At 35.4% G+C, this 72,089-nt stretch overlaps 3 protein-coding genes across 3 annotated transcripts; 2 read left to right on the plus strand and 1 right to left on the minus strand.

The window, feature by feature from the left end:
- Positions 1-4,658: 4,658 nt before the first annotated feature.
- Positions 4,659-5,231, plus strand: LOC121415449 (uncharacterized protein K02A2.6-like). The gene has a single exon (XM_041608651.1). It carries the CDS (start codon positions 4,659-4,661, stop codon positions 5,229-5,231), a length of 573 nt encoding a protein of 190 aa, XP_041464585.1.
- A 7,656-nt stretch (positions 5,232-12,887) lies between these two features.
- Positions 12,888-26,834, minus strand: LOC121414925 (N-acetylgalactosamine kinase-like). Its single transcript, XM_041607972.1, has 9 exons — positions 26,576-26,834; positions 22,806-22,894; positions 21,714-21,837; positions 19,794-20,034; positions 18,852-18,950; positions 17,090-17,242; positions 14,197-14,407; positions 13,647-13,851; positions 12,888-13,156 (listed from the first exon to the last, which is right to left on the minus strand). The coding sequence occupies exons 1-9, from the start codon at positions 26,641-26,643 to the stop codon at positions 12,952-12,954; spliced, it is 1,395 nt and encodes a 464-aa protein (XP_041463906.1). The 5' UTR covers positions 26,644-26,834; the 3' UTR covers positions 12,888-12,951.
- A 244-nt stretch (positions 26,835-27,078) lies between these two features.
- Positions 27,079-31,618, plus strand: LOC121414926 (39S ribosomal protein S30, mitochondrial-like). The gene is given in 5 exon segments (XM_041607973.1): positions 27,079-27,367; positions 27,370-27,764; positions 28,472-28,580; positions 29,444-29,605; positions 30,706-31,618. Coding segments are annotated over 5 exon segments (1,227 nt in total). The 3' UTR covers positions 30,978-31,618.
- Positions 31,619-72,089: the final 40,471 nt, after the last annotated feature.

Raw genomic sequence — 72,089 nt, forward strand, 5'->3', positions numbered from 1 at the left:
TGTGCCGAGTAAAGGACATGAAGCATTCTAATTGCTCCCTTGGGTAACAGATTTTCTCCACCCCTTGCCAAAGCACACATCTAGTCACAACGCATCGCCTTTCACTGTATTTCTTCTATAGTTTTTTTAAGACATTCGAGAAATGTCTTTCTTTTTGGGAAGTGTTTTTTTTAAATTTCATTTTCATTGAATGTATTCTTTGACATTCTTTGAATCATGGATTTTGAGATGGATTACTTATAGGTCTGTGCCGACCGCACAGAAACGTAGCTGGCCTAACAGAGTGCTAACAGTAAGCTCAGTCACATCTTTCAGATTGTTCAGTCAATTTTTTTTTCAATGTTAAGCAATGCATTGTTGTAACACTAGGCATCGCGCCAAATTACCGGTTGTAACAGTGCCTCTGTTTGTGCACTGTTAGCGCTAACAGCGTTTCTGTGTGGTCGGCATAAAGCAATCCACCTCAAACAGATTGTTGCCCATTAGTTTGTAAATAACATTGCTTTGATTTCTTGCCAGGGGTAATTGGCTATTGATATTCGCATGGGACTGTCATCCAATCACACTGATACAAGTAAAACAATTCACTTAAGGGGAGAGAAATGATCACAATTCTCTGTCAGTCTCTCTGACCTGAGGGACATTACCTTCTCAATGAACTTTTTCAGGTCTTTAATGAAAATCAACTGTTCAATCTGACAATACTTCGTATCAATTCAATTTAATATCTTCTACAATTTATGATGGGAATAATAATTAGATCCCCAATTAGGATATTGCAAGAAAACGATTTACAATTGATTGCAAATATCAATTGTTGATAGATCACTGTAGCATATCAATTCACACTTTCGGTTGCACAAAGTAGATCAGCATTTGGTAACATTTTAGCAATTAATTGCAAGACTAAACAGGGTGTATCTAAAGATAAAGTCTTAATTTATTAATAAAGAATAATAGTCCAATAGCATTCACAGTAATAAATACTAATGACAGGAAATTTCAATTTTGGAGACCACATTTGACATGTGATCGATTGCAAGTTCTTTGGAATGCCCCTTTTTATATACAATGACATTTTTAAACCAACCTTTATAAGGTGGTTCAAATGTGAATCTACCAACTATTGTTTAAAACCAATTTTTTAACCAACAAATGGACAGTTAATATTCTAAACAACTTTGTGGTTGGTTAAAAATAATTTTTAGAGTGTATAGTGTAATAAACTCAAATGATTAAAAATAATTGCTTTAGGCATACCTTTGACCAGGACAAAAATTCCTTGTTTTCTGATGTAACTCCAATATTATAAAATATCATGAAAACAACAAAGAAACCAGAATACCCATATGTTTTACCAGAATGATAGATTAGATTTTATTACAAGCATATATAACAATATATTAATACATATAACAATTGGATTGTTCATATTATTTTCTATCAAATGAAAAACACATGTAAAAGGCACTGGTAGAGAAACAGTAGAATAATTAGGAAACAATATGGTGAGGGCAGCTGGGCCCTGAGACATCAAGGATATAATCAATTGTACAAGTAAAGTGTAACTGTACATCTACATGTATGACAAACCATGTACAAAAGTTACAACTGATTAAAAATATAAAGCCTCTCTCTTTATGTTACATTTCCAGATCTTACATTTATTTAGTCAACTGCTAAAAAAATCTTTGGGAAATTTTGGAAATCTGACTGAATTGATAATTTCTTACATCTCTCAGTATTAATCAAAGCATGCTTGATATCATATTCAATATATTATTTGATTCCCTTTTGAATTACATCCTAATAGAAGGATCAAGCAACTTCTTTCTGAAAATGTTGTGTTCCAGTGCAGAATAAAAAATAAAATTTATGTAGACTCCCTCGATCCTTTAATCTAGTCACCGACAAACCAAACCAGATAAAGATGGAGGTACAACCAAAAGCAGATACTAGTATCCATTGGGGGTGATATTCATTATCTTCATAATTTGACTCATTGTTCTTTCAACTCAAGTAAACTAACAGATACTTTTCAACACTTGCAAAGAGTTGTTATTTCTGGAGAGATGCAAATATTTCTTAATATCTAATATGGATCATTCAGCTATAGAGTAATTCAAAGGTTTTCTCTGACCATCTCTGGTCAATCAGAGTATTTTTAATTAATGAGAAAACACCTGAACTATTTCTCCATGTTATGGTTCCAAGTTACCCCCAAGAACCACAGTGGTAAGGACAGGGGACGGATGAAAAGGAGAAGGCAACCGAACACCCAATATAAGGCAGAGATACAGGAGGTAATGCTTCATCTTCAACCCCCACTTGCTGATACAGGCAAAAGCAAGTGCAGGCAGAGCAGGTGGAAGTGTATGTACCACAGTAAGTATACGTTTTTTGATATAGCTTATGCTAAAGAAAACTAAAGTTTAAATTCATGTTTTGTGATAATTTTTAATTTCCATGTATGTTGCTCAAAAGTGTAATTTTTATCTCAGAATTATTGTTTTTGTTTCCATATTGAGTAGAGAAGCAAGAGCTAAGAAATGAGATAATAGTCATTAGGACTGTATAAACGGTGTTGACAGTGCAGTGAATCATGTGCCAATCTGTTTTGAGGCCGAGATGAAGGCAAAGAATGAGGCAACGATACAAGGACAAAAAGAAGCATCAATCCAAGTAGCATATATATCTTTGATTCTACGGTATAAATTCCTCTTCCATTTCTTTTATTGCAGTGATGATTGAACACATTTTACTGATACAAAATATTTGTTTGGAGACATAGGGCAATGACATGAAAAAACATGTCTTACCATTCAAATTCAAAAATTCTTAGTTTTACACATACAAGTACTATACAAACTTCCTATTTATTTCAGTTGATAGTTTTAAATCAATATGATCATGGTAGTATATTCCACTTTATCTCTCTAAGTCTACACCTATATCAAAATATGCACTATTTTAATACATTTTCAGAGTACAAGAATATTATAAACACACCATGTAGGAGAATCATACCATTTTCTGATTGCAAATAAGAAGAAAAAAAGAGAAAATACAAGTAGGTTTAGCTCAAAAAAAGTCATGAGTTGTCATTTCAAGAGCTCCAGTTTACAATACTCTTCCAATTTTATGAAAACATTTTTTTGTCATACAGAACACAAATTGAGGTACTGAGATCATATATAATAATAATAAAAAAGAAAATTCCCAGTTCTTCTACAGACAAATCAAAAACACTTGTTTTCGTAAAGGAATGCATTAAAAGAATAACGAAAGACTGGTTTCATTACAAAGCCAGGGAGAAAATCATCAAAATGGCTTGTCAGTGATGTTAATCAACAAAATATTCATTTTGTAGCCTTTTGTAGCTTAAGTGGATGATGCTCTATTTAGATCAATGACGTACCTTGGCTGGGTTGACTATAGCATGTGACTGATACCCCATTTATACATGCCTCGGGTAAAATACAACAAAATTACAGTTATATTTGGGGGGCATATATGAATTGGAATCTAGAAATTCCAAATTGAGGTACATTGGTAATATCTTAATATAATGGTAATTGGTGTATATGAAAATGGTTAGTGATGATAAAGACTTCATAAATGCTCCCATTATACCCATGAGATATATAATTCATCATTGATTTAATAAAGACATGTTCAAGATTACATGATACATGCACACTCATATAGTTAACATTAAAATCCTGTATAAAGCTTTGGTCAAAGGAAAATAACATGGAATTATACTATCATCTAAAATTCCATTTTTAACAAAGTGTAATGTAAAATTAATAACTATGACAACTTTTTTCCCCCTGCAATAACAGATGTTTTTTCATAGAAGAGTTTTTTTCTCCAATGTATATCCTTTAGACTCCTGAATATCGGTTTGTGTTAGCATTGTGGAATATGGAGAATGTGTATCCATGATTATTTACAAAGGACTATTCAAGAATCTAAATTTGGGTTTTGTATTTTTGGTTTGCGATGTTGGTTGCGATCAGCTAGAATGCAAGGTTTCTGCGTTAGTCTGGGTAATGACCTTGCATTAGCTAATAACATTGCGTTGTGTTGGTTTTGACTGCATTTGTCTACGTTCAAACAATCTGCAGCTGAACGCAAGCCCCAAAACGCAAAGGTGTGAGCAAGGCTTAAGATGCCTGTCCGAGAACATAATCAAAATAATACTCCGTCTCTTTTACACATAAGACTGAGCAGAAGAAGATCATACCCAGTTCCTACAGGAAATGTCAGTAATATCATCCATGAATATCATGATTCATCCATGATGAAAGGTGCCATAATTAGTGATTAACATATAGTGATTTATGTAAATCAGATAACTTTATGAGCTTCCTCTCTAAATTACTTCTGATTGCAGAATTGAGAGCTGAAACACAGAGGGTGTGGGGGGGGGAATGTCTTTCACATTTGCCAGGGAAGGGGGCTTAGATTGTCACAAAGCATGCCCGAAGACAACGATTTGATGTAAGTTTGAAGATTTTAAAGAAAGCCAACTTAAATATTAATACACCAGCTGTCATGTAATTGTTCATTATCGATATCATTATCAGTATCGATCGTACATTATGGAAATGAGTAAAAAAGCATTGTGACGTGTACAACAGGATGGTGACTGGATGGATACAACCTTCTACATTGTGGACACCAAGAGTCCAGCTATTCTGGGTCTGCCAAGCTCAAAGGCAATGAAGCTAGTGATTCTGAACTGCTCAGTACAGCAGAAGGAGCAACTACCACTCCGTGATAAGAGAGATCTTCAGCAGCGGTTTCCAGACTGTTTCACTGGAATCGGACGATTTCCAGGAGAGTTCCATATCACATTGATGGAGGATGCCCATCCTGTAGTACATGCATCCAGGAAATTGCCCATCCATCTACAGAAAGAGCTTAAGGAAGAGCTTGACAGGATGCAAGAGTTAGGAGTTATCACAAGGGTAACTGAGCCAACAGACTGGGTGTCATCCCTAGCAGTGAGCAGAAAGTCGAATGGGAAGCTTAGAGTGTGCCTTGATCCCAAGGATCTGAATAGAGCATGCAGACGCACCCATCACAAGACTCCAACACTCGAAGAGATTACGCACAAGTTAAGTGGTGCAAGGGTTTTCTCCAAGATGGACGCCCGACATGGATACTGGAGCATAGTTCTTGACAGAGAATCTAGTCTGCTAACGACCTTCAATTCCCCATAAGGTCGTTATAGGTATCAGCGATTGCCTTTTGGACTCAACGTCTCACAAGACATCTTTCAGGAGAAGATGGACCTCATCTTAGAGCGTTGTGGTGGTACCATAGGCATTGCAGACGACATTGTAGTGTTCGGCAGGAACGAGAAGGAACACGACAAGAACATGATAAACCTCATGAAAGTTTCCAGAGAATTTGGGTTAGTGTTCAACCTTGAGAAGTGTGAATGTAAGATTCCCTCTGTGAAGTTTTTCGGATGCTACTACGACGCAGAAGGTGTACACCCTGACCCAGACAAGGTGGCCAGTATTAGAGCACTGCCATCCCCAAAATGTGAAGGATCTCCAGAGATTTCTCGGGATGATGCAGTACCTGTCCCCATTCCTGCCACGGTTAGCCGAGCATACTGATGCCCTCCGTAGCCTAATCCGAAGTGACAGCGAATGGCAGTGGAATGCCACTCACCAGTTGGCATTTCCGCGTCTGAAAGACAAGATAACAGAGTATACCACCTTGAGATACTATGACCCATCAAAGCCAACAGTGATACAGTGGACACTTTTCAGAGAGGGCTAGGAGCGGTCCTTCAGGACAATGAGCCTGTGGCTTTTGCAAGCAAGGCACTGACTCCAACTGAACAACGATATGCGAATATCGAGAGAGTTACTTGCTGTGGTTTTTGTCTGTACGAAGTTCCACACCTATGTATTTGGGTCCAACTTCATCATCGAATCAGACCACAAGCCACTTGAAAACATACAGCATAAGAACCTTGCTGAAACTCCGCCAAGGCTGCAGAGAATGATGATCAAGATACAGCCCTATGACTTCAAGATAGTGTATCGACCAGACAAAACACTAACCACAGCAAGACAAATTGACAGAACTAGGAGTGGTTATCATGTGAAGCGACCACGACGACTTATTGAAGAATGAGTATTTATGTGTTTTATGTTCAAAGTATTGGTAATTTGATTACCATTAATAATTCGTTAACTGTATTGGTGTTTGCCTATGATCGAGTTTTTATCAAATATTTAGAAGATTTAACAAAATGTGATTCTTGGTGAAAACGAATAATTGATGGACAACATAGAAGGTGACATATTCTTTTTGCCTTATACTTACCAATGAACGATGTTTAAAAGTGCATTGTTTTGATTTGTAACTATTAAAAAAAAAAAGGTTTTATTTTTCTCACAAAGAGGGAAGAAAGCTCTGGAAACAAAGGAAATTAGTTTGTATTCTATTCACACGTTTTTAATGCTAAGAAAAATAAATACTGTATCGTTGCAAACATACCAAAATGATTCATATATGAAAGCAAGAACAAGGATGTGATTATATATTTTTCACTAGCGATTAAAAAAAAAATGGTACAATTTTCTTCCCCAACAGTTTTCGTTTGTTAACAGTGATTACTAGAAAAAATAGAGATACCAGTTTCTTTCTTTTTTTTATTAGAGAAAGGGGATGTCATGTAATTGTTCATTATCGATATCATTATCAGTATCGATCGTACATTATGGAAATGAGTAAAAAGCATTGTGACGTGTACAACATGGAAGCTGCCTTAGTTACCGGTGGTGCCGGAATAAAGCCTTGGACATGAATCACTAATACCGGCTTGGACTTAATCTTTGTATGTGTTGGTGATGAGCTTTGTAATGCCAAATAATTCATACAAATACACAACACCAGCGAATATAATCTAAGTAGGATAATGCCACTTCAAAAATTTTTGTTGTGAGCTTTGACTGAGAGACAGCTCTGGTATCGTATCAGGTGTGAACAGAGTTGGTGTCAGGATTCATACATCGGTGAAAAACAACAGTCACTGAAAGCTCACATGTACCATCACTGAAAATCCAGTGGTTGCTGGGCTATTCCAGAATCTGCAGTGTACATCTTCCTTTATAATCCTACGGGACACTGTTTCAATAACAAGGACGTGGTGACAGGGAAACCATGTGGTCTTAGAGAGGTGTAAAGGAAGCTATTTGAGAGAGGGTGGAGATTCCGCTCTCATTGAATCAGAGGGGTGATTTAAGGTTCCAACCTTCACACCCCTGGGACAGGATTCAACGAAAAATTCAGAGCCGTCTCTCATATGATTAGTTTTCCGCCCCTGGGGAATCAAGTCAGGTTTCACTACATTCTACTGACTTGGAAGCAAGGTTAATTACTTGGATAGACACGATTGGTGTCCACTCGCCTGATGGATGTTGGAACGTCATGACTCAACAGGTTCTTCATAGAAATTTGCAATCAAATCAATATTATTGTTATTATGGATATATTTGTTATGTACAATGCAAATGGAATTATCCGTAATCTTGCTTACCATCAGTTCAGCCTATATACTGTGTATAGCTCAGTTACTCTGAATAAATAAGATATAAATTATGAGCTGTCATGTTATTGAAGAGAACTGTTTTTGCGAAAGCCTCAAGTTTAATAGTTAGGACCGGATTTAACCAACTTTGGGGTCTGTGATTAATTTAAGTGTTGCTAACACCGCTACAATAAGTCCAAACTGAAGTCCGTTTAGGTTTAAAAATATTAATTTCTGGTCTTTTTGGGAATGTATGCTTTCCTGTGTAGGTGATCATCACTATCAGTTTTCAGCTAAGATTTCACACATATAAGTTTATGTTCACATACAAGATGATTAATTTTGTATTTAAAGATTTTCTAATGAATGAAGTGTTTGTTGCAACTACATTCCTTTACTTTTTATATCAATCTTAAACATTCACCCTTTTATTTATATAGCAATGTCACCCTGAAAGGAAAGCTGGAGAAGCTTGCATCACAAATAGACCACAGCCGCTCAAACCTAATTTTCATATTTTGAGGGGGGGGGGGTAATGAGCGGAGCCCTTCGGGTCTTGAAGAGGTCCACCTTTGATGCAACAGCAGGACTAGACATTATGTTCAGCTCCAGCAATCAGATCGAGGGAGCAATGGTCATGGGGGGCCGCGTAAGGAATTTCTAAGGTTAGCGGTCAGGGAGGCGCTGGGGCAGAAGATGTTTATAGGGCCCTCAAATGAGCTCCAGCTCAATCTTAACCAGGTATTGAACAGACCCATTAGGGCCTTGAAGAGACCAAATTTCAACCAATGAGACGCTCTAGATGTAATGTTCAGCTTTGGCAATCAGATCGAGGGAGCAATGGACATGGAGGGCCACGGAAGGAATTTCTAAGGTTAGCGGTCAGGGAGGCACTGGGGCAGATGTTTATAGGGCCCTCAAAATGAGCTCCAGCTCACCCTTAACCAGGTATTGAACCGACCCATTAGGGCCTTGAAGAGACCGAATTTTGACCAACGAGGGATGGAGGGAGGCGTCCATTTGTGAGGTGGTGAGGGGGAATAAAAATCTCAATCATCGGTAAATAGGAGTCGGTCTACTCCTAGACCCAAACCTTTGTTAGGTCACCCCAGGTGGGCAAAAACAAATGATGACATACATGTACAGGAAAGTTATTTAGATTTGCTAGAAAATGGAAATGGGTACGTCAATTCATAAGTTGATTAGTGTAGCGAGTGCTTTGTCTACACTTGTGGTATATATACTCTTCAACTTCGTCATGAGCGGACGTGTTCACTGAGGCGCTCTTACTGGCCGAATTTTACCTATTTGAACTATCATCACCAACAACCTGTTGCTCGTCGACTTGTATTTTAAAATCATTTATGATTATGAAGGAATTTCTAAGGTTAGCGGTCTGGGAGACACTGGGGCAGAAGGTTTTTAATGAGGAATCTGCCACAGCGAGAAGGACGATAATACTGATGATGAGGAGGAGTTCCTTGGATTTCAGGCTGAGTTAAATGGCCCTTTTCAGGGCTGCCAATTTTCCAAGAAAGAATAGTTCTCTTTCTTTTTTTTCTGTCTCTTTCTCTTTTTTAATACAGTTTCCTTCTATGATTTCCGTCTGGCCCACGATGCCTATCATAATGAGATTTCTAATGCCTTGCTTCTTTAAGTTCATTGATCTCAGCAAAGAAAAGAAAAAGAAATTCAAGCAAATGAATAATTGTAAACAGGTTTATAATGAAAAAAAAAGCAAGAGAAAATAACATGCACAATACGGGAAAAACAACAGCAAGAGAACGTTAAAATTTTGGTGCGTCGCGACGTTGTATTTCGCGCATGTTAATTTTTTTCAAGATGATCTCAAAATCAAGTGTGCGCCAGTATACACAATAATGTACTTGAATCATCCCGTCGAAGTGGCTGGGAGAGTCATGAACTTTTGTGACCAAGTAACTCTTGGGGCTTTCTGCAGGAAAAATCCTAGTTCTCCATCTTGAGGGGTCAATGGCTCTAGACCAGGCAAAGAACCGATCCCACGATCAGTGCACAAGGTGGCGCGGGATACCATCCGTCGGTGATGTCCAGCCACCCAACGAATCCATCAGCATTGTTTCATAGGTTCGCCGGACATTTTTGCATGCCTAATTTGGAATAACTGGCAACGCTTCATAATAATGTGGAAAGGGTGCTCAGTTAAAGAGGCTATGCATCTAGTTCATACCAAGAAATCGTCTTCTCATCGAGAAAGACGCCGTCAATCTGTCTGTCCGCCCCTGTTCTGGTTGGTAAACTGAATCATTCATTGCGATATCGGGAAGGTGGAGGTGTTGATTCAAGGGGTCTCCCTTGGATCACTTGTTAATGATTCCATGCCAAGCATTTGAAAGAAATGCAATATCCTTGTACCAATCTAAGCCTGCTACTGTGCACAAAGTATAAACCAAAGAAGACACCCAAGCTCATCATCATCATCACAGGTCCTCTCCAAAAACCCATTAGCCATCCATCAACTCCTCAATAAGGCATCTTAGCTTTAAAGCCAAGATGCAGTAGGAGAATTACCTGATCATAAAAAAGGCTGATGTAGTGGTAAGTACTGTATACAGTTATCAATTAAACCTGTATTAATGACAGCAAAAATAATTGGCTGGAATTATCAATGAACTTGCCCCTGAAAAGTTTGTTTGTGAGTGTATGTAGTGTGGTTACTGAATAATTGTATTAAATTTTCCTTTCCTATTATGTACACTTGGCAGCCCCTTTCTATAAGCTATGCTTATTTTGAGGTCACTAAACCAACAATATATTTTACTGTATGGAATTATATCTTATTTTGTGTGATCATATAATTTATTGTTTTGCTTGAGTGAAGGTAATGGCTGATATGAGACCACTGTATCACACAGCCAAGTCACTCAGGAGAACAAAAGAAAGTGGTTCTAATTCCATTCCTCGGCCTCTGTGGATGTGACAGTCTTGCGCTTGACGTGCTCACAATAGGTGATGGCATCACAGATGACAGTCACCAAGAAGACTTTCAGTACACCACGTGTCTCGTAGACAAGACCAGAGATACTCTTGACTCCACCTCTTTTTGCTAGACGGCGGATAGCAGGCAAACTAAACTGAACTAAACTGAAACTAAACTTGTGATACCTTGGATGTTGTCTCGTAGAACCTTGCGATGTGCACCCTTCCGAGACCCTTTCCTCGTTTTCCACGCCCCGTCATCTTGATGAATGAGACTAGTTATGCACGATCCTGAAGACTGGATGTTATGCTGTGACCACCCACTGTTACGAGACTCGACTGCAGATGATGCTTCTGTATTATATACAATGTAAATCTCATGACATGGACTATAGATGCAACTAAAGAACTCCATTCAAATGAATTGAAGTGATTGTTTGGGGGATTATTAACAGATATCAAGGCGGGTGCTTACGACCTTGGTAACATCTTGGTCAAATCAGATTATTATTCAACATTTTCACCATGAAAACAAACATGTCATACTTTAACCTGTACGCCCTACTTGATCTATATTGGCATGAAGACAAGTTTGCACAGTGTCATCCTTCAAGCAGTATGTGATCACCGATAAAGGTATTTACAAAAATGAATGATTAAACAAAAATACAGTCTAAATGGCAGTGTCCAGAATTTTTTTCAGGGGATGGGGGCAAGACAAACATACACACACAAAATCAAAGAAAAATGAAAGGGAGTGAGGTGACTGGGCTTGTCATTGGGGTGTTTCTGGATTTTCTTTAGGGAAATTGAACGATTTCATGCACCCTTTTGGTTAAATTTGAGAAAAATTTCCCCAACTGTCCGTGACCAAGCAATAAATTGCTTCCTCCCCTGATATCCTTTGGAATGAGACGAGATGCTGACAAAAATGACGTGAAAGATGTACATGCAACTGTGTCTTGTGACTGCACCTGGCAACGCAGAGGCTTCTAAAGCAAAAACAGGATTGTGACTCATCTGACCGTTGTAGACCCAAAATCCAAAGTGGATGACATTGATGTCCTGTCAAAGCAATGTAGCATGTGTAAGAAAAGCAGGAAGAATATGGATGATGCCACTTTAACCGAATGGTATGAAATGCACAAAAGTAATAAGAATTCTGATAGATCATCCGGGAATATGGAGGTTACAGCTATGGAAAACATATTCAGGAGATCAAAAAAAAGCAAACCAAGTTGACACTGGACACATGATGGTGACTGCAAGTCATATTCTAATGCAGCTGAAGTGAATATCTACAAAAAAATTCACAATTACAAAACTTGAATGCTGTGGACATGTTCAAATGAGAATGGGGAAAAGGGTTGCGGGCATTTTAGTAGTAACTAATCGTTGTCCATTATATATCGTCCATTATTCTACATGAAACATAGAAATGCTTCACATGTGTGTTCACTATGTTTGATTATTTTGCACTTTGTTTTACATGCATGTTATCTTTGCACATTTATGCATTATTTGCAAATGATGATAAATGCAAAGTAGAATAAGTAATCTTTTAATAAATCAGAAAAAAATGGAGAAGAAAAAAATAAAACACTGCTGCCATCCCCGAAGGATTGTCATAAAGTGTGTGTACGTGTGTGAGAGAAAGGTTGCAACTTCAGGTAATAAATCCCTTTAGCAACATAGAGGGACAGGTGGATGGATTCATTTGTGTCCTGTATGAACAAAACATTACCAAGAGAGAACAATTGATATCCTCACTTTAAAACCTTTTCACAAAGAATCAAAGAAATAATGATTCATGACCACTACATTTTGTAAGATTGGAATACTGGATGATACTCCAATATAAAGTCATGTCATTGGACCTAAATGAAAGCTTAAGACAGGTTTTAATGAATGATGCTATCATTTTAAAAACCAAACTAAGGCACTTGACAACATTGGGAACCATATCAGTGCACCTGCTTAATAATTGTCTGTATTTACTTGTTATAAACAATCTATAGAAATAGCTCGTTAGTCCTTGGCCCCAATGATGTTAACCTTTCAGGAGTGCCTGCGAATAATGAAATGTAACCATGCATTTTCTACTCCCTGGGAAGTATTTTAGATAACACTTCACATATGATCATAATGCCAATACATACCGAGGAGTCATTCAAAGAACCATTTTTATCATTACTCAAATACAAAGACTATTGGAGCATTGCAAGAAACTTGCAATCAATTACAAGTCTATTTTTGGTCCCTAAATCAATCATTTGTCTTGCACTTAATTGCAAATTAGTGATTGATTGCTAATCTGCTCCTTGAAACAAGAAGTTAATAATCAGACTTGCTATAACTAACGTTGATCTATCAGTTGTAAAATTGCAACAGAATATTTGCAATTGATCACAAATATTTTCTTGCAACACCCCCTATATCTGATATATTACTGCACCCTGGCCTGGCTGTGTTGCGAATAAACTTTCTGTGACCTTTGACCTTCTGTTCGGGTCCTTGGCGTAGAAGTCGTCCTCCACCTGCTTGAGGAATGCTTGGAGAGTATCATTGGGTACCATGGAAACGGTGCATCCTGCCCATCCTGCTCCAGTCAGCCTGGAACCCAGAGCCCCTGCCTTCCTGATGAGTATCAAGGGGTAAAGAGAGAGGAAGAGATTGTGTGAATAGTGAGATTTGAACAGGGGGGGGGGGGTGAAAGAGAAAGAATAAAAGAGACAGAGAAAGAGATACAGGTTATGGTTAGGGAGATACAAGGGAAGGTGTAGGTATTGTTAACCATTATCACTGTAGTTTTAACTGTTATTGTGTTGTCAAGGTATTATTGACCATTATCACTATAATTTTAACTGTTATTGTGTTGTCAAGGTATTATTGACCATTATCACTATAATTTTAACTGTTATTGTGTTGTCAATGTTGTCATCATTGTGACACATTGTTACATTATTTAGAGACTATGAGATACATTGTACATCATTTACCCATTTTACACCATTTTTCTTGATGGACACACATTTCTTGACAGATTTTTTCCTATCTACATGTATATACAGTCATCAAAAATCTTTACAAATCAGTAAAAACAATTAAAAAAAGAAAATGTTATTACTTGCAAATTTCTACCAGTTCATCCAGCTCTGGACAACTGCATTCATAGAGGTCTCTGCAACTAGCGTGACTGTCATTCATCAGGTTGCCTAGCAACTGAGCAGTGTCTTTCACACTGGAGTCATTGCACAAGGCTTTGAACTTCAATACACGATTTGCCTCGCTGAAGACATGCATGGCTCGGTTGTGGAGCTTGAAAGATTGCACTGTAAATATGGAAAGAATAAAAATGTATCTAAATCAACATTTTAACGAGTGCACACAAGTAAAAATTTACAGATATTGAAAACAAAGGGAAAAGCAAGAAGAAATAAGTTAAGAGAAAGATCAGAACAGAGAGAGAGAGAAAAGGAGAGGGGGTAAGAGAGTAAAAGACAAATAAATGGAAAACAGAGAGAAGAGAGGGAAGGAAGGGACAAGACAGCAAGGGAAAAATACATGTACATAAAGACAAAAAGGAAAAGACAAAGAGCAAGAAACAAACCACATACCATAAGGAAAATAATGAAATAAAATCAAGTTAGAATTCATTATAAATAATGCTTCTTTACCATGAAGAGTGTTTTGACTCAGACTTTCACTGTTGAGTTCATCAGTAGACACACCTAGAATACCACACACCTCATCCTTGGTGTAAGGCTCTGGATGCAAGACTTGGTCTACCATCTCCTCCATGTCAGACAGGGAGACTCCAAGAGCTTTCTCAACATCCGCAAGACGTCTCATCTTCCTCCACTCAAGACCTTTGGACTTAGCTAGAATCTGACAGTAGAAAAAAAAGATGTTCATTTAAAAAAAAGATCACATATATGTCAACCTTGAAATTAGAAAAAGCTGATTGATCATCCCTTTCCAGATTACAATTCATACATGTATCTTTTTCAAAATGCCCTTTTCCTCAATCACAGAGGAAATAAATATATATCTTGTGTTATATGAAATCACATTCTGGCAACAGAAAACTAAGGTTTAGATTTTGAAGAGAAATCAAGATATATATGAATCTAACAAAGTCGGATAAAATCCAATAAAGTTTGCCAAGTTGTGAATGAAGCATGGTTTCTCTAGAATGGAGTTTTTTCCTATTAGACTGACCCTATTCCAAAACAAAGACAGTAATCGCAGAATAATGGTGCGAACATATCCATCCTCCACTTGATTATCACTTCAGTTTACCCCCTATCCTGCATGATGATCCTCATACATTGTTCAGACACAATGGCCCGAATTCACAAAGGTGGTTTTGAGAACCCACGGTTGAGTCCATGGTTTTACAGATTTCCTGTATAAATTACACTTAATTCAGCGCAAAATTGACGCCTGTTACCATGGTTAGATACGCTATTTTATTCATGAGTCCACTGTTTGGAGAGTGGACTCATTAAAACCATTGGACTCATGAATAAAAAAATGTGGATAACCATGGCAACAGGTGTCAATTTGGCGCACTGTGACAAAAGCGCACATCAGCATTGGACATTTGTTTAAATATGCGGTAAAATAAGTGTAATTTATACAGGAAATCTGCATAAACCATGGACTCAACTGTTGGTGGTCAAAACCACCTTTGTGAATTCAGGCCAATGTGAAAAAGCTCAGAATTTATCTCACCCACATTATGTGAACAATGTAGATGCGATAATGAGGCAATGAAGAATACCGGACAAGCAGGAAACCTTTTGTTTTTTCTTGACTTGCCAAAAACATGCTTTTCCATGTTAGTTCATTAATAATAATTATAATAATTGTAAATTTATATTGTGCAATTTCTATTTGGATATACTCAACTGCGCATTACAATACATAACAGATAAACAGAAAAACAATTATTAACAGGATAGGCAAAAATTTTAAAAGTAAAATTAAGTTCGCTAAATTAATCAAAGAAAATAAGTAAAGATTAATTATTTCTATAAAAGTTCATTGGAACTTTTGTACAGATATTTGTACTTTTGTACAAGTCATGGCATTATTGTGACATCACAAAGGAATCATTGCATGTAATGAATAACTCTGGACAATTTTTGAGACTCTACATGAGTAATGCACACATTTGAAGTGATTGGATTGGATGAAGCATTGGACATTTGTTTAAATACGCGGTAAAATAAGCATAATTTATTCAGGAAATCTGCATAAACCATGGACTCAATCGTGGGTTTTCAAAACCACCTTTGTGAATTCAGGCCAATGTGAAAAAGCTCAGAATTTATCTCACCCACATTATATGAACAATGTAGATGGGATAATGAGGCAATAAGGAATAGTGAACAAGCAGGAGACCTTTTGTTTTTTGCTTGACTTGCCAAAAATATGCTTTTCCATGTTAGTTCACAGGAACTTTTGTACAAAGATGTGTCATGGCATTATTGTGACATCACAATGGAATCATTGTGTCATGAATAACTCTGGATAGGTTTTTGAGACTTTACATGAGTAATGCACACAGTTGGAGTGATTTTCCAAACAATGTCTGAACAATACAAAGTTTGTTGCTGGGCTTGTCACACCAGTTGCCTATTGCAGAAAGAGTTGCATTAGACATTAAAGGGGAATGAAACCTTTGGAACAAATAGGCTTGTGTAGAAACAGAAAAATCAAAGAATAAGAATAAAGAAAGTTTTAGAAAATCGGACAAATAGTGAGAAAGTTATGAGCATTTGAATATTGCAATCACTAATGCTGTGGTGGTCCTCACTTTGGCAATGCGACAAGGATGTGTGATGTCACTGATGAACAACTTTCCCTTTGGTGGACTATAAAATACCCTCAAAATGTCTCTTTTTGCTTTTTCTTATGATGATACAAACTCTTTATCCATGATGTATTCTTAAAAAATATGTATTACATGCCCTCATGTAGACAGAACACATGATTTATAGATAGATGTGATAAGAGAGGCAATTCTAGTGAAATATATACTAAAGTAATGGGGAGAGTTGTTCACAAGTGACATCACACATCTTTGTCGCATTGCCAATTTGCTATCTCCATAGCACTAGTGATTGCAATATTCAAATGCTCATAACTTTCTCATTATTTGTCCGATTTTTCTCAAACTTTCGTTGATCTGTTTCTTTGATTTTTCTGTTTTCACACAAGCTTTCTTGTTCCAATGGTTTCATTCTCCTTTAAACTTTAAAAAAAATGAAGCACAAGTCCCTAATAATATGCATGTTTCATTTGCTCCACATCATGTTGTATTGATTTTTTTTTCCAGATGCCTTGGATCATAACCCTTGCTGCAATGGGCCTCATGTCTGATAAGGGCTTAACCTTAATACCCTACTCGTAACCCATATCAAGAAATCAACAAATATCCATTAAGTACTTATCCTATCAAAAGAGGGGAAAATAGTTTCTCTCGATACTGGTAAAGAATAAGGAGTTCAATACAACTATATCCCTACATCATCTACATGACCTTTACACAAGGATACAAACCTGTGAAGCCAGCCTGCATTCCACTACCCGGATATTAAAATGGGATGTCGAAGCCTTCTGCAACTCAACGCAGCTATTGGCTACCACAAACACCACACCTTCTGGGAGACTGACGTCATGGGCTCTGATGGGGTTAAACTCGATGTGCTTTGCCTGGAGTAAGGGTATACAAGCAAAGCCAATTGGTGTAGGATGTCAATCACATGGGAGAAGATATGTAAATTGATGGATTAGCATAGCAAAAGGGCTATCAAACATGATCTCATCAAGCCTGGGGGGGGGGCTGACTGTTGGGACATTTCAATGCTGACTTGCCCATCTTTAATAGATTTTTCTAGTACTACAGTACATGCAGTAAACTGCTGATGACCTCATATGTGAGATAGATCCTATTGTAAATACTGTAATTTACATTTTGTTTCAGCTTCTGAAATATTGTTTTTAGTTTTGGATGTTCTATTAAATTTGTCAATACTTGTCAATATAACAGCTCAGAGCTTTTTCAAAGAGTTGCAGTGATATTCCACAGGTAGTACATTGTATAAGCAAAAAAATATGTCTTGAGATAACTGCAGTTGAGGACCATACATGAATTGAATTCACACCATCCTCTAAGGTACTTGACTGATGATTATTCCAGGGTGCCATTTTTTCTCTGTACAGGAATGCATATTCAGCATTTTCCAAAACAGCCGTGCCATTTGTTTTTATGTACATGTGCATGCTAAATGGTAGCAGTAGAATAAAAAAGTTGAGCTTGACTCTCACTGAACGATATGGCATGGACTTTTATTTGAATTTCTTTTCAACTGCATATTCTACAACAAATTTGCTTTCAACCAATCAAATTTGATATTGATATCAACAGCTGCTTACTAGCTATTGACATCCAGGTTTTGTTGCAGCTTTGCTCCAGGAACGAAGTGGTCCCTGTGTATAAAGCCCACGGGAATTAAGAAAAAAAGTAGTCAGTTAAACGGGTGAAATACCTGGCTGTTTTCATAAACTTGTTCAAAAATTAAAGCTGGGCATGACTGAACATGACTGAAACTTTTTCTTTATTTCATGCAGATTCTCAATTTTTCTATCACCAAAAGTTTAAATATGATCTTTATTGGTTAAACTTCTTGTTTTTTTTATTTCCTTATTTTACAGTAGCTGCTTACTAGCTATTGACATCATGGCATTGTAAAGTGTAATACTTTCAAAGTTTAATATGCAAAGTTTAATATTTTCAAATCTGACCAAGACTATAGGAAATTCAGCCCCACTTTGTTAAATCACATGTTGTGGAAATTCTGAGAAAACTATTTGGTGGCACAAAAACATGTTCCAGTAGTTTCTAAAGTCATGTGTAACCTATGAACAGATTTATCAATTGGGTGTTTCGTGGTCTAGTGGTTCTCACTCTCGCCTTTCAAACAGAGGGTCGTATCCTAGCCATGGCATGTTGTCCTTCAGCAAGAAATTTATCCACACTGTGCTGCACTCAACCCAGGAGAGGGGAATGGGTACTCGGCAGGATTAATTCCTTGAGTGCACGAGCGCTGAAAGGCAGCTTGAGCTAAAGCCGGGGTAATAATACTAATAATAACAATGCGCTTCGGAATAGATTATTCCTAGATAGATGGCGCTATACAAATGCCTACTATTATTATTGCAAAGCTTCCAGGGTTGCAGAGCATGCTGAGCCCTGTTCTGCATATTTTTGTGATGATGACCATTTTATGACTTATCTAAAACTTAAAAATTAGCAACCTACCGTTCCAGCTTTGGCAAGGAAGCAGATGGATTGGTCCATACCTCCACCCTGAGTTCCAATATAACGCTCACATCTCATACAAATGTCTGCAAGTTCTGTCTGCAATGGTATGGAATGAAAAGAAATATTAAATTGATGTATCATTGCTTTCAAGGTATAACCTATTTACAACAAATTTTCGCTCCTAGCCTCAAGATAGCATGAAAACTTCAGCAGAGTAATATGAGTTGCAAAGCGAACAAAAATGGCTGCTCCCATACAAAATGCAACAATTTCATAAGGTAAATTTAAGCGAGAAAACTGAGAAATCCTGCTCAGTACTTTTACTTCCTTATTTATTGTACTTTGAGATTTGAAATGTAGCATCATCTGAAAGTTTCAGTACAGATACAGAAGATTTCCCAGTCTTCAGTGACACTGTATGTCTTAGGTATTTATTTATTTCACTTGTATAGCAGTCTGTTGTAAAGAAAAATAAATACTGGCAGACAAAAAATAAGTTATGACTCGGGGTCAATCACTATCATACACTATAGGAGCACAATATCAAAATCATGACACTAAAACTACAATGAATACAGGCTGTGTACTATTGAAACGTCTCTCATAGTAATAACAGTTTCATGATGATCATATGTCATGATAATGCAAAGAAATACAAAGTTTTGATCCAGTTCAAAGTACAGAAATCCCTCCACTGTTTAAGCAAAAGCAACAGCCCCAAACATCCCTGATTCATTTGCAGGAAAACATTAAAAATATGAACTTCACCCAATAGCTGTGGTTTTAATTTGTCCTACCTGATGAAAAAAACACTAAAACAACCCCATTGTTTTCCAGACAAAAAATACCTATGAATTTATCCCCTTATCCCGCGTTGAAACTTTATAATTGAAGAACCAAATATGCAATATTTTGCAAGGCTGATGATAGTCTTCTCACCTTTGTGAAGGCTAAGCTATGTGCATGCATGGTAGCTAGCCCTGCACAGCACACCAATGCACTGGAACTAGACAAGCCAGCACTCTTGGGTACATTGCCATTCACCATGATGCTCATACCCTGAGGGGTGTCGACCATTCCTGCTCTCTCAAGGATTCCTTTGATTCCACATAGGATGTAGTTGTGCCACTCTGGCCGTGATTGGTCGATGGTAAATGATGTCATGTTGGTGACAAAGTCACTGAGAAGGAAAAAGATATGGAAGGTAACTTCATGTAGCTGATTATTACTATCATCCAGCATTACATCAGTAAATTTTATGTATACCTTGATTGCTAAAGGTTTGCCAGACATAGAAACAATATTTGCAAAATGGATTCCAAGTATTATTGTTTAGTTATTACTATACCAGGTGAATGTGAATCCCTCTAGTAAACAGGGGTGGTATTCTGAAAAAATTCTTATCTCTGTTCTTATCTCATAGAGATACAAAGACATTAATAAAATCATTACAAATCAGTATTCTGAAATCTTCTTAATGTGTTCTTATCTCTGTAAAGACTGCCCCTTTATCTTCAACATGCCCCTTTTTAGATACTACCGATCAAAATGCACTTCATTTTTACAGTTTAACCAATAGAAGTGTTCCTTATGTCAAAGAGATTATCATGCGCACTGTGCATACATTAGTTTCGGACATATTGCGCGAAATAGGCATTTTATAAATTCAAACACAATGACTGCTTTTATTTCTTGACTTGACACGAGCACAAAATAAAGAAAGAAAAGAAAGAAAGTACGTAAGTAAGAAGACAGAAAAGACTCTGCATGAAAGCAGAAATGAAAAAAAAAATGAAAGGAAAAAAACAAAAATTAAAAGAATAAAATAAAGAAAGAGCAAAAGAGAGAAAGAAAAAAATACAGAAAAAGGAGAAAGAAAAAAAGAAAAAAAAAGAAAAAGAAACAGGATGAAATAAAAAGATTAAAAAGGATAAAGCAAAAAAAAGGGGGGGGGGGGGAAGATAGTAGAAAAAGTGGACCACCCCCAGCAGTCTTGCCTGCATTACGCGATTCAATATAGCAGCAGTGCTGACTTTGAAAAACAACTATATTTAAAAAAAAAACACAATTCATATGATAATAAAATACCAAGTTCAATGACCCGAGATGACCTTTGACATCGGTCATGTGACATGAATCTCAAGCAGGATGTTCAATGATACTAGATTACTCTAATCACAGTTTCATGAACTAGATCTATAATACATTTATGATGGCAATTCAGCAAATACCTCAAACACACCTGGCTAAAGTTTTATGATCCTAAATGACCTTTGGCCTTGGTCATGTGACCTGAAACTTGCACAGGGTGTTTGCTGATACTTGATTGCTTTCATATTCAAGATTCATTAACTAGATCTATAAACTTTCAAAGTTATGATGGAAAACAACAAATATCCCCAACATGACCCTAAATTGACCCAAAATGACCTTTGACCTGGGTCATGTGTCTTAAAACTCAGGCAGGGTGTTTAGTAATACATGATTACTCTAATGTCAATAAACATGCTATTTTTTTAGTTCATGTACAATATTGCAATGTCCAAGTACATTATTCCAAACAAATTACAATGACACAAATGTTTTTTTTTTCTACGTTGTCAATTTCAAATGCCCATATAAAAAAAATCCCTGAAGAATTATTATAGCATAATTTTGTCAAAAGCAGTTTCAAAATTGATACGATCATGATTGCAACTTTCCTAGGAAATGTCTAGTTGCATGTGCAAGCATTCCCCCGATAAACTTTCATGTTTCTGTATATAGCACATACACTGTCATCATAATGACGAATCACAAATAATCTTCAGTGTGACAGGCAGACAAGGATATATTTATTTCCATAGGGGTAGTTCTTACCTGAACTTTGAATTTGCATTGCTCAAATGAAGCTCTGTATTAGTATTTGTTGCTGCAGCCATGAGGATGTCCTGTTCTATCGCCATTGGTAGCACAGAATAACCACAGTAGTCAATATGTTCGCCTATATGACAAAAATATGTAAACAAGTACATATCAATTCATTTGCAATTTATCAATTTTCTTTGCTCCAAAGTTATTCTTTTCATTAAAAGTCAAGTTACTTAGAAAAATGTTGGTTTGAATGAATAGAGAAAAATCGAACAGTATGATGCCGGAAATTTCATTGAAATCAGAAGCTAAGAACTTATGACATTTTAAAGTTTCACTTATTTTTCACAAAACAGGGATATGCAAATGAGACAGTGGATGATATCCCTCACTCACTATTTCTTGAATTATAAATACCAGTATACAATATTTAATTTTTACAGATTTGACAATAACAACCAACTTGACTGAACCATGATTTAGTATTAAACAATGCTAAATCCACATGTTCAGAAAGGAATTGTTGTTCACTTGACAATGAGGAAAAAATTAGAATAATTCATATTTCATGTAATAAAATACAAACAAAATAGTGAGTGGATGACTTCATCAGTCTCATTTGCATCCCGATCAGGATGTACATGTAACTGTTTTATGGAAATAAGCATAACATGTAAAATGTCATAACTTTCTTATTTAAGATTTTGATGAAACTTTCAGTGTTTAATATGCCTGTTGGATTTTTCTCTTTTTATTCAAATTAACTTTTTGTTGGGGTGGACTTGTCCTTTAATTCATCAGTTATTGACTTGATGATTTCATTATTCAATCTTACCATTCATTCTTCATCAGCTAATTCACTTTCATAATTTTGTTTAAGTTATTTGTCCATCAATCAAATAAATTCACTATTTTTCATCTAAACCATTCACTCGAAATGGATCCCTCTCAGAATTGATGGATCAAGCAAATTTGTACAAAATGAAATGATGAATCTACACAAAGCACCATCATTTCCTGCTGGTTCCATCATGGAATGAATAAAAAGGTGACAGGAGAGAGAGAGAGGGAACGAGAGAGAGAAGGAAAGTCTGATCTTACCAATCAAGTTTACTCTCCCAGAAGCTCTTGCTAGAAATAACGGTTTCTTCTTGTACTTGTTCTCAAAACTTGCAAATAAATCATCCGTTCTGAAAATAAAATCAATTAACAATAATGGACAATAAACATATGTGTGTACACAATAAAACTGTAAGCCTACCTTTAAATAAAAAAATATATAATTCGACCAGTATAAAAAAAATAAACATAATACAAGGTTCTTTGTGCATTCAACTGTGTTCACAAATATTCCCCTCCACTGTGAGATTCATTTTTTTTCCTTCAGAACTTCAGGTTTTAAACTCAAGAGGATATAACTTTTTTGTCCGATTGTTTGAAAAAAATGGTATGTATTATGAAGCAAACTTGTATGTTGTTTTTTTTTAAAAAAAAGTACAAAAAAGTGCACATACATGCATAGCACATTACATCAAAATTTTAAATGTGCTTTACAATGATACATAAATATTTAACTTTGTAATCATGCATAATACACATATGATGTAATTCAATTTGAATATTACTGTGCTCATGTTTACATTTTTATGAAACCATTTCTTTAGGCCATATCGGCCTAATAGCTAAAAAGAGGGTGTAAATTTTGACCTGACCCCCATGTCTTTGAAAAAAGAGAATAGTTGGTGTCTTGCTCCTACAATGAACAAGAACCATGGTATTGTATTATATAGGCCTATTGGTCATCGTATGCCATGTGTGCAGAACTTTAAACACATTTGAGAAAAAGCACTGGAACAGGAAAATATGAAAACAAAATGACAGGTGTGCATTGATGAGAAAAAAAAAACACGCAGAGAGTTTGATAATGACATCCCTTCACCCATTAATTTCTTTAAAAATGTAATAACAAAATACAAATCCAAAGCCATCAAAAAAAAAACTACATCAAGAATCTACCGTAATTCATTAAAAAAATATGAATTGGCAGATAGAAATAACAAAGCGTTTTTTTTTTTTTTTAAACTGTTCTATTGAGATATATTTTATATGACTGAAAAGGAAATTAGTCATTTCAACAATTCTTGTTTTGTTTTTCATGGTTTCATGAATTTTTTATGTATTTCTATTGCTTTTTATTTTTCTTTTCTTTCCATTTTCACAATTTTTTGCTTCAAATGTTTTAATTTATCAGTATTCATAAAAAACAGTCTTCAGCAACTAAAGAAAAGGTAAATAAATCACTTTTAAGTGCACTCTTAAAATTTGTTTTTCTCCATTCACTTTGCTCACAAATCTCCCCATTGACATTGTGCGCAAATTTCCCATACCTAACAATTTTTAATCAACTTTTATTAAAAACTAAACTATATTTTTGAAACTTTATGTGGTATAACAGTTCCATATTCAATAAATTAGAACTTCCCAGAGATGCAACAATACAAGTATTGTATTCTGAGAAATAGCTTTAAAAAACATCATAAAAACTTTACTATGGGACATTTCATCCTTGGACAAGACCTTATTTGCATATTTATAGGTCAAGTCCACCCAAGAAAAGTGTTGATTCAAGTAAATAGAGAAAAATCACACCAGCATAACACTGAAAATTTCATCAAAATCGGATATAAAATAAGATTTTAAAGTTTCCCTTATTTTTCACAAAACAGTGATATGTTCAGTTCACTGTCATGGAAATGAGACAGTCGAGGATGTCCTTCGATCACTCACTATTTCTTTTTTTTATTATTTGAATTATACAATATTTCATTTTATACATACATGTATATGACAATAAGAACCAACTTGACTGAACCATTTAGTATTGAACAATGATAATTCTACATGTTCAGGGAGGAATTGATCATTGTTGACTTGTCAATAAAGACAAATCAGAATATTTCATGTCATATCATGAAATACAAAAGAAAAAGTGAGTGATGTCATCATTTTCCCCATTTACATACTGACCAGGATGTGTATATAACTGTTTTGTGAAATCAAGCGAAATTTCAGATGTCATAACCATTTTATTTTTCATCCGATTTTGATGAAATTTTCAGTTATGCTTGTAGGATTTTTCTCTTATTCAAATAAATTTTTGTTGGGGTGGACTTGTTCTTTGATTAGATGAAACCACTTCTTTCCATCAAAAGTAATGTTGGGGGTCCATGTCCCACCTATGCTAAATCTCACAAGTTTTGTTTTGATTTTCTATGAGTTTTTATCATTCTCCCATATGTAAAACCCTTTTTACCAATTATGCAAACTAGGTTGCCCAAAATTAGCTTATAAATTTGCATATAATTAATTTTTTTAAAATGAAATCTTAAATATCAACTTTTGGGCTTTCTTACCCTATCAAAGATAACTTCTGAAAATAAAGATGAAAGTTTGTCTTCTAGGGTGACCTTTCTAGGACTTGCCCATTAATGAATATGTGATAATATAATGGCATTCATCATCACCTGGGGGGTGGGCACTTCCATTGACAAGTGGATACCAGGCGCGACCATGAGATTTCGAAAAGCACCTTAACAAGTATTTTCCATATTCTGAAAATGTGCCCCTTTAACAAGTAGGCATATTGGTGTGTGAAATACTACCCTTAACATGTATTGGAAATCTATTGGCCTTGACAAATATTCCCTGAATTGACCCCCTAAACAAGAGCAGCTATATTTTAATTATATCATGGATGTCTGCACGTCTGCATTACCTTTACTTACAAGTTACATTGGGTTTAGTACTGGCCCATCTCCCATTCCCACACCTTTCTCAAAATCAAACAGCAAAGCAATAGCAATTTCAGTGAAAAGCGGGAAAGACTTCCATATGTCCCCTCCACTAATTTTAAAAAATACTTCCCCAAAACCCCCTTCTGTCTTTCTCTTTTTTTTCTTCTTACTTCTGGTGGGAACTTGGATTCGAACCTCTCGCTGCAGAACGAAGCATCTCCAGTCTGTCGCCTTACTCACTGAGCTAGCAGGAATTGTTGAAAGGCATGGGTTTCATAACAATTATCAACCGATATTACGACTAGTCTACTCTCCAAGAGTATTAGGTATTTATTTTTCTGACTAAATAAACCGATGCCATTGGGAATTACACTCAAATTTTTGACAGAATAAAGCCATACTTTGGTATGTATCCGACTTTTCCTTCTTAAATCTCTTAGATATATGTAAGATAATTCTTGATAAACCTTCTCCATATTTTTTTTCAATTTTAGTGGAGGGGACATATGGAAGTCTTGCCGAAAAGCGGCCTGCAGAGCTCTGCCTGGCTGTAGATGGGCTCGTTTTTGTCTCACCACAATTGTGGTTGAGACACTTTAATAGACCAAAAGCTTCGGTCTCTGTTATTTTGGTTGTTCAGCTGAACTCCGTTGGCTTCACTCACCAAATACAGAGACCGAAGTTCTAGCGCGATCTGTAAAGGGGACTCAATGGCAATGTTTATTTAATAATTTTGGATGAAACAGGGAAGTGAAGGTGCGCGACAGCCGAGGTAAGTCACTGTTTTGGTTCCTTTTAACTTGATTTTTTGCTGTTTTTTGGCAATTAATGCCAAGAAGAGGGAATATTAATTTGCATTTCGGTCGCATTAATTTTCAAAAGTTTGATTCATTAAAGAGTAAAGACACAAATTGAAGAGCCCCGACTGACTGGGTGATTTTGCATTGTATGTCCCCTCATGGTGGCTGCACGGTAGCGCGAGCTGTCTGTGTAGGAGGAGAAATTATAAAAAATAATACAAAACTCCTTGTAACAAACGGCTGCCAGCTGTCTAATTCACACTTAATCTGAGCTGACCTTTTCCTTTGAGACAGAGGGATTTCAGCAAGAATAGGTGGCTTGTCTCCATGATTAATCTCCTCCATTTTCAAAGGAATAATTGTAGTCTTCTAGTACTCCGAGTAGATCAGACCTTTAGTCTGTACTAGACTGGCCGACTAAACAAATCTCAAGACAAGAGTATTTCCTTGACCGGTACGGTACCCTAGTTCTCGATCTCAATCACTTCAAGCTCAATTCGACTTTGCGATGTAGATGTTCCACTCAGCTCCGCGACACTCCCCTTTCACGGTCACGTCACAGACGTCGTCTGGTACCAGCTGCAACTTTCCCATTGATAAAGTTAAAAATGAAAATACTTTCCCTTTTTATATATTTAATATATATTTTTCTTATAAAGAAATATTATAAATATTGAAATGTGAGTTTTTAATACAATTTTTGTTCATATTAAATGGAATTAAACATTTTTTCTTCTTGACAAAATGAAATTGAGTGCAAAATTTGGCAACATTTTCAAGATGGCAGCGCCCTTGCGACTCTCCGCTTTAAAGTGTGTTTCCAATTTATCAAGATTTCAACGGATTTTCCCACAATTAGTGACAAAAATCAACTATTATTCTTCAGAAAATGCCGTAGCTAAGTCAGGTGAACCACAATATCCACCAATAGCACCTCCCAAAGACAGTAAACGAGAGTTGATTCGCATCGCATCGGAGCCCGTTCTCGCCGCCGAAACTCCGGCGGAGATGATCTACGCTCTGACGAAGAAGTACACGTGGAATTACAATATTCATCCTTACGCTTATCACCGGGATTCGTCAATTTTTATAAACACATTACAAAGACCGAAATTGTAGATGGATTCCCAAAGACAATTGAATCATGGATTCAAAGCGAAGAGGTGCAAAATCTAACAAAAAGTGTGATGGACATTGCAAAGAACGTTCTTGTGAATGATCACAACTTGACATACAGGCACAAACAGAATATTGTATTAAGGGACAGAGATGTGGGAACACAAGTATGCAAGAACCTTATGAATTGTTTTATTCCTTACCTGGCTTCATCTAATCAACATCTAATGGAGGCAGATGTAGATTTCGATGTGGAAATGCAGTCCTTTTGGCAACGAGGATCACACAGATTTTATCAATTTCTTGGCAAGCCTCTACTAACTGTTCGAACAATGCAGCCACTCAGAGAGGTGAACCATCGCCCAATATATAGTCATATTTTTCAAGCTTGGACATATATTTTAAGAAAATTAATTTATTTAAATGATTGTCTCTCATTTGTCATATTTCTGTAATAAAGTTTCTAGAGTATGTAGGCCCATTTGATATCTTTTCTTCCACTGTAGGCAGTGTTATTAAGGTAATTTTTGTAAATGATACAGTAATTAAATGGTATCAATTGTCTTCTAATTCCTTTTTAATTTTCTTTTTTTAATGTTCAGTTTTATTTAAAGTTGTGAGTATATGCCCCCTTGCACATGATTTTCAATGTGTAGCCTTATCTTTTTGACAAATATGTGGTACAATATCATGCATCCCAAGGGCGTAGTTTGACCAATGGGGGAGAGTTTCTTTTGCAACAGCCACCTAAAAAAAAGTTTAAAAAAAGAAAAAAAAAGAATTAGGGTTAGGGTAACTTGGGTTTAGGGACTTGGAGTTAGGGTGTCTGTCGCAAAATTAAATCTTACGCATAGTCATATTATAAACATCAGCCTCACCCCTGAATTTCCAGGTTTGTTTGCTCCAATATAATCAACTGCAGACTGTCTTTTGGATTATACATATAGATCCCCTTGAGTACTTGATCAACAAAACTGTATTGAAACTTTGTTGTGTGACACTCTGATCATGATCATCATGTGATTTATTGATTGTGTGTTTTCTTTTTCCCTATCAGTTTATTGAGAAAGATGCCGATGTGTGCCAGGGGTCCGTACCAGACTGGCCTTATCATCCAAACACCATCAGTATTTTCAAAAAGTGTGGAAATGCAGTATGCTTCCCAGGTAATCATGATGCAGCTATAACAGACACATAGATAAACCTGAGTTCATAATATTAATCGCAAACCATTGTGTATTAAATTATTGCAAAGGTCTTGGTACATGTATTTTCTATAGAAATGATTCCTTCATAATAAACATGTTTAATCTGTGAAATTTTAGCACACTGCACAGTTATATCTTTAAGACCACTGAATGCCTCATTTATATTGCTACTTTAAACTTCTTCCAACTGAGGCTACAATATGGAAATGTTTGAGAAGCCAAAATCAATTTGTATCAAGGTACACTAACAAGTTTGCAATGATTCAATACACAATGGTTTGCGATTAATATTATGAACTCAGGTTTAATTTGGACTCTGGTCTAAAGTTGTTGTTTACTACATGGCTAGCCAAATGTGACACAAATCTCTGACAGTACAGGTTGAATTTATCAGCTCATTTTTTCTCACACCTTCATAACTGTGTGGGAAATTACGGAGTTAGTTTCTTTCACTATTAGTTTGATAGCAATAGCATGATGAAAAAGGACAGTGAACATAACAAAAACAATGGCAACAGACTTAAAATTTCCAGCTTCCCATAATATCAGCACAGAGTCGTACCACAGCTTAAGATTAAATTGACTTCAGAATAGGGCCAGTGGATTTTGGCAATATGTCTTAGAATTTAAAATCTTATCTTTTGCTGATTGTATACAGTAGATGCATATCTTTGCAGTTTTTCCTCTGTTTCAGAGCAGGACAAATGGGGATTCTCGAACTGTGATATTCTCAAATCAGATCAAATGCTAAGGTATAACTACAGCAGTCTTGTTGCATGGCTGTTATGTGGTCAATTGTTTTCTTCTCTTCCCCTTCACAGGCTTCAAGCATGGTGGTGGTCACCTGAATGCTCACACCCAGCTATATCTTACTGATGACCGGAGGAGTAAAATAGAATCAAACCATATCCTACAAGATGTCCTGGAAGGTCAAGGAATCAGCACTTCCTTTGCATGGCTCAATGCTCTTGCTCTCTACCAACGTAAGAATCCTGTGATATATTTCAAGCATGTAATCTAACTATGATGGATTGTTGGGGGTGGGGGAAGGGGAGACCAAAAATTCCGCATGGGGGCAAAGTGATACTCACCCCGTAATGAAGCGCCGTGGTGTAGCGGTTCTGACTCTCGCCTTGTAATCAGGGGGTCATGTGTTTGAATCCCACCATGGTCTAGCATCCTTTGGCAAGGCGTCAATCCACACTTTTCCACTCTCACCCAGGTGCTAGTTGGGTACTGGTAGAAAACAACCGTCATTGTGGTTGGTCTAGCAAGTTTGCGCCTAACAGGCTGCTTGAAATTCTATGAATCCAGTGACCGGGTAATAATAATTGTAAACAATTTGAACAATCGTAGATTGATAAAGCGCTATATAAATGCCAATTATTATTATTATCCTAATATTTGCTATCATTAGATTGCCTCTGACTCCAATACAAAATTTAATCTGACATGGCCCGAAAGGAGACAGTAGCCCCCATTCAGAAAATATATTTTTGCTCGGGAGGGATTAGAGTCCTTTTTCTATGGCTTTGCATACATTTAGCCCAGGGATGCACTGTCATGAGTGAACTTGTCTTATATTTCCAACATATAGGAGGTGTTTTTGTGTGTTTAATTAGGTTTGGCAGGCGTGAATCAATCATATATGAATGTTTATTTCCTGCGCCTGACCAGAATTTTTTTTCTTCTATTGACTGACCAGAAAATTTACTATGAAGTAAAATTTGATGAGAATAAGATGGAGGATACAAGGTGCTTATACCCTTTTTATCAAAGGGATAAAGAAAATGCATACATTAGGTGAATTTCTTGCTCACTCGCCACTTGCTCTCTTGAAAAGACAAATTACAAAATCTATACTATTTCTTTGTTTGCTTTTTGATTCTATTGACTTATTTTGGTGTACTCATTACTTTGATTATTGTTAGCTGCCTCTGTCTTGAATACTGGTATGCTTCTCATTGTCTCGTCTGTAGTTCCATTGACACTGAGTAAAACTATCCTGTGCCATTCTTTAGCCTTTAGATTTAAAGAGATCCTTGAATATTATTATCATTCATTTTTTTTCTCTCTCTTGTAGAGCACTGTTGTTACAATGACATCCCACACCCGATGACCTGCCAGACCATCGTCACTGATGGTAAGTACTTCTCCTTCTACTGCTATCAGCTTAACACTCTCAGACTGGATGACCTAACAGGGGAGGACAATGACCTTTGCAACGTCTGCTGGCAGGTACGCGATGTTCCTCTGTTCTCAGCTGTTGAAGAGGGTCAGGTGGTGGATTTTAATGAGGATGTCTTAAAGATGATGGTGGCTTTCTTAGCTAATTCAAGCTTTAACTCAGGTTGATATGATTGGATTACAATCATTGAACTGTAGATGATTTGAGATGGCTTGAGATATGAAGGATCTTGATATTCATTCATATACAAAAGAACAGTGTTAGTTTCTCAAAATTTTCGTTTTGTCTCCTCATGGCATGCACCATAATCATGCTCATACCTATATTGAAGAAACTGAAGCACTTTAATGTCTAAAATATTAAATGCTTCAGCTTTGTTTTCTTCACACATCATCTTGTTCCTGGACCCTGTGACACAAGTAATTGTGATCAATGTCAAACTTAAACAATGATTGTCATTGGCTGATATGGAGTGCATTGAATAATATGTGTTTATGCAACATGTAATTTGATTGGTCATTGCCAAATTGCAATGACAGAAATTATGTCCTCTCTTTCGTATAAGTCAATTTCTCTAAGAAGATAATGGTATTTTCGGCTATATATGTTTAACATGATTATGAGAGCAATTTTCCAAATGAAACCACAGGGCTTCTTTCCTTCTCTTGTTTATGACCATATGAGGCAGCGACATTGTCTTATCAACACTTATTTTGTTGTTGTTGCTATATTGTGAAAGTTCTAACATTAGGCCTAACATTTTTTGTAGGGATATTAACTTCATGATGTGATCAGGATATGATCCCATTCTAAAATTGCAGCTTATAATCTGCTAAAAATATCCGAAGGACTTAAAACACCAACATGTACATGTATACACTGTAGGGGTTGTTTGGGTTGATGCACAAAGTGTTTAAGTATGGAATAAAGTTTTGCTTAAGCTCAAGTAGGCACCTTGTTCTTAAAATGCAATCTCATTGATGCACTAGTTCCCCCGGGGAGGGGCACTCGACCAAAAAAGTGGTAGGGGTGTGCCGCGGGCAAGACAAAAAACGGGGGCCTTGGAGCGGGCTTATTGTAAATAGGAGGGTCCTTGGAACGGGCTTCGGAACTACAATTTTGTGAAAACGGGTCCTTGGAACGGATCGCCAGCATGTGAGCACGTGCCTATGGAACGGGCATGCGTGCATGATGCAGCTAGCGCAGTTTCCGCCGGGTGAGACGATGGTCGGACAGTGCTCGGCAGCCGCTTTTCACCAAAATTGCAGCAGATCAGTGCGACGGAATTGCGCAACGAAAAATATGTGAAGCTTTGGAGCGGATTATTTTCTTCTTTTTTCTCGATAAGAACAAAATGCTATGCCTTAGAGCAGCTTTCTTTGTTTTTGTTCTCAATAAGAGAAAAATTCTATGCCTTGGAACGGAAATTTGGGTGTAAAAATGGGGGTCCCCTCCGCAGCACGAACCCACTATGCATTATATACTGAGTGGCCCCCCCCAGGACTAGTCCTCTGTCTGGACTTATCTATTGAGGTTATCTATCTCTTGTATATCAAATGCAACTGGGACTTTGTTTAAGACATTCAGTCACACTCAACACTTTGTGAAATATTTCCTGCTAATAAAGTATAACAATTGACAGGCCTGCAATTGATATTTAAGAATCAGTAATATAAAAATTGTTATGAGCAATCATGTAACCCATCCCAATGTGCAACAATTCTCACAGTAAGTTTGAATAACTTATTCTTATGTTGTCATTGCTTGATCTCAGAATGAAAAAATAGCTTTCATGACTATTTACAGGTCATTCTACAAAAAGTCACATATCTTTTTCCCAATAAGCTTTCTGCTCATAGACTGGCGCCATTGCATTACTTTTATGACATAGACAATAGCAGATAAATTACTCAATTGTCAATGATGCTTTGACTTTAATATGATTGCAGATTGCCAGCACAAATGTTGTGGATGTTGAACTTTACCTCCATAGCACACTTGATTTTTAAAATAATTTTACAGTATGTTATTACTTGATAAAAAAATCATTGATATTGTGCATGGGTGTGAATCTACATGTATAGGTTTAAATATTTTTTTTTGGTCATTGTGACATTTCTTTTTTGGAATGACCAATATGAAACTTTATCTAGAGCTGTACCTTCTGATATATAATATTGTGATTGCACAAAGCATTAATTGATGATCAAGCATTTTTATAGCAAATTATAAAGTTGCTGGCTTTCCAAAGTTTAAATTGATCTGAATCTATTTTTAATCCCTACAAAAAAATGAGCCAAAATTATGTTTTTCCTGTAGGTTACTTAATTATTGAAAGCATTGCATGTATCCAGTTGAAAAATGTCCTCTTTTGTATAACATTGAGTGAATATTGTAAAAAATAATTTGTTTATTATTAAACAAATTTCTTAAGAAGTTCTAAATTTGTGTTATTTTTTAGGCTTTTCTCACGTTATATCAAAGTAAAGTGGAGATTATGATGAAAGAGAAAGGGAAAGAAATCTTGAGATGACACAACATAAATTTCCCAAACTAAATGTCTGAGAAATAGACAAGGGTAATATCCGTCTTGCGAGGGGTCTTTCTCGTTCTTTGCCTCCCCCTTTCAACCTCTGTGTGCTGACCTTAATAATCAATGTAAAACCTAAATCGGTATTAAGAATTCAAGTCTATCATGATAAAGTTTATCTTAAAGTTCATCAATGTGTGATATATGTGTGTCCGAATGGGTGGGGGGTCAATTCTTATGATTAAAAAACCTGAAACGTCCTCATGTAAAAAATACATGCAGGCCCATCATAATGCACAAACTGATGTACATGCAATACTCTCCTGGGAGGCATTTCATGAAAAACTTTGTTAGCCCAGATTGAGAGTAACTTTCACAGATGGTAGTTAAGTGACTGTAAATCTTTGCATCATGTTAAATTAGTCTGCGAAATCTCTTGCGTTAAATTTCATGAAATGTTTTCCTGGTGTTTTATTTACAATGATGTTGATGGTAATGACAGTAATTGTGATAAAGAGTATGATGATGACGGTGATAGTGACGATGATGATGTTTGTGAAAATAATGAATACATAATAACATATTACTGCAATAATAAAACGTCAATGAAATAGAAACCTACATATAAACAGCTTCACAAATTGTGTTTCCATGTCTTGCTAAGCTGAGGGAGAACCCATGGAAAAGATAAAGATCCATGACCTGATGAATATGAACAGCGTGTATTGCCTTGAGAATAGTGATCATTGCATTTTAATAGACATGACCATGATTGATGACGTATGATTTACATTTCGATTCCTCGAGTGATAGTCGTGTCACGTGAACTTGCACATGATGTGGCCTTGTTTTAGTTGGACATACTCTCCTCGTCGTCTCTCTACAAAGTAAACGTTTGAACTGCTTTTGTTTTTTTCTTCCCTTTTTCCTTCTTCCTCTTCTTCTTTGTCTTCCCCTCCTCCTTCTTGACTTGTATATTGTGAATTGTCAACAAACAAAAGGAGACCGGAAAGCGGGCCGGAAGCGGGATGCATATTTAGAACTTGGTGGCGATATATGATCAAATCTACCCCCAAGGAAATGTTTCTTGAGTGAAAATAAATTAAAACTCCTCTGATGGTGTATTACATGTATATCAATAGGGATAACCATAACAAAAAAAATGTCAAAGAAATTTACGCGAGAAGGTATTTATAAGAAAAAATGGTCTGTATGGGATAGGGTTGCTATGCTGTTAACAATGAATCGAGCAATTCTCCCACAAGTTGATGAGGAAGACATACTGTAGTCTATACACTGCACTAACCAGGGATAGGATGGGGAGGGGAGGCACAGGGAAGCCAATCAGGACCTACAGGCGTATATAATGGAGAGACCGAGTGTTTCAAGGAAAGAAGAAGAAAAAGATGATAAAGAAGTAGACAAAGGAAGAAAAGTAAAGGAAGTTGTGAAATATGAAGTTATTTTCTAAAACTTCTGTAAATATCTATCACAAAGTTAGATTTTAATTGTTAAGATGTTCGAGTCTTTTAAGTCGCTTCGCTTGCTTCTTCTCTCCCACGATTTATGAAGACGTCCCTCTCGATATGTAAATAGATTGACACTTATATAGTAATGTGGGATGGAGATTAGTAAGGTAAATGTGAAAAATATGTGGGTAAATTGATATATACATGTGGATAGATAAATTGATTGATATATAAATATGTATGTAGGTAGATAGTTAGGGGTAGAGAGGGACTGTGAGAGAGAAGGGGGGGGGGGGAGAAGGGGGCTGATGTGAAGAAGATGAATGAAGAGAAGGATGGATGAATAATGAGATACTGATAGCCAAAACCACCATTAGCGCGCATTATCTCTAAATGATTGATGTGAACATTCAGGAGTTTGATATCTTATGCCGATGGCACTCTGCCTCACTTAACGATTTAGTCAATAAATTTTAAGCAGACATTGCTTACAAATTTCAGGTTAAAGGGAAGATGTCTCAAATTAATCAGGTTCAGAATGTATGCAAAAATAAAAAAAGGAGCCAAATTTATTGCCGACCTTGATATTTTCAATAGCAGATGGCAGCTCTTGATGATAGCCCTTTACGATAAGGTACACTAAAATGCGAAGAAGAGCGCCATCATGTCAATATGCAATAAATGCCTTTCTATCTTATGTTTTTCTTTCATTTTCTTTATTTTTATTTTTTATTCTGAATGGATGAAGATTTGCAATAATGATATGGTAAGGCAAAGAAAGCTATAATTTGAATGCTTTCGAGTTGACCGTAATGATTTTAGATTACAGGGCTATAAGTTTTGCAAATAACATAAACTTAATCAACCGCTAAGTTGATTTAGTACGTTAGTTCCGAGTTTAATTGAAAATCCGCATTTTCTATTTTTCAAAAATCAATATGTCCAAAGGAACTGTTAAAACTATACTGCAATCGCGCTGCCATAAACCAGAGTTCTGAAAATGGCAACTAAGTATGTTTGTTTGACTGTTTTGCTGTCAACGAAAGAGAAATTAGCCTGAGGACCTATTGACCTACCTGCAACATGATAAACAATTATTTAAATCTATGATATTTGCATTAACCTAGTTTTGCGGGCCATTTCGGACATTAGAGAAAGTTAATGATTATTTTAAAGGAAGCTAAACTCCCAAAGAGAGATCGAGAGAGAGAGAGGGGGGGGGGGGATAAGCGACCTCTTTACTCAAACTTGGTTCTTGAACTACTGATATTTTACAATTACTTAGTACCTCTTTATCAATCTGAGCCCTTGTTACAAGCTTCACGTAAATTGTGAATGTCTTTCTATTAACAGTTTTGTGCCCAATAATATATCCCTGTGAAGCTTAATCAGCACCGTGTAAAGAACATGTTCCAGTCGTACGTAATATCATGTGTAACTTGAGGCCTATATGGATGACTTTCTCACGTTTATACTTTTGATTTGGTTTCTTATAATTATGTTTATGAATGTGAGACCAAAATCAATTATATCTAAATGATAAGGCTTCTTAAAATATTATACACGTCATACAGGGAATAAATATTTAGAGGCGCTCGATTTGCTCCTGAATAGACCAATAAGAATGGCAATAAGACTGTAGCTCATTCTTGATGATAGACAAGGACAATGAAGCAAGAAGGAATTCCTTTCTTTTATCATATAACGTATCCCCACATGATATTTATCAAATATGATGGACAATTTGTGACGTTCATCGGATATCGGATTCCAGGGCTTCACAGAATAACGAAATCTAAATTCTGAGAAGCACCTGGTGATATCTGTCTCGAGTTGTCTAGCCTTTATTTCGAAAAAAAAAACATACTTTCACCTACCACGTGAAATATTGTTCTCCCAAACAAGAAGGGACACAACAATGGCGTAGTCTCTGGTCTATTAACAGCAGTGACTTGAATACTTGAATTTCAAAATGTGATTCCCGGTTATGGTACATTGCCCTGTTATATGAAGATTGATCCAGACGTAGGGATATTATAATCATATCTGATTTGGACATTTGTGTGAACTTAAAAATAAAGAAAGAAACACAAGGAGCAACTTATCAGGGAGCATTTGTGTCCGACAAGTTGTCAGATCTGATAAATTTCTTTGATTCTGATTGGCGGAGAGGCGTCGTTATATTATAACTGTCGGTAAGTCCTTTCATAAAATGCATCCCTGTTTTCTATTAATCCCTAGTCTCATCCTATAGTCTCTACAAGGCTTTAAATAAAATAGGTTACATCCATTGGCGGCGGAAGCTAAACAAATTTAGGGGGTCCACCTAAAATTTTGGGATAGACACAGGTAAAAAATTTTACTAGCAAAATAAAAAAAGTTATCAACAAAAATCGTAGGGGGAAACACAAACAGTTTAGGAGGAGGGTCCACCTGAATTTAGGGGGGGGGGGACGCAGGAAAAATGACAATTTTAGGGGACCACCAAAACTTTTTGACATTAAAAAAAAGGTTATCAACAAAAAAATAGGGGGGGTAGCTCTTTTTAAAAGAAATCCACTCCTGTAATTCTTAATAATAACTAAGAACGCACCTTGGGAAATAAGCGTTTTTCTTCTTAGAAATATCAAAGCCTCTAGATTTCGTAAAGGAATATAAAATGAAGCGGAGGTAGACATAGCAAAAATATCGATAAACAGAGAGATAAAGAGAGAGGGAGAGAGTAAGTGATGAAAAGAGGTATTTGGTGGGAGAATTTTAATGAATACTTGGTTATCTTTATTTTCTAATATCTATTACATTTTAATATACTGTCAGATCAGCAAACATTTAAATTCTAACAATCTTATTTTTGTCTATATACTAGGCGTATCGGCCTATCTTCCGTAGATATGGACTCATTCTCCCACTTTACTCTCCCTCTCGTCTTATACCTCTCTCACCCTTTGTTCTATTTATTTGTCTTTCTTTTCTCATCTGCCTTCATCTCTCTCTCTTTCTTGCACTCTTTTATCGTCTGTAGATGAAAACTTATTCTCGTCATCACTCGCTTCTCGTCCGCCCTTTCCTCTCATTTCATCTCTCTCTCTCTCCCTCCGGAATTTCTGTTAAAAATGTTACTTCTGTTCACGTTCTCTCTACCCTTTTCTACCTTAACCTGGGGCTCTTTCTCCACCCTTTATCTCTTTCTGTTTTTTTTCATCGTCTGCTTTGTCGGGCTGGCAAGCGCTAACAACATAGGTCTGATATTGAATAACACCATATTGAATAACACCATGTAGTAAACTCCAATCAAGAGATATTTATAAACACAAATGAGTATAATCAACATTAATATTTTCTGGCCAAATAGAGCCAAATATAATATTTCATTAAGAAAAAAAAATCCATTAACATATTTCCTAACATAATATTCCATTCACTCAATTTGTTCAATGATGTCTTCATTGTTTCAGTTCTTTTCAATACGCCTATTTAAAGCCTACGCAGTATAAAAATACCAACCAACTATCCAGGTTTTTTCAACATTAACGTATTCATGACCAGTTCTGTAGGGATTGTTCAATATAGAAATGTTGTTAGGCCGAGACAGAGAAAAAATCTAGGCTTTTCAAACAACTGTTTCTCATTAGCTCCGGGGCTAATGACATTACTCAAGCATGGACAGATCCGATTTTTAGAGATATTATGGATAATCTGCCTTCGAGGCCAAGACAACTAGGTCAAGAGAATATCGCATTATGACCTGGGAAGAATCATCATTATCATGTTAAAGATGAAATGTCTTTGTTCGTTTTTCTACGATCATGACGATACTTTAAAAGCAAAGATGAATAAAAGAAAGAAAAATGAAAAAAATGACTTAGAATTAGAAAAGAGTAAGAAGAAGAATGAGTGAGAAGAGAAAAGATAAAGAAGTAGAATTGACAAAAATGATTGTTAATTTTAATTGAAAAAAAATGTAATTTAATTAAAAAGTAATTGTAATTGAAAATTTCCTCAATTACGTAATTGTAATTGTTAATAAAGAAAAGGTAATTAGGTCCAATGGTTTCAGCCCGGATCGCTAATTTGCGTGAGTTCTTAAACTAGCAATGGAGCTATAACGTGTGACTTTAACACAGGTTTGTACAGCAATGCATAATGTATAAGGGCTAATCCCAACACAAATGATGCCTGACGTCACAGGAAAAGACAAGTGTGTAACTTTTTCATGTTTACAGTAGCATTCCAGCTTAGAATCTTGGGAGCATTCATCAACATTTTCGTCCTAAAGTTGTGAGATCTGACAACATCATTCAATTTTATTGGCTGAGAAGCACTGTTGCCATGGCAACTGATGGATAAACTAGGTTCCGTTAGATAAAACGACTGACAAGTTCTTTTATGAAATGCTGCCGTGATGACCAATTTTGAAGAGTTATGAATCACTGTAATATGCTGCAAAGATGAAAAGTGCACATAATAAAGATTGAGATCAAGAATAAAAAACATCTTAAACTATTATTTTATGCAAATGCATTCATTTAATCAAGCCGTTATATACACATTTAATTATTATAATTATGATAAAAGTTAAAATCATTATATTGTAACACGTCGATATAAAACTGAAAAATGTATGTTTTTATTATGCAGAAGGCCTCATTTATTTCAAACATTCTTTTAAAACAACTATTATGCAAACGGGGAGTAAATACCTTCTAGTAATGAAACAATTTGGTTATTAATCAAATACCCAAACTGGACAACAAAATACCTACATACGAAATGAAATGATGAACATTTCCAAAACGCTTTATACAAGTATTGTCGTTGGTATTTATCCATTATGAAGCCATGAAATTTTAAACTTGTCGTCGATTGTCTACATTCTGTTTTCGTTGATACATCATATGAATCCCCAAACGTCATCACTATCAAATACCAATCATCAAATTGCAACGTCCTCTGCAAAATTGTTCTGTTTACAATTAAAATGTCGTCCCATTTGGGGATTTTTACGATTATCATACCGATCGTTATTGTTGGACTTGTCTAGGGAATTACTTCTTTATCCTTCACATGATCCCTAAATTCATTGGGATAAGAGGTATTTGGTAATTTAAATGCTCGGAATACAAACAAACCATATGCATATTACTCTAAATAACCGCCCTTTCACACGGTTAAGAAAAAAAATCATAAAATGATGATTCCAGTGAAAAATAAGGCCAGTGATGAATTTTTAGCGCGTGTGGACTAAAATAAAATTACAAATGCTAATCGCAATCTCGAATTCAAATTCTACTCCAGAGGTGGATTCCAGTTAAGTTTCAATCAAATTAGGGTAGGAATTTTCTGTGTGAAAGGTCCGATGATTCTAAAGACGAATTGCAATCATCGTTACAATGATGATTCCAAATTTACGTGTGAAAAGGCCCTAAGTCTACTGAGGAATTCGGATCGATTTTCAAGTGTGGTGTAGATGGTGTGAGTGCGTGGGTGGGTCGTGGGTGGGAAAGCATTTATCACCACATTGATGACATTGATTTTGTGGTACAAGTTTGGTTACTCATCTTTCGCATACTGTACTTGATCATGATTGATTCCCACAATCGAACCGAGAAAAATGCATAATTTTTGAGGGGGGAAACTAGAGACTCTCGAAAATTTTAGATATAATTCGGCGAAGGTGCCTGCCTTGTCAAATTGAAGGTGATGGGTATGATCTCGGACCAGTCGTAATAAAGAATGAAGGCATTTCACCTTATATCCTGATGCTCAGTATACCATAACGAAATATTTGACCTGTTGGATAAAAATTATCATACCAGAAGCTGAGCTAGGTTATTACGCGATAAATATTATCATTTATTCGATCGGATATCAACAAATGAAAGTTTATGAATAAAAAATCCGAGTTTACTGTGAATCTGAAAAAATCCAGGACTTTTCCTGTTTTAACATAATCTACCATCAGGATTTTATAGTTACTTCTGATTTTTTTAATGTTTCTTTCCATTTGGTCGGATAATTATTTCTGAAGTACCGTTACCATTGTAATTCATTTGGTCATGCAAGAATTTAAGATGGAGAAGATTATGACGTCCCCATCCGAAAAACCCATATAACTCATCAGGAATATCCATCCTGAATCCTCATATAAATATGTTTTTCATGAATATTGAGTAGAGTTGATAAAGCCGTATTTATTGCCACCCGTAATCATTATTTTTTGAAACAATATGTAATAAAGGATCGTCTATTATACCATGTTTTCAGCTCCTACATTTTTAAAAACTCTAATAGGAAGTGGGATGTGGACAATTAGATACACAGCAAAAACTGTGGTGTTAACCGGTGTACATAGAGGACCACACCAGTTATTTTACACCGATATTAAATTGGTGGTGTTAGTTTTACACCTATAGGTGTTATTACAACACCTTTGGTTGTTACATTTACACTCTTTGGTGTTATATTCAATCTTTAGGGTGTTATTTTAAAATTAAAATTTCTGTTTAATTCTTCCTTAATTTCTTAATATCTTTATTATGTGGTACTTAAGTTATTTAAATTTCATTATTATTATGACTATATTATGAATGTATGTTGAACTTAGATTTTTGTAAAGTATTATATACCTGTATATTAATTTGTTATTGTAAAGCGCATTGAAATGTTATGTAATGCGCTATATAAATGTAACTTCTATTTATTATTTATTATTATTTTAACACCTCAGGGTGTGGTCCTCTACAGTGTACTTCCCAATACCTTTATAAGGTTTGGTAAACAACAGATTAAACCGACGGATATTCAAGGAAATAGGTTTAAAGAGCATTGCTGTTCATATCAATAATATCATGGAAATCATTTAGTCATAGCGCGGTAGAGAATCTACGCATGCCGATAAGGGATTATTTGATAGGATTTCTGTATTTTCGACCCGCTATTACGAAATTCCTCTCCCGATTCGTAAGCTGCTTATTGAACCATGTTTAGCAGAATCCTCACCTAAATCGATCTGAAGAGCTTTTTCGTCGAGTGCTCCGAGGAAAAATTTGTCCCAGGAAGAGCTAGACCATGATCTCTCATAGGACCACGATTCTTTTCTCTCTGTCGTCCTCCTCGGAAGTTCATTCGGGAACAATCATCAATTTACAAACGAGAACGCCTATAATTCATTCATAATCTAATCTTCGCCAACGGTGTTCCACCTTATTATTCCAGTATTCGAAGTCTCGTCCGTCTCTGTTTCTGTCTCCCCCTCCCTCTCCCGCTCTCCCTCTCTAGGTCTTTCTGTGTCTTTGTTATGTGCTTGGGTGTGTTTTTCTTTCTGCCCCTCTCTCTATATCTCTCTCGATTTCCCTTCCCTTTTTGATCTCTATCATTTACATATATATTAATAACCATGATAAATAAGGTCCCGTACTTGTATTTGTTGTGCCATGGAGCACTGAAACACACTTTCTGTTGACATAAGCCTCACAATTTATTTAAAGTTGTTGTTGTGAACACTATACTCACTCATCCACTCACCCACTCACTCACCCACCCACCCACTTACTAACTCACCCACTCAACCTCTCACTCACTCACTCACTCACTTACTCACTCACTCACTCACATACTCACTCACTCACCCACTCACTCTCTCTCTCACTCACTCATTCACTCACTCACTCACTTACTCACCCACTCACTCATTCCCCCACCAACTCACTCACTCACTTAATCACCCAATCACTCACTCACCCACTCACTCACTCACTTACTCACCCACTCACTCACTCATTCACTCACTTATTCACTCACTCACTCACTCATTCACTCTCTCACTCACCCACTCACTCACTCACTCACTCATTCATTCACTCACTCACATCTCTGTACATTATGTTTGAAACGTAAAACTTCAAATGTATGTCTACGTATGAAAAGGGTTTTTTTAAGTATTGATTATAATACCAGTTATTAAAATTGTCTACTAAATCTTTCTTTTGTATGTATTTTATTCAAATATCATAGAGCCATATAGTATGAAGAGATCATTGTATTGGACTTTCGAGCATAATCATTTTTGGCAGGGACCTACAAGTGGCAGAAGATGAGATTTATTTACCGTAACCCGATTCGAATGACCACTCGTCCGTCGTGAATTCGATTCCGAGAAGTGTGGCCTTTTGCGCCCGTCGAGGTGCTTTGGACGGCCTCAGTTTCCACAACGATTTGGGAGGTAAGATATCGAACATGAGAATCACCTTGAATATTATCTGGTTCAAGGGTAAATCCTATCTCCCGTTGTTTATCCCAGTAAAAGATTGGAGCACAGACCCATTCCTTCATAGAGCAAATACAATCCAGAAACAATAGGAATTTGGACATGCCTTGAATATGGACATAATTGAATATGCACGATCTAATGTAATCATCGGTATACGAAGCCAATTCACAATGAAAGGATTTATTTACATAGGTAGTAAAAATATTTCTTAAAACTTAAGATGTTTATAGTCATGGTCATCTTGTAAATTGATATCACCAATAGATATAAGGCGCTGACGCTGTAATTTTTTCGTCTTTTTTCACGTACGACTTTATTTACCATGCTTACTGCTAATTTTATTCAAAAGGAGTTATTTATCAAACAGAGATTAAACTCGATTTTATTCGAGATATCAGTGGCGTAACTACAGGGGGCATGGGGGGCACGTGCCCCCCCAATCGGCTGGCAAAAAAAAAAAACGGGGGAAAAGGAGAAAAAGAGGGGAAAAGGAAGAGAAACGTAGTGGGGGAAAGAAGAAATTGTTGTTTATCATAGTATTATATTATGCTATATAACATAAGAAGCATTTTTTTCACAACTTTATGAAACATTATTTGCTTAATTGTGTCTTCATTGTTCCTGGTTATCACATAGACTTTTTAACGATATATATAAAACTGCTGTACTAAAGCCTCCCGTTTTCAAATCAATATACAACAAAATAATATATTTCCTCGCAATTAGAGTTATTATTGTTTTAAGTAGTAATATATTCTTCTTTTTTATGACTACTGAAAGTTATTGCCCTATTTTAATTTCTTAATATAAAACATTTCCTGTCCGTGCTAACGTTCGCATTAGTGGATTGGTGAGATTTCTGCTTTTCATGAACTCCTAAAATCAGTCCTTAAAATGTCAATTTTTCTGATCTGAATATCAAAAAAATTTTAGCTCGCGCTTCGCGCTCGCAGTATTTCAGTAGTGAGATGCGTATGATAATCATGATTACAATGACTTCAAAAAGTGCTCCATGTGTTTAGATGTAATTCTAACAAAATCAGCAAGCGCTTGGCACTTGCATTAGATTACTATGGTGAGATATGTATGCTCTGACTTAATGGATAATATCCATGTTTGGGGTCAATATATACAAAAATTTCAGCTCGCGCTTCGCGCTCGCATCATTTGGTTAGTCAAATACGTAGGGTATTAGAGAATTCCTACAAACAACCCTTAGAATGCCCCTCTTCAGGTCTATATTTCCTAAATTTTCAGCTCGCGCTTTCGCGCTTGCAGTATTTGATTAGTAAGATACGTATGATAATCATGATTACATTACTACAAAAGGTGCTTCATGACTGTGTTTAGATGTAATTCTAACAAAATCAGCAAAGGATTGCACTATAGCATTAGATGACTATGGTGAGATATTTATACTTTTAATGGATTCTAAAATACAATCCTTAAAATTTCCTTGTTTAGGGTCAGTATATACAAAAATTGTAGCTCGCGCTTCGCGCTCGCATTGTTTGTTTAACGAGACAGTTAAGTATCATGATTACAAAACAATTCGCTTATAATGTCAATTTTTAGCCCTCAATATCAAAAATTTTCAGCTCGCGCTCGCATTATTTAATCAGTGAGATACATATTCGTTTCATGGCACTGCATGTCCTTAAAATATCTCTATTACCTGACAACTGAGCGCGCTTCGCGCGCTCCCTAAGTGACCCGAAATTTTTGCTTGTGCCCCCCCCCCCCAATGCCGTGACCCACGGTACGCCACTGCGAGATATTATGGCTTGAATATGCTAAATCGATGCTCCATTTGTGCCTACAGTCTTGTTTTTTCAATATCACATCTCGATCTGTTAATTTTAATGAGAAAGATGGACAGTGCGGTATGAAAAAAAAGCGGAACGTCTCGGGCAGATATGTTTCGCCTGCATTATACGATCGAACATAACAGGAGTACTGACTTTGAAAACTGTAGAATAATTATGTACAAAAAAATACTATTCATATGATAATAAAATAATATGTTCATTGACCCTATGACCTTGACCATGTGACCTAAGACTCGTGCAAAACGATCAATGATACTTGACTACCCTTATGTTCATATTTCATGAACTAGATCTATAAACTTATGTTATGTAAGTTATGATGGCAATAAATACCCCCTCAAAATGGCAAAAGTTCATTGGCATTAAATGACCTTTGACCTTGGTCGTAAGGCCGTAAAAAAACCGGCGCATATAGTCTTGCCCTGCAATGCAGGCAATACAAAATGTGGGGCTTAGGTTACACGATTTTGAACACTTCAGAGCGAACCATGCGATCGTGAGTAAAAAAAATATGATTTCCTACTTTTGTTTTTTAATCAGTTTGGCGTTTTCAAGTGTCAAAGCGGACCAGAAAGTAAAGGAAATTCAAAAATATAATGTAACTTATCAAAATACCACTTTTGTAACATTTTGGGAGGAAAGCAACCCCAAATATATGTAGGCCAATTAATACGCCAATGACAAAATGATCTCGTTCTACGAAGGACTAATCAATTCGAGATCCTCGTGTGGTTTAAATAATATTGATCCGATTGTAATGAAACCTAATTTTTTTCTCTCTTTCTTTCTCTCTCTCCTCCCCCTCCTCCTCCTCCATCCCAACCTCTCATCATTTTTTTTAATCTCTCAAAATAAGACAGAATAGATTTAGTCATCAATTCACTTGATTATTATTAATTTTCGATGCCCCCATCTTTCTTACCTGCGTTTTATTTCAGACATCGTCTCACTATTTATTTTTAATACTAGTACTACACTATATTACGCTAAAATATTCATTTTTTCCATTTTTTCTCCTTTTTTATAACATTTGCTAAATTAAATCCTCCGACTGAGAATCTTCGACTCCCCTTTGGTTTCTCCAAGTTTTTTTGCTTAAATTTTCCTATTTAAACTCAATTTAAGGCGACGAATTAATATTTTACCCTTCACTGTATTTAAATTGTATAATAAAAAACATATTTTAGGTTTCCCGTCAGAAAGTACCCTACACACTTAAAATGTTGGACAACATACTGTCCACTGTGTTGGGAAGAATGTTGGTAAAAAATATATATATTCTGGGCAATCATTATCCCATTGAGCAAGTTTATCACCCAATTTGGACAGATTTATATATTTGTGTGGACAGTTTGTTGCTCACGGTTGGTTAAAAGTGGGGCATTTTTTGCCCAACTATTTTAAGAGTGTGTAATCGATTCATATTTTTAACTTATTACACAGTAAAAACGCTGTTTAAGATTTTTTACAACCCTGTTTATTATATGAACCTTACAGTATTTGTTTAACCGTTTAAACAGTCTTGTTTAATTTATTGAAAATTACATTTATGTCGCTTAAGATTTGAACACTTGTTTAAACTGTTACAAACAATTACTGTAAGGTTCATCTAGTGAACAGCGTTATATAATTTTTTTACTGTGTATTCAGATTGCTTGATCCTGAGTAGGCCCTGTTTATCATCATTCATGGAGCGTTGTGGCCCAGTGGATTAGTCTTCGGACTTTGAAGAAGAGGGTCGTGGGTTCGAATCCCAGCCATGGCGTAATTTCCTTCAGCAAGAAACTGATCTACGATGTGCTGCATTCGACCCAGGTGAGGTAAATGGGTACCGGTAGGAAGTAATTCCTTAAGAAGCTGTGTGCGCTATGAACGCCTAGCTTAGCCGGGTAATATAGGAGCGCCTTGAGCACCTAACAAGGTGGAAATGTGCGCAATATAAATATCCTATATTATTATTATTATTATTTTACGTTTTATTTATAAGGGTAGCCATATCAGTTATGCAACCTGCTTGATTAAGGGACCCGTTATCAGCCGGAATTTAAGTCATAATACAATTGCGTCAGCACGCCGAACATTATGCACATGAGAAAATGATCTTCCTGCCATTTGAATTGATTCTTTGATTGGTTGTAAACTTCTGTGTATATGGGACGGACCTATTTTAAGTGAGTCCTGGGATAATTTCAGAAAGCGTGTGCCGAATAATCTAACGCGAATGCAGTAATATAGGGAGTGAATATACATATCCCTATTTTCCAGTTACCCCCATAGTCTCACCCAACTCCTTAAAAACTCCCCGAGGGACTGCCTGAAGAGCAGGACAACGCCAGGGATGTACAAGTACCCCGTTATCGGAGCATGAAGACAGGTATCATGAAGCTATACGCCATAGTGACCTTCTAATATTGATCGGAATAGGATTTGAAGTTGCCTTGGATTTCTGTCGATTGAGATTGCTTTTCATTTAAATGAAAGTAGAGAGAGAAGCTCGACATGAATACTCTAGCTTACATGTACATGTAAGTAGGGACAGGTCCTTCTCACGTCCCTGATGGAGTAAGTGTCGTGTTTTGGCCAGGTAGTAGGCCAAGGAACAATGTTTCCAAGAGTTATAGACCAAATCTTTGCAATGTCAATTTGCCGAATGCATGAATTCTTTTTCAAGGATAATTTCACTTATCTCCCCGGAGTTGAGTAAATGGAAGAAAATAAACCAAAATCAATGTTAAAATTCCATCAAATACAGGCAACAAGCACATTACGAAAAAGATGACGTCATACATTATTGGCAAGTCTAAAACACTGAAATATCTTTATTTTATAATGACATTTTTCCTGATAGATACTAAAATACGAAAGATATTCAATAGCGAAACTGTGACTTATGTTTATATAACAATTTTGTACACATGAATGTTTTAGAAATTCACGGTTACTTTCATTTTCGTTACTTTCTTTAATATCTAAATTATGAAATGCGATTGCCCATAAAATCTTCGGAGTCATTGTGTGATTTTCTTCGTTTATGCAAATCGACTTGTTCGTGGGCTGGACTATAAACTTTTAAGAGGGTAATTCACCCAGACTTCATTTATCTTTATGTATTAGAAATAAAAAAAAATCAGTAAATCACATTTTACGATAATATGTCAAAGAATAATCGAGTTCAGCGTTTTTAAAGTTTTGATTTTATGACGTCACAAGAGAGCAGTCACACATGTGCCACGTGATATAGAGGTTCTGCAAAATGAAATTTTAGCATGATATTTTAATTGTTTGTCTCTGCTTTCTTTATATCATTATATAGACCAGTCAATAACTTATCAGAAAGAAAATGCCTCAGGACGACGTTATCTTTATATATGCTTTGTTTGCTATCAATATGAAAAAAGAAACGTGAACATAGTTATTGTTGGCGAGCAATTTGAATAAAGACTTGCATAAAAGAGTTCAGAATATAGACTAAAGTCTCGCATGACGAAGCAGACAGTGCCTGAAATTACTCTCGAGTGATTAAAAAAGTCGACTAATACACCGCACAGCAGCTTGTTGTCCCTTTAAGGATTGCTTTTACAATTAATTGCGTGAAACATGATACGAGTGATAGGTCATTGCTAGAGGTAGGCCTAGGGTCATCAGATTTATCAAGAAAATTTGTATCCGATGTAGAAGTGGCGCTTCGGAATGACCTGTGTAAAAAAAAATACACATCGGATTAATGAAGAATATTCCGCGGGTATAGTTGCGGATCTCATCGGGTTGACTTTCGAGGGGCTGTCCGTGCATCCAAGCCGGCTATCCGGGCCCGGGGGGGGGGGGGGGGGTCGTGATGTTACATTTGATCAAAGAAATAATGACTGCTTTTTAATTACATCTGCTAATAGGAAGGTTATTATTCACATTTAATGCACATTAAACATTATGCTGTTCAAACGAAATGTTAAGACTTGTTGAGGTTGTATCTTCTTGGTTTATAATTTGTTGAAATAAATGAAAATGTGTATATCAAGATCAGCTGTAATTTGAAGAGGAAAGTTTTAGAAAGCGTCTCGTATGAAATGCTGGCATGTCAGTACAAATTTCCAAGGTCAGATGAGGAATTTAAAATAATTTTCTGTATGATTTGAAAGTCACTTTGCCAACTGTTGAATAAACTGCATCCATATCTGATTCTACCCTCTTCTCTAATCTTATTTATTTATGCATTCAATTACACTTGTTAAAAGTCTGGAGATTTATCCACTGAGCCACAATCTCAAAATGTCCCACTAAACCAACTAAATTCAGTTGGCATCCTTGCGCGAACATACCCCGGAAATCTTTTGATTACATATAGGCAAAAAGAAAATGGCATTTACCTTAGTTTTCTTAGTTTTTCTTCATCTTGTCAGAACAGCCGGAAATGGAACTAAAGAACATCGATCTGAAGGAAAGGAGAAATACAAACAAGAACGAATGGATGTTTTGCTACGAGACTCCAGTTTCCGTTGCCGATTCGCCATGTGTTTACACTGATACTTTCCAATTTATATTTAAATTTGTGCTTTAATCACATTTGTTACCAAGTGAGGTGAAATATCGTTGATTTTTGTCTACGTTCAGATGGAATAAAAAACAAACTGATCAATGGTAATTCCAGTAAAACATTCATGACCTGCAAGCACGTATAGCTAAACAGCGATCAGATATGTCTCACGTTGGTCATGATATTGATGTTTCTGAACATTGTCGTCGTACCCTAATTGCTGGCGCCCCATGGCTATGCCGTAAGATCAACGGTACACTTGTTTGGTTCAAACCGATGGGTAACTTTAGATGATTGCTTTTACAGTAAATTATCGGAAATTGAAATTTCTGTTGTAATTTGTAGGAGTAGTCGCAAGGCGAGAAAATATCAGAATTTGATATCTGCTAATACTATAGTCAAATTTAAAGGACAAGTCCAACTCAAATAAAAAGTTTATTTGAATAAAAAGAGAAAATCCAACAAGCATAACATTGAAAATTTCATCAAAATCGGGAGCAAAATTTGAAAGTTATGGCATTTAAAAGTTTTTAATAATTCACAAAACAGATACATGCACATCCCAGTTGGTATGCAAATGAAGAGACTGATGACGTCATCCACTCACTATTTCCTTTGTATTTTATTGTGAGAAATATATTCTAATTTTCTCCTCATTGTCAAGTGAAACAATTATTAATTCCTCCATAAACATGTGGAATTAGCATTGTTTGATACTATATGGTTCCAGTGGTTCCTTATTCAAAATAAAAAAAAGTGAGTGAGTAAGGTACACCATTGACTGTCTTATTTGCATGTCACGGAGTTGTGCACATCACTGTTTTGTGAAAAATAAGCAATTTCAAATAGCATAAACCTTTCTTACTTTGATGAATTTTTCAATATTATGCTAGTTTGATTTTTCTCTGTTCATTCATATCAACATTTTTGGGGTGGACTTGACCTTTAAGTTTAAAGTGATGATCTGTGAGAGGAAAAAAAAATCAAGATGAGAGGCACGATTCGGTTTGCCACATTATTTTGTGCTCCTTATGTTTCATTTATCGATCATACCATTAGCCAATGACAGAACAATCATTCTCCTCCGCTAAATGATGCGTGAAGGGGCTGGTATTAGTTGGAAGTTTTTGAAAGTCTCTGTTTGATACCTGTCTCATTTTCATGTAATCAATAACGAGTCTATGCTTTTCCGACTCATTTATTAACGGAATCGAAACTTATAGGTCTGTTCTCACTCTCGCATCTTTCTAACCTATATATTTATAGGAATTCTTATAATATACTTTAATGAATACAATTTCATTAAAAGGTTATTGACAAACAAAAGTACACAGGCCGATTTCCACCATTTTTTTTATGGGGGATGCTTGCTCGTTTCTTGGAAATTCTGTTAAGAAACTGTCGAATGTTTTTTGAGCTGATAAACTTTATAATCGCTTGTATCTGTAAGAGGAAAATAACCCATTCTACGTACATGGTGGACTGTTTCCGTCAAAGAGAAAAAATATGTTACGAATAGGGACCCCTGCATACACACGAAAAAAAAATTATGATCTTGTTGACAAAATATTTGAATATGATCTGATCATAATACATCTAGATATAATTTATTCCGAATCAACCAGACTCGTTTTGTTTCTCAATCACTCTTTGAAAAGTTTTCAAAAGATGGCGATCAGTTTGTTGGTCTCACAACATAAAAAATCGATGTAAGAAGCACTGTTAATATATTGACTTTCCGATAAAAGAGCATTGTCGGATGAAACGTCAGTCAATGTCGCCAAATCTTAGAAATGTTCCACGTTAATGAGTTCGTGGTATTTGAAATTTAATTTTATTTTGACATGTCGTTTACTAAATTTTACAAAATGAAGCAAATTACAGAAACATCATTTGTAAAAAAGAAAGCATAAGTAGGTCTCCTATACCAATTTGTTCCAAAGCTGCGAACATTTGTGTGCAAAATCAGCATCTGGACAACGCCCGCACTGATTTATCTGACTTGAGCAATTTAGTGTTATCGTTTCATTTCATCTGTAACATGTAAAAGTAATGTTGTATAAAAAGCTCCGGGGTATTCTAGTTAGGTAGGCAAGTCCACGGAACTAATTTCTTGCTCAAATCAGTTTAAAACGGAACACAACATAGACATGATAGATAAACAAAGAATGTACTAACGTTGATGATTTGATTTTATACCCTTTTCTATTGTTGGGTACATGCGCCTATCCTGAAAATGACATGATTTAAGTGATCCTATCGCAATTATTAAGGAATGGATTTGTAGCCCAAAACCCGATATATAGTTTCATGTACTTTTAACCTACCATTTTTTTCTAATACACTTCGATCCAAACCTTGTTTTCTTTTTCTTTTAGTACCTATATCTTTGTCGTAATTTGTTACAATTTATTATGTATTATCTTTTTTTATATATTTTATAATTCAATTTGCTTCATATAAATACATGGAACACAAGTGTTATGTATTCTCATACTTTAATGTAAATTATACCACTTTTTTTATTCCTATTACATATCAATGTTCAACTTGTGAATATGTTTTATTAGCCTGAGTTTTACCGATTTTTATATAGTTCTATAATCATTAATTCATACATTTCGTTCATGAATCGTGTACTTTTTTGGTTATTTAATACTTAAATTTAATTACATTTACTTTATTTCTTTGTATAACATATTGTAAATGCTCTTGTATTGCATTGTATCATTTCAAACACAATCTTTTAGATATTACTCTGATTTTTATCTCATCTATAATATATTATTGATTTACATGTATTTATGTTTTTAATGTCAGGACCATGATGTAAAACAGTTTTTAACTGATCTTGTCATCCTGTATAAATATATTTGAATAAATAAATAAATAAATAAATAAATAAATAAATAAACAATGACTAAACATATAGGCCCGAATTCTGATAGCAGGCTTAACTTAAACTCAGGTTTAAAGTATGGATAGCCAATTGTTATATAAATCACTAAAAGCAGAGATATCATATTTCAGCTCATTTGGCTCTCAAATCATTAATAATTGTCTAGGAAGTATAAATGTATGATTGCATTCACCATCGATGAGGAGCACAGTAAACATAAGAAACATACAACTCCATAAAATTTTTGATACTTTTGGCTTCCCATACTCAAACCACAACTTTAAACCTGAGTTTAACTTAAACCCGACTTCAGAATACGGGCCATCAGGTTTAATCGGGATACTAGACAAGAATTTAGTCTGGTTTTAGTGGAAAGATGCTCTTTTATTACATCTGTATCCAGATTTTTTTTTATAGTTGGCCAACACAAACACATACATGTACAAACGTACACACATCTGACATGCATTCAAACGCTCACACAGACACACCTTACCCTCAAACTCACCCACACACGTACAGACACGCCCTCACTCACCCCCACACACATACAAACAAAGAGAGAAAAGATATCAATTTTCTTCCCATCTGTTCAATTATCAAATCCTTTATTGTATTATCAGAGATTATGATCTATACTTTTCATGAAAAAATACAGATGAGCCATTATTTCAAGGAGCCTTGCTATTATCAATAAGATTCCTTTATGCAATATATTTCTGTATTGTCTTATTTGACTTTACACATAATCCCCAACATGCTCATTTGGCATCTAACAATAAAAAAAAGATTAAAAAAGAGGAAGCAAAAGAGGAAGCAATTTAGGAGCAAATGAAATTGTTATTAAAATTAGGGATTCTATTTCAAAACAATTATGCGCATCAAACATACCCAGTGTGGCTAGAAATCACTCCCTTGCAAGAGAGAAATTACAAGGTATTTCAATAAAATCACATTGAGTGAATGATGTAAAAGTCATCTGGAATATAAATGATGAAACCATAATACCGACAGGTTTAACAGTTAACTCAGTGTTTGTCGCTTCAGTTATATTTTTACCTTCTGAAATTCATGCTAAGCCTCCTTATTACAGAATTAATTAGGAAAATGATACAAAAGAACATCTGGTCTGGACTGTCGAGAGCTCACTTGTGATAGTTCATGGCACTGTGGATGAGGGTAAAAGTGAAATGCCATGAAACTTCTTTGAACGGCATTATTTAAAGTTTGATGAGCTAAATCGATCAAGCACATCCATATCAGTGAAAATTTAAATAAAATTCGATACAAAAGAAGATAAAACGACATTTTGAAAGTCTTGGTTGTTTGGAACGATTTTTCACAGCTAATGGGATATGTAGCAAGAAAGTCATTGACGTCACAATCAATTCATTTTGTATTTAAGTATACATTTTTAGATATTTCATTTGTATTAATATGAAAAAAGGGAAGTTTTTAAAGTTGAAATAGGAGTGACTTTTGAAGCTGATAAAATAATCAAACCATATATCACATCGTAGTTCGAAAATTGGAAAGAAAATTCATATATTCCCTTAATGATAATAAAAAGGGGAAACATGTGCGACGTCGTCGATTCTCATTTACATCACATTTTGTGCTGCACATAGATGTTAAAAAGCTTTCTCTATTCTTCGTGAATTTGATGACATTATAAGTTATGCTAATTTAATATTTATTCAACTAAATTTTTAGGGTGGACTCGGCTTTTAGCGAAAACTTTTTTGTCATGATGTCGAAAAGTATCATCTTGTTAGTTTTTTCTTCGATGAAATATTTTTTTTAGAATAATACTTATCCCTTACGAAGTGTTAAGGGATATATAAAGATGAAAATAAAGGATGTAAGAAATTAAAATGCAGGTGCGAATGAAATTACATACAATGCATTTTATTGTACGAATTATTTTGAATGAAACGTCTTAGAAATCAAGAAATATTATATTGGGCTGTAATAACGAAATGATGTAATTATTAAGTTTGAATAAAAATGAACAAACTGATAAAAAACTTTTAAAAAAGCAAAGTATGTGTAAATGACGGATTTAGACGGAATCATAAGACGCTTTTACCTGAAGTTAGTCATATCAATCTATTTCATGTACTTGTAAATGACGAGGTTGCCATGTTGCAAACGACACCATTCACATTCTTCTCGGCAGTGTTGTCTTTCAATAGCTTTTCTTCTCCTTCGGAAAGAAGGACTCAGCACTTTCTATTGGGTAATCGAGAAACAAGGATCTTTACCCTCTGGGCACCTTACAAGTCTGTTATCCTCTGACTTTGACAGATGTTGCTTTTTTGAAGACAGGCTCTTGTCAGATTTGACCCTATGAGGATCAATCAAGCTTTAAATAGGCCTGTCTTTCCAATTTACTCTTTATCATGCTTGATAAAGACAAATTTGAGTTCGCAATATCACCATGATTCCTCTTAAAAACACGAAATGCACTTTTTCTTAAATTGTTTGTATGTGTTTGTGTGTAACTATTGTTAGTAGACACTTTATTCATGAATAATGATTATTTGTTTTTCATTACTAATAATTGATTATTTGTAAATAATGAAAAACGAATAATCATTATTTATAAATAATGGAATGTCAAACTATTATAATTTACAAATAATGAAGTATGACTTGGAATTATATATAAATAATGAGTAATGTTATTTTATAAGATAGTAATCATTTACAAATAAAATATAAATTCTGTATAAATAATTGTTATTATCTAATAAATAATGATTATATAACAAATAATTGTGCTATATAATATTGGTACATTCGGGCCTCATAATGAAACGTTTTATTTCAATGTCCATATACAAATATGTCCGAACATCTTACAATAATACTTGTTGACAGACCATGACGTGTGGTAACATTAAGACAGGCCAAGTCAAATACAATAGGATCAACGAACAACATATTCATGCATTCTGTCGGAGACGACATTGTAAACTATTCTCACTTCAATTAAAAATCTATCGATGAAGAACGTAATGGATTATCAAATACATATCAACCAACACTAACAGAAGACCGAGTATAATCAAAACACAGAGGAAGAGTGTACGATGGAGAGGCAAACAAAGTGCACAGCAAAAGCTGTGGTGTTAACCGGTGTACATAGAGGACCACACCAGTTATTTTACACCGGTGTTAAATTGGTGGTGTTAGTTTTACACCTATAGGTGTTATTACAACACCAATGGTTGTTACATTTACACTCTTTGGTGTTATGTTCAATCTCTAGGGTGTTATTTTAACACCTCCGGGTGTGGTCCTCTATTAACACCTATTGGTGTCAGTTTTGACACCACAGTTTTTACAGTGTGGAGACAATTACTAGTCTTGTTTGTATTCGGTAGCAGATGTTATCAAAGCCCAGTGTATGAGTCAACATTCTGACAAGTTCATTAGCTACGTGAGAAAGTTACGGATTGATCCAGATCTTTGTGGTTCCAACTCCGAGGCATGTCTTTCGTATGGTGCTATAAGCATCGGTCATAGATACAAATAATCATCTCAGAATGAATAAAAAAACTCAGTCACACATGATGATCATGTAATCAGCAACAAATTCTGACTCGCATTGCTTGGGTTACTAAACATTTTCGTGATGGGACAAAATGTAAGTGAACTCTTGAACAAAATCTCTCTCTTGACAAGAAAAAAAAGTCTGGAGCGAATGAAGAATCTTGCACACAGCACGACACAGAAAGGCGAGTATCGGAGCAAACATTACAAACGTGCCAGAATGTCGCACACATTTACACAGAGGAGCATTGGGGACGCCTGTATCGTTAATATTGCCTCTTTATCTTACATACAATTTGGATATTAAAGTCATTGTGGAGAACAGAAGGAGAACATTCATTTCGCATGGAAGATAAGTGTCCGACTATCAGAGATTGAAGAATTTACGTCTCGAACGCGCTAAAAATACAACAACTTCAGAAGTGGACATGTGTTTATTACTTTTTACAGGCGTTTGTGAAAGGTAATATTGAAAAGTAAAAAAAAATAATAAAGAGTAATGAAAAAAAAAGAAAATCAGAGTAAATCACATATATCACCATGGAGAGTGTGAATCATCATGCATTCACAGAATTGCCTTTTCTCAAAGGATTTTTGCTGCAAGAATTCAGAAAATGAAGATTGGCTGCAGAGACTTGTTGACAAAATTCACATTACCATGCAGGGCACATGTCGCTTCTCTGAGCGTTCAATTTCCGCACCGTAGGCGAATGAAATTCCTACCATCACCAGACTACCCTTTTGCCTTATTAAAATCGATTAAAGGAGAAATTCAGTAGTAAAAATCGCCGATAAGATTCACTTTTATCAATCAAGAATAAGAATATACACTTCAACAAAGCTCACAGTTTAATATTTTACATTTTATGTGACAAAACAATAACACTCGATATGATCAGCAGCAATTTCATTGAATTTCTGTTCTTTATTCTCAAAATAAAATTTTGAAATGAACATGTTATTGCAGGTTGTAGTAGTTATTTATAATTTCATTAAAAAAACAGATATGTATAGCCGAAATTTTCCTTGTCTTGTGAAGGCCAATGAATAATCATACATAGTATGATAAAAGAACGATTAAAGACGGATGTAATCATCATTCTTTTAATGCTGAATTGCTGTAGATTATTTTTGGAATACACTATATCTTTTGATATAATTATGCGAAAGTAACGTCCCGACCTTAGTCTGTATTAATAGATGAATAAAAAACAGAGAATGGTTATGTAAACACAAAAACCATGTTCGTATCGGCGAAATTTATTTTCGTAAATAGCATTAAAATATTGTTCAAGTAATTTTCCATTTTTATTAGTAGTGGTAGTTTAAAGAACAAATTGAAATGAACACTGATATCATCGAATGAACGTCTTTCATGGACATGAAAATGTTGTTTATTGAGATAAATGAACACATTAACAGTCAGACTTCGATTTTTTTAAAATCATTAACTGTTATTTACTCTATTTTTCATTTGTCATTAATATGTATTAATCATTATTTACTTTGCATGTATTCAGGCTATTTTAAGTACAGAACAAGCACATTCAGGTTAAGAAACTACTTTACAAGTACGCCTTATACGTGCTCTGGGATTTTATATTTAATGCTACATACATAAATTTTAAGTATCTGTTCGGGACATATCTTTCAAAATATAAATCATGGAAGATATTAAACAGTGAAAAGAAGAAAAATGTAAACACTAAATTTTGTTTATCTTAGAGAAGTTTTCAATGTCTATTCGCGATATGATTTTTAAATGAAACTTGGCAGACATTACACAGTAAAAAGAAGACAAACTTAAACACTTTAATAATGTTTATATTAGTATGTTCATTTGCGATAATGGAGTTTCTTGTCATAATCCTGATTTACTTGGTACACATGCGTGCAGGTACATGAACATGAATGTCAACAACGTTGAACGATTTGCTGGGATTAAATCGATACTTAAGGCTGACAATCTGTCTGCTGGAAGTTGATACTGTCTGGAAAGATCTCCTTCCCCCTTCCTCTTTAGTCCTTAATAATTGTCTTATTTTACACTCTGCCATTTTCTTTGTCTTCCTTCTTCTTCGCCATCTCTTAAATCTCACTGTTATCGTTTTCATCTTACCATTATCCTCTTTCCATCTTTTTTCTTCTACCCCTCAAATTATTCACTACACGTTGGAAATTTTAGTACTATAGTAGTATTACTAACAATCTCATCTGTTCTGTCAAAACTGTGTTCATTATAAAATATACATTAGCTTGATAGTACAGCTATATTCAACTGCAACTAAAGAAAGTTCTGAATAAATCTTGCATACAAAACAATCCTTAAGCTTAGAAACTGTAAAATTTTGTAAATGTTATCGTTGGTTTATGACGTCACTATTTGTATATCAATCTGTTTTCGTGTGATGTCATACCATTGTGTTAATCCTATTCCCGAGCCAATGACGTCAAAGGACAGAAATCATTCTCTCTAGCATCTTCACTCTGTGAAATTCATTTTAGCAGATTATCAAGAATCAAGCCAAACAATTGGGATGAATACTTTTTACGAGGGATATAGAAAATATATAACTCATGCAATTTGATTGGTTGAAAGCCATTCAAAATTCTGCATGCAAACTTTTTTTCCAATGCACGGCGACCGTGCGTTTTTCATTTTTCCATTGCACGGTTGAGCTCTCTAACACTGAGCATGTGTGCATATACATATTTTGTGTGTGCTTGCGCGCATCATAAGCGCACCATATCTCAAGCGACGTGAGAATAGATCGCATACATAGATACATCTCTATGATCTATAATATACATCTCTACAATGAACTTATGTGCATGCATATTTTGTATACTATCTAATGAAGATATGAACTCATTAGGCACAGGCGCTGATAGGGGAGGAGTCAAGGGGGCATGCGCCTCATTTGGAATGAATTATAAAAAATAAAATGATGGAGAATGACCCCCTTTTTTGGAAGTGAGAATAATGATCAGTACCGGGGGGCGACATTTCTATCCTTTTTATTTTCAAAAATCTTAGCCTACCCTGCACATCAACATACAGATTTATTTGTTGATCAATATTTACAGTTACGCATAATATTCAGAGCAGGGTGGATCCAGAATTTTCCTAAATGAGGGGGGGGGGGCACATTTTCCCGAGAAAAAATTTGATACCCCCCAAAAAAGGGTTTTCAACCTACATGTAAAATAATGACATTTCGTCCACGACAACAATTGACATGACAAAAAAAAAGTTTTTAACCAAAAGTAAAGTAAACATAATCGGGAAAATAGGAGAGAATATCTGTTATAACGTTTAATGAACATGATGAAATGGGGATGAGGAAGATAAATAACGATTATGGCTAAAAATAGTAACAACAAAAATATTATGTCTATTTTTACAAGGAGTCTCAATCATCCCCATGACGAAAAGCAAGGACGTACAATGAAAAAGTAAAAGGTGGATTAGCAAAGGAATGGAAGAGAAACAAGTAAATATTTAATTAAGTGAAGTTACATGATCAGTGACAAAAGGCAAGTGAAGTGACAATTGTGACAAAAGTTAGAAAAGGGTAAAATGGATTATAAAGTGTTATAAAGACAAGTAAGGAATAATCCAATCAGAACGGTCAGTTGGAGTGATTTGACGGTCAAGAATGGCTATAAATCGGAATAGGGGGTAAATGGAAAGCACGAATCCACAATACTCTTAATCTTTTGACACACATTTTTCATGGAAAATAAATGACCGGAATGGCAGAATTCGACTAAACTCGGGTCGATCGATACTAGCAATCAGGCACAACGCGATCGACGTACAAGCCTGTCGATATATGTTTTAATCCAAGAAGCTATAAAACTACAAAGTTTCGATCGATAGCAACGATATTTTTCTGACAACTGTCATTCACAAACACGACAGATTGTTGATGATATCGATTTCAGCGATATCGACCGCAATCGAGTCAACGACAGCCTGTATTTCCATACATGCTCGCGACCGTAAACTGATTTTGACATGTTGTCCTATCTCAATCAGGGTCTGTGATGAGTTGGCGGGATTTATTGGCTAAATGCCACTTCTTAGATTACGAGGAATATCAACTTTCACAGCGGCAAAGTTGTGTTTTTATCAAGTTTGTTACAAATTCTTATCAAGTTTAAGTGGATGCTCAGCGTTTAATGTTGGATAGCCGGTTCAAAAACCAGTCACAAAAGTTGCATCCTTTGTTATTTTATTTCAATTTAATTATTATTTTCATTTTTCCGAAATCGATTAATTGATTTATTAATTTGTTCATTTGTTTATTTGTTCTTATCACCCTTCAATCATTACTTTGTCTACCATTTATTAGTGAAACAGACCTGTGAAGTCTAATCTACTCAAAATAAATTGGTTACATCTGGGGGCGGCGCCACAGAATGGAACAAGTTGCGACTGCCCCACTGAATGGGAAAAGGGCGGAGATTACAGAAAGAGGCATGAAAACGAAAAGTTTTTGCTGTTAAATATGTTTTTACATCATACCCAGTTTGTCATAGAGGTAAATATCATTTCAATTACTCTCTTTCCACATGTTGCCTTTCTGGGGAGCGTTTCATCAACATTTACATCTTACAAATTGTCAGATCTGACATCTTTCCATGATTTTGATTGGCTGAGAGGCACTCTTCCTGTGGTAACTGTCGGATAAAATGGGACTTGTCGGATAAAACGTCCGACAAGTCCTTTCATGAAACGCCCCCCTGATCTTAATTCCATATTATACAATACCGGAAGCCGTTCTTGGTGTGACTGTCCAGGTTTAAAAGAAAACAGAACGCATGCAGGCCTACTTAAATATTTCACTCTCTCTCTCTCTTCTCATATGTATGCGAATCACTAACCCCCCAAATCGTAATTGATTTCATGAAAGAGTCACTGGTTCAATGAAATTTAAGTATTAAGATCAATTGTTCAACTGCAATTCATCACTGCTTTCGTACGTGATATTATCGCATCAAGCTGAAAGGCGATTCGTATGTAAATGATTATGGATGTTTCTAGACACAGATTATGATTTATCTCCGTACCTTAATTCGTAAATATATTTCACATAAATCACTTTTTTGATATGATACTAAAAGAGAGGGAGAAATGAAAATGCTGAAAGTACGCGTAGTATGTTGCCCTATACACACGCAGAGGGTATAGGAGTAGAATAGGAGTAGAGGAAAGTTGGAAGAGGGAAAGGAAAAAGCTCTATTTGTGTCTCTCGCTTTTGTGCCTTATAATTATATATACATATATATATACATATATACATAAATATTTATATATATATATATATATATATATATATATATATATATATATATATATATATATATATATATATATATATATACATTGCGTATCAAAAAAAGGTTTACACTTAGAAAAAATCCTGTAAAATTATATATTTGTAATATCCTGAAGATTTTTCCACATTTTAACATTGGTACAGATCCATTTAAGCAAATGACGATATAAGTTTTGAAAAATATTTCCGCTTGAGTGAGCACCACTTACTTTTGAAAAGTTAGTGAAAAAAGATTTTTCGCAGAACTTTGAAATAGTTATGCGAATAAAAGAAGGCCTTAATCATAAAGAACACGTGGAATTTAGCTTGTAAAATTGATTTGATGGTATGTTTTACCTTTTTAAACTTGTTTCCTTGCCCAAAACACTTCGAAGAGTGCATTGCGCCCCACCCCACTCCCCCACACGCCGAGGCCATCGTGACGATATTTGCTTTACACTGAACTGTGATTTACATGAAATGGCTTAGGCTTCATTTTCAATTTTCTAATCATTGTCAAGCTTGGGAAAAGTGTGGAGAAACAAGCATTAAATGAAAAATGAAATTTACACCCACTTTAAATGATACAAACTTAATAAAGAAATGCTGGAGATGTCTGATATAAACTTTTGTCCAGATTCAGTTATGTCCTCAGATCCAGCTGGCACAAAAAAATGTAAACTTGAAGGCTGTGCTTACTAAGTGTTGAAATTTCAATTTGGGTTGCAAAATTGTTACAAATTGCTTGAATGTATCCGTTTTATTTCAACTGACTAAAAGTGCAAGGGAAATGTATGAGAAATGTGTCACAGGTTAAGTTTGATTTCGCCCTCTCCCCTTGACACAGCGTGAAAACGAAAATTTCTGCGTAAACAGATTTCTGCGAGCTTTACAAATATTGACAGTGCTCACTCAAGTGTAACATTCTGTCAAAACTTTTACTTTCATTAGATAGATGAGAGCCAAACCCAAGATTATATGTGAAAAAATACCCACATCTTGTATATTTTTCAATTCCCAGGGCTTTTTCAAAGTGTAAACTTTTTTTTGATACGCACTTTATATATATATATATATATATATATATATATATATATATATATATATATATATATATATATATATATATATATATATATATATATATATATATATATATATATATATATATATACATACATATATTTACATGTATATATCAAAACCCACCTTCACCCGACAAAGGAAATTATAATTGGTATAGTGTCGAAAATCTGTCTATCTGACGGTCAATCGGATCGGGGTCGCCCCAGCCACTAACCCGTCTATGTGGTCTAGTGGTTAGGGCACCGGCGTTCAAAGCTTGGGACCCGGGTTCGATTCCCGGCAGAGACATTTTTTCGGCATCACCAATTTTTCCAATCGGTAGAGCGATCGGGGAACCTTGATTTAAGCTACGCCTACCATTGTTCTCTTTATCCATTCATGCCCAAGTTGTTGTACATTTATAATTTCACACACACACACATATATATGTATATCACTGTAAAAACTGTGGTGTTAAAACTGACACCAGTTGTTGTTATTAGAGAACCACACCCTGAGGTGTTAAAATTACACCCTAGAGATTGAACATAACACCAATGAGTGTAAATGAAACAACCAAAGGTGTTGTAATAACACCTATGGGTGTAAAACTAACACCACCAATTTAAATCGGTGTAAAACGACTGGTGTGGTCCTCTATGTACACCGGTTAACACCACAGTTTTTGCTGTGATATAAATATATATATATACCAACACCTTAACCATTTTCTTTTATAAGTCCATCTTATACTTTTCTCTCGTTGAATCTCCAACATTCTCACTTCTACGTTATTTTTTTTCTCTTTTCTTTGCCTGTCCCCTCTCTGCGTTCATTTTTTTCTCTGTTTTTTTTTTCATCTGATTTCTTAAGGTTATTATCTCCATTTATAGTTCTTCCTCTCCATCTCGTCATTCTCTATGATCTCTATCTCTCATTCTCTTTCTTTCCTTCCTCCTTAATCATCCTCTCCTGTATCACCCTGTCGCATTTTCTTTCGTCGGTCCGTAACACAAAGCTTGGCAACGATCGTAATATTCTTTAACGATCGATTGCATTGACTACAATGTAGAATCAATTGTAAATATCATGCGTATGATTAATCGCTAAGTTTTGTGTTACGAGACCCAGTTCCTACCTGTGGATCTCTCTTAATCCTCCTCCTAATGCTTGCGGGATCTATCTCGATGTGTGAGCTCGTAAATAACCGTCTCTCTCATGTTTCACTACATCATTCTATAGTCTCATCTGAAATCCCCTCTGACGGTGACTCAAATACTTCAATTATCAGTTAACATCCGCCAAAGCCATTGAAGATAACTTAAAATCAGAAGTCAGGATGATCATCAATTAACATCCGACAAAGAAACACCAAAAAGAAAAAAATCGAAAGGTAAGAAAATATAAAAGATTATCCACCTCAGAAGTGCGAATTCGAAAAGCAAAGAAAGGTCTAGAAAATAATTTAGAAAAAGTCAAAATGATAACAATGATAGAATACTACATGCTTTACAGTATAAAACATCCAATACATTTTCTTTTTGAAACAGAAAGGACCTAGGCTCAACTTTGCAGAAACTTTGAATATAACTCCTGATTGTTTCAAAGCATGATATTTTCATCTTTGCAGCAAACATCGAGCTCTGAAATAAATTCCATTATTCCTCAGCTAATCTTGGGATTTGGGATCCTTCCCACTTGGTTGAAAGTCGAATACCCGAAGATTGGTATTTGTGGGATTGTGGCTGCGAAGCAGGTATGACACTATGGGGGAAATAACGAGAATATTTCTTTTATAGGCCTATCCTGCCCTACGGAAAACTAAACTTAACCACCTTCATTCGCTCTCCAATAACAGAAAGCCTCAAATATAAATATTTTATCCTTTGAAAGAATTATTATTAACGCAGAAGAAGGACATCAAAAAAATGAAATGAACTCATTTTATATGATAATGAAGATCGTAACGACTACCACAAAAAATGACTCAGTTGCATGCACGCGTGTCCATATTATATGTTTTTTTCATTGGATGATTTTAAAGTCGAAGTGACATCAAAACTAACATTTGAAATATTTCTTCATTATTCTAGCAACTTGCGGGTGGTAATCTTATGTGATTACTTTTATTTTTAATCAAATCCACCCCATTGTTATAAAACGCATCCCGCCATAGGGATATTAGCGTACGTCTAACTTACGTCATAGCGATGGATTTCAATCACATGCAACGATTCAAACGCAAACTTGTATCGGTTTAATAACAGAATGAATGCAGTAGAAATTCTTTATTCTATTTCCTTCTCTTTTTTTACATACTCTATCCTTGGTGACACAGAAAATGTTATGTAAGACGTGATGTTCTGTGAAAGGGGAATTTCATTCTGACAAAAAAATTATTCTAAAAATAGCAAAACATATATTGGCAAAGGTTTGAGAAAAATCAATCATAGAATAAAAAAGTTATTGGAATTAAAATTAATTGATTTGTGATGTCATATGCGAGCAGCTTTCCTAGATATTTTTTTATGGTAAAAGAATTAATGAAATATTATTTTCTCAGAAAATTTACACTGCATTTTATTGTACCTTCAGTACATATATCAATACACAAATGATTTTTTTTCTTCAGTTGTTTGGATACATGCAAGTAGGAAAGAGGACATACTTAAACCAGAAAGAGTTGAAAAGCAAGCCTCTAATATAACAAAAGAAAAGGGGTGCTTTGTAGACGAGAATGAAGGTAGAGTCATTGAAAAAGCCAAAGAGATCCTTACCAATGAGAAACATGCCCTTCATAAATATTATAATTTGATGAGGTCAGGCAAACGTCTGAGATCCCTTCCCGGCAGAACCTCACGCTTCGTAAATTCTTTTGTTCCAGTGTCAATTCGTGCATTTAATAGCCATACTTGAAATTATGTTACCCCACTGCCTTTATCTGACTTTCTATTATCTTTGCTTGTTAATTTGTATAATGTTTATTATGTATCGTGTAATCTTCTGTGTGTATCATGTAATATTCTAAATTATTTTGTGCGAACAAATTGAATTTCCATTTGTACTTGATTGCAATTGGACAATAAAAATATCTGAATCTGAATCTGAATTTCACACCTACTAAAAAGAAAATAAAAAAAACTAATTCATTGCGAACCAATAAGAAAAAGAAATTTATGTGTTTTATATAACATTTGGGGCAGCTGCTCGTTTATAACGTCAAAATTAAATTCTTGAAATTCTAATAAATATCTCAATTTTTAACGGTTTTCCTATACATTCTTTTTAATTATTTTTTTCTTTACAATCAATTTTATCTTTTCTTCAGGGTGGACTCCCCCTTTTAAATGCAACTACTGTATATGCCATAAATGTCTTTTTGTTTACGAACAAAATGCTTTTGCTTGTGGATAGTTTATGAAGCACCCGCTTGCTATACCTGAAGTGAATGTGTAAAACATTTATTTTTAATCGTGATTTAACATCGACACAACAATTTAAATGGGGAAGGATTTGACTGAAAGACATTGGTTAATGATTTCCATCCTTAGCATTTGAGAAGTCGTTTTGCGTCTTTCATAATAGTAGTCTAGAAGTTTGTTTATTCTTTCAAAGTCATACTGATTGAATTGGTGTAGATACAAATATCACGCCTCTACCGGGTACTCCAGGCTCCATTATCTTTGTCATGGGTTACTGTATGGATGGATTACTTTCCAAACAAACAAAAACTTTTAACAGATTATGTGTACAAAATGGTCAGGGTGATATTACTTTTACATTTTTTTCAGTATGTTTACTGGAGTTGATCTTTGAAAGTCATCGGCCCTGATACAAGGTGACATTTTGATAAATCACACAAGCATCTGCCGTCGCTTAGCCGATGTGATCATTTTGACCGATACTCTATCAAAGTAACATATCTATTCATATCACCGAGTTTCTAAGAATCCAGATATTTGACTACAGGAATAGCACCACCGTCGTGAACTCATGTCAGTGAAAAGTGTGCAAGTTGTTAATAAACACGATTGGATTGGATCGCATCCTATCTTGGTTGCCATGGTGAACTGCCTTGGGCGATGGATGACCGGGAACTATCTCATTTTGTTGTTTTTATTGAAAGGTATGATTTTTCCATTCTCCGACACAGGCAATTCCTAACGGTAAGGCTACTTTTCGGCTTAAGTCATGCATCCCGAACAGATACACTTTGTATGAATTTAACAACTAATTTCAAACTAAAATCTAACTCAATATCCTCAATGATATACCACCGTGACATTTTATCAACATGTGAAAGTTTGTTTAACACCGATGTTATAAAAATGGTATCACACTCTTTTACCCAACACTTGGACAGACTAAAGCGGTTGGAATAAAGCCCGTTGTCTCAATGATGAGCTCCTGAAGAAGGTGTAACATAGAAATTGGCGAAACTGTTAACAATATCAGGAATCTTAAGTTTTCAGCAAGGCACAATAATTCATGAGAAAGATTCGCGCAAAACATGGGCTCAGCCCTTTTTTTATCTCTCTACTTTATAATTCCCCAATTCCATTCTCTCCCATTATTCCTTATTTTTCACCTTCTACTCTCTTACTTTCTCTCTCTCTCTCTTCTCCGATCCTATTTTCGTCATTCCCGTTTAACCCACGCCTTCCTGAATTCCTCTGACGCTCTCATGTCTCAAATGACGATAAAGTGGACCGACCATCGTTGATGAAGGTGTGTTTGAGTACCACATCGATAATTGAGTCCCTGACTTTAACACAGACTTCTGGCCGCTAAATTTAATTAGTAGGTCATCGCAGAAGATAAGCGGCTTGAATTTCAGACATGAAATGCTGCGGGTTGCACAAAACAAACCGTTTGAAGACTCCTACTTTACCTTCACGTCGTACAAGTTTTACGTCATGAGCTCAGAAATAGCGCCCCCATATCCTAACAGACATTCGATGTCCTTCAACTGGGTCAAACTATGTACACCAGTGGCGGAGGATCGTTTACTGTATAATTAAGAAGGCTAACATTGTAAAATGGCTGAGATGTCACTGCCCTTTGATTGATTAAGTATACTTGCTCACGTATCACCCTGATCCCTTCCAACCAAGGATAGAGAGATCATTTATAATATCACTATTTCCAATTACATATTGTTTATATCACTAGACCTGTCAAACTTCAAACTTGTCGACATTCAATATTGCAGTTTGTGAAAGTTCTCATGAAGTTTTCTCTCTTGAGCTTTACCAGGAAAGCCGAGAATAGTTCTATCAATTGCTTAAAAAATCGAGGAATGGTGCAATAATGATTTGAAAGGCTAAAACAGAAAATATAGATATTCATAATCTGAATGGTATACGCGCCTTAATTCTATTATCACCGCCACCGCCACACCACCACCGCCACCACCGCAACAACTAAACATTGTCATCTGAAGTAGGTTTAGTTAGTCATCATGTTAAAATAAAAGATTGATTTCTTGCGAATTGCTCGGATCACAGATAACATTTAAGTTGTCGCAATTCATGCGAAGTCTGTAAGTTCGTCAGATATTAGTGGATCACCGACTGGTAGTATCACATATCTTTTCGGAGGAAGCAATAGGCAAGCCATAAGAAAACTCGGAGTCTAATCTCCCCTCACCAAAGCAAACCGGGTATTTGATTTATTTGTAATGATATGGACAGTGAATATACTTTACATTTAGCTGTGTCAAATTCAATATGAGTTGACTGAACGATTTATTTATAAAGCCGACTAAAAACCTCGTTTTCAATGATTTATGTCTTTAACAATATTTTTGTGTAATATATCTTGATGAATGAATGGGACAGATAGCTGATTTGGAGATAATGGAGATGTACAATCTCATGGATTGCAAATTGAAAATGAAGTCGGCTACCAACACACAGTAAGTAATGTATTTATGGGACTCGATTTAATATTTTGTCTTTGACATAGCTTAATTTTCTTCATACGAAACAGTCATGGACGTCTATATAATAATAAAGATGATAGGAGAAACATAAATGCACCGAACAATAATTAAAAACGTGATAACCATAATAACCCTATACACGAAACAACGCAATACGAACTTTCCATAGTAACAATATGATTTCATCCATTATTGTGCCATTTATTATGAACAAATGGGCGGGGGAGGGGGTTCATTAAAATCAGCTTTTCAGAAACTGTTTTTTTTTCTCTGATTTTTTTTTTTTTACTTTAATAACATTCCTTAGAACAAATGGGTGGAATAGAAAATATGATAAACGTGTTATTATGATATTTTGGTGAGTAATCTGGTAAAAAGGAAAATAGTAAGTGACAAAAGAATAAAAACCAAGAAACAGTTTTGCTTTTCATACATTTATCTTTATACTGAGATGTTTCACTAATCATCCTCCTATGTAAAGGAAAATGAAATCCATCTCCCCTTTCCCATTCTTGCCAGTGTCCGTTTAAGGTCAAGTCCACCCCTGGTAAGTGCTGACTTGAATAAATAGAGAAAGATCAAAGTAGCATAGTGCTGAAAATTTTATCAAAATCAGTTGTAAAATAAGAAAGTTATGACATTTTTAAAGTTTCGCTTATTTTTCACAAAACAGTGATATGCTCAACTAGGTGGGTCAGTCGATGATGTCCATCACTCACTATTTCTTTTGTTTTTTATTGTTTGAATCATACAATATTTCATTTTTTATAGATTTGACAATAAGGAGCAACTTGACTGAAACATATAGTATTAAACAATGCTAATTCCACATGTTCAGGGAGGAATTAATCATTGTATCACTTGACAATGAGGAGAAAATTATAATATTTCATATGTGACATAATAAAATACAAAAGAAATAGTGAGTGGATGACGTCATAGTCTCCTCATTTGCATACCAGTCAGGATGTGCATATAACTGTTTTGTGAAATTAAGCAAAACTTTAAAATGTCATAACTTTCTTATTTTACATCCGATTTTGATGAAATTTTCAATGTTAAGCTTGTTGGATTTTTCTCTTTTTATTCAAATCAACTTTTTGTTGGGGTGGACTTGTCCTTTAACTTCAGTATCCACATTAGAATATTATGTTACCCAACATTAATTGTATTCGGCCTCCTACTCGAGTTATTCTGCAAAGTGCTCCCCTCCCCGAGTTTAAACTATCGTTGAAAGAAAGCATGTCAAATTTCCTTTTTTTTTTTTTTTTTAGTAAACACAGTTATGTTCAAGGGAACCAGTTTTATATTTTGAATGATGAATAGATATGGAGAAGAGATTTGACTTGGTTAAATTTTTTTTTTCATTCTTGACCCTACATTACTCTTAGAGATTGAGTGATATTTCTAACGATGCACTCTGCATCTTAGAACAAACATGTTTCGTGTCGCATGTGATTGCTCGTTTGTATGACCTGTGTACTTTTAAGTTACCTGGGTCAACGTGTAACTCTTATCTCATTTGGGCTCTTAAGCGACCTTTTGGTGACATTTTTATGTCATCAATCAAGTTTTAATCATGTGGCCATTTAAAAATGCAAACAGAAACAGAGGGGGCGTATAGAAAGGAAGATTATGTTCTTAGAAAAATGGTATATTCCATTTTCTTACTTCTTAAGAATAAGATAAAAAAATATCCAACATGAATAGAAGCGAAAACCAATTTTGAAATTGCTTCTCTGAGCGTTGTTCTCAATTTTTTTTATACAAGTAATGAGTAGAAGAACACCGGATAAGATATTTTCATATCAATGTATTTAGAGCTATTCTTACCTTACACCTCCCTTCTCTGTAGTATGATAGTAAAAATGTCGAGAAATCGACTCGGCATTTTAACTTAAAATTGTGATATTTCATTGAGCTCTTAACTAGGTTTCTGATGTATAGACTTTGTTTTATCGATGACTCACACCGCTACTAATAGAATCATAGTTGAGTATTCTTTAGATTATCTTATTCGGTAATCATCGTTTCCATTTCTAGGTTTACTTATTGTGTTTTTTTTGTTTTATACAGTAATAGTTTGTTGAATGAATGAATGAATGAAAATGTGAAAATGTGAAGAATTTGTTGATAAAAGTTTATCATAGCTCCACATTGTTTTGTGACAAAAATATGTAAATGTTGGCGGTTTCTAGGCGACTTTTACTCTCGGAAAGTAAACGATTAAAAAAGAGGATTCGTCTCATAGATTTGTGATGCGGACAGTGCGCTATTACCAACCATAACGGGTCTGCTTAAAGTTACAATAGGTCTGTTCTTGTTAAAATAAAATTAAATATTGCTCCTTGTTCATTAAGAACAATACTCTCAGTGTAAATGAACCTAATTTCCTCCAACGAAGTGAAGGTTGCCACTCGAAATCGGCGGGTACGTTAACGAACAAACAGCGTATACTGATGAAGAGGCTAATTATAACATTGCCTGTTGCTTAGTATGTGACCGATCACTTCTCAAATTACTCGAGAAGGCCACGTCTACGGACATCTGATCACCGATCACTGACCGTGATAGTGAAATGGTGATCGCACATACGGGAGAGCGGGAAAAGGCTAACTTCAGAAATAAAATTGCTGAACTGATGCGATCGCGTTGCCTCAATTCATCGAGTACGAAAATATAAGACAATCATGTAAGAAGACTGTATGTCAAACAAGCTTGCAATTTGACTTTGAATTGTTACATCTAGTGAGGTAACAAGCCCCCCCCCCCCACTCCCTTTACCCTAAAGTTTTAGAGTATTGTAATTGTAGAAACACATTAAAAAATATCGATGAGCTATAAAAAAAGAGTGAGTCGAAATTTATTTGAAAAAAAATAGGTATCAAAGTTATGGCAGGAGTGATAACCGTGATTTTTCTATAGTTGGGATTTCGTTAGAGATATGGTCCACAATTACACAGTAGAACAATTTTTCTAATTATGATAAGAATGATATTAAAATAACACGGGGATGGAGTACATTACTGGAATGTGAAATAAACCTCAGATCTGGGATGATTGGAGAAAAGGTCTCCCTTTAATATGCTACAACTTTTGAATTTCAACTAAAAATACATGCACTTGACAGAAATGAAACAACGAAATACGAGAGGAAAACGGAAGCATGGTAAAACAATATAATAATGCAACAAATAAAGAAATGATGACAAGAAAATTAAAATTACGAAGAAAAAAAATTAACTTTGCACATCCAGAAGGATAATCTTAAAGCATTGTGCTTGTTTGGTTCAATCCTCAATTCCACTTATTTGCTGGGGTGGATTACTCCTGATAAAAGAGGCATGCACTGTAAGCACCTTAACCCTAGCAAGTTCTCCATTTTTTCAGTGGTTGCATCCAGTTTTATTTTCCAGGGGCGCGTTTCTCAATGTCCATCCATCAGAAATACATTTGAATTCTAAACCGCACTATTCAAAGAGGTTTCTAAGAAATGTGTTTAAAGAATTCGATGGTTTCGTGCAACAAGCCCCAGAGATCTCAAATGATACTGAGAACATGTATCTTTCCATCTTTTCTTATCTTGTTTATAGGAGAACAGGGACTCTCTATACCCCCAATCGCATTCAAATATCAAGTTTGGATTCGGATTTGGATTTGTTGTCATTTATCCTTAAGTTGAAGAATTTGAAAGTTGTAAAGTTAAAAAGTGCGATTAAGGCTGGTAATTATTTCACGTGACTTAAAAAATGAACGTCTGTCGGCAAGACGTCAGAGGACCGCGACGGTTCAAGGTTGGATCTGTTTAACACTACTGAAACGACTCGGGTTCGAACCAAGGTCAATGATCTACCAACTGAA

Source organism: Lytechinus variegatus, chromosome 5, assembly GCF_018143015.1.
Source record: "Lytechinus variegatus isolate NC3 chromosome 5, Lvar_3.0, whole genome shotgun sequence".
Lineage (NCBI taxonomy): Eukaryota > Metazoa > Echinodermata > Echinoidea > Temnopleuroida > Toxopneustidae > Lytechinus > Lytechinus variegatus.

Coding starts and splice junctions, on each gene's coding strand:
- LOC121415449 (XM_041608651.1), top strand. CDS start 4,659: ATGGATACAACCTTCTACATTGTGGACACCAAGAGTCCAGCTATTCTG.
- LOC121414925 (XM_041607972.1), bottom strand. CDS start 26,643: ATGGAGGAGATTAATCATGGAGACAAGCCACCTATTCTTGCTGAAATC. Junction 18,951..19,793: donor ATAGCTTAGCCTTCACAAAG/GTGAGAAGACTA, acceptor ATACCATTGCAG/ACAGAACTTGCAGACATTTG. Junction 13,852..14,196: donor GAGTCAAAACACTCTTCATG/GTAAAGAAGCAT, acceptor CCATATTTACAG/TGCAATCTTTCAAGCTCCAC.